Source organism: Sminthopsis crassicaudata, chromosome 3 (assembly GCF_048593235.1).
Source record: "Sminthopsis crassicaudata isolate SCR6 chromosome 3, ASM4859323v1, whole genome shotgun sequence".
NCBI lineage: Eukaryota > Metazoa > Chordata > Mammalia > Dasyuromorphia > Dasyuridae > Sminthopsis > Sminthopsis crassicaudata.
The window spans coordinates 644,556,942-644,615,484 of NC_133619.1; the positions used below are offsets into that span (position 1 = coordinate 644,556,942).

The 58,543-nt window shown below is 40.6% G+C and overlaps 1 protein-coding gene and 1 long non-coding RNA gene across 3 annotated transcripts; one reads left to right on the top strand and one right to left on the bottom strand.

The window, feature by feature from the left end:
* Positions 1-7,442: 7,442 nt before the first annotated feature.
* Positions 7,443-31,502, bottom strand: LOC141564956 (uncharacterized). Of its 2 annotated transcripts, XM_074307840.1 has the most exons (5): positions 30,950-31,502; positions 25,399-25,513; positions 15,129-15,255; positions 13,727-13,810; positions 7,443-10,969 (listed from the first exon to the last, which is right to left on the bottom strand). In XM_074307840.1, exons 2-5 carry the CDS (start codon positions 25,429-25,431, stop codon positions 9,729-9,731), a joined length of 1,485 nt encoding a protein of 494 aa, XP_074163941.1. In that variant the 5' UTR covers positions 25,432-25,513; positions 30,950-31,502; the 3' UTR covers positions 7,443-9,728. The 2 variants fall into 2 exon arrangements, with proteins under 2 accessions (XP_074163941.1, XP_074163942.1); XM_074307841.1 differs by lacking the exon at positions 30,950-31,502 and having other exon boundaries at positions 25,399-29,876.
* Positions 31,503-47,087: 15,585 nt separating this feature from the next.
* On the top strand, positions 47,088-57,919 carry LOC141564553 (uncharacterized). Its single transcript, XR_012488651.1, has 3 exons — positions 47,088-49,178; positions 52,590-52,697; positions 53,583-57,919. It is a non-coding gene; the product is annotated as an uncharacterized LOC141564553 (long non-coding RNA).
* Positions 57,920-58,543: the final 624 nt, after the last annotated feature.

Here is a 58,543-nt window from a genome sequence, read left to right on the forward strand (position 1 = left end):
CTTATCAGCAGCCACAATAAAAGCCGGAATAATTTCTACTGACAATCAAAAGAACTAGGTTTGTGGCCAAAAATATCATATCCAGCTAAATTATCTACAATATTGAATGAGGAAAATAGACATTCAATGAACTTGGAGATTTTCAGGACTTCCTATGAATCAGTCTTGAACTTAATAGAAAATTTAACATATAAGAGCCAGTATCAAAGACCACTCTCAGGGAATTCAACATAGACAAATTGTTTAATGGAAATATATATATATATATATATATATATATCACATGTTTAAGATTGATATCAACAATAGGGTAGCTCAAGCAGCTGTCTGCCTCCACGCCGCCATCTTGGCCGGAAGTTCAAGAACCATCAGACAAAGGAAAAGATATTGGAAGCTGCTAGAAAAAAGCAATTCAGATATGGAGGATCCACAATAAGGATAACCCAGGATCTAGCAGCGTCCACATTAAAAGAACGAAGGGCCTGGAACATGATATTCCGAAAGGCTAAGGAACTTGGTATGCAGCCAAGAATAACTTACCCAGCAAGAATGAGCATCGTTTTCCAGGGAAGAAGATGGACATTTAACGAAATAAATGAATTCCATCTATTTTTGATGAAAAAAACAGACCTACATAAAAGGTTTGATCTTCAAATACAGAACTCAAGAGATTTCTAAAAAGGTAAAAAGAAATCTTGAAAACTATACTTCTGCCAAAAAAATATGTAAAGAACATATGTACAATTTGTCTTAGAAACTAGAGGTGGAAAGGAAATTATATCATAAAGTGTAAAGTGGTGGTACTACATCTCATGAAGAGGCAAAGGTAACCTATTATATCTGAGAGAAAGAAAGGAGGGAGATGAACATAGTGTGTATCAATAGACATATTCGATTCATGGTGAAACTTCTTCCACTTCATTGAAAAGTGAAAGGGAAGGAGTAAGCTAAGGGGAAGGGAAAACAGAAATTGTGAGGAAAAGGGGTAAAATAAGGGGAAGAACTTTAAGGTGGGGGAGGGATCCTAAAAAGGGAGGGCTGTGAAAAGCAAGTGGTGTTCACCAGTTTAATACTGGGTAGGAGGGTAAAAGGGAAGGAAAGGGGAAAAGCATAAGCAGGGGTTAATAGGATGGCAAGCAATATAGAATTAGTCCTTCTAACTATAAATGTGAATGGGGCAAACTGCCTCATAAAAAGGAAGCAGTTAGCAGACTGCATTAAAAATCAGAATCCTACTATATGTTGTTTACAGGAAACACACCTGAAACAGGGTGAGACATTCAAACTAAAAGTAAAAGGGTGGAACAGAATCTATTATGCTTCAGGCAAAACCAAAAAAGCAGGAGTAGCCATCCTCATCTCAGATCAAGCAAAAACAAAAATTGATCTAATTAAAAGAGATAAGGAAGGGCATTATATCCTGTTAAAGGGCAGCATCAATAATGAAGCAGTATCAATACTAAACATATATGCACCAAGTGGTGCAGCATCTAAATTCTTAAAAGAGAAATTAAGAGAGCTGCAAGAGGAAATAGATAGCAAAACTATAATAGTGGGAGATCTCAACCTTGCACTCTCAGAATTAGATAAATCAAACCACAAAATAAATAAGAAAGAAGTCAAAGAGGTAAATAGAATACTAGAAAAGTTTGATATGATAGATCTTTGGCGAAAGCTAAATGGAGACAGAAAGGAATATACTTTCTTCTCAGCAGTTCATGGAACCTATACAAAAATTGATCATATACTAGGGCATAAAAACCTCAAAATCAAATGCAGTAAGGCAGAAATAGTAAATGCATCCTTTTCAGACCATAATGCAATCAAAATTACATTCAATAAAAAGCCAGGGGAAAATAGACCAAAAAATAATTGGAAACTAAATAATCTTATACTAAAGAATGATTGGGTAAAACAGCAAATCATAGACATAATTAATAACTTCACCCAAGAAAATGACAATAATGAGACATCATACCAAAATGTGTGGGATACAGCCAAAGCAGTAATAAGGGGAAATTTTATATCTCTACAGGCCTACTTGCATAAAATAGAGAAAGAGAGGGCCAACGAATTGGGCTTACAACTAAAATTGCTAGAAAAGGAACAAATTAAAAACCCCCAGACAAACACAAAACTTGAAATTCAAAAAATAAAAGGTGAGATTAATAAAATTGAAAGTAAAAAAAAAAAAAACTATTGAATTAATTAATAAAACTAAGAGTTGGTTCTATGAAAAAACCAACAAAATAGACAAACCCTTAGTAAACCTGATTAAAAAAAGGAAAGAGAAAAAGCAAATTTTTAGTCTTGAAAATGAAAAGGGTGAACTCACCACTAATGAAGAGAAAATTAGAACAATAGTTAGGAGCTACTTTGCTCAACTTTATGCCGATAAATTCGATAACTTAAATGAAATGGAAGAATACCTTCAAAAATATAGCTTGCCCAGATTAACAGAGGAAGAAGTAAGTAGTCTAAATAGTCCCATCTCAGAAAAAGAAATAGATCAAGCTGTAACGTGCTCTCCTGGCAGTTACAATTACTAGTCTGTCCTAGACCCACCAGAGTACCTTTGACCACTGTCCTTTGCAGTGTGAACTCTACCCGGCTCGCCTCCTCTGAGGCCTTCTAAGGTCTCTGGCCACAATCTCTTGAATCTATAGCTTAATAGCCGGTAGCGCACTCAAGAACAACCACGTGTAATCTTAAAAGCCTTTATTATACCTACTCACATAATGCCCTAGCTGATGCCCTGACTTGTTGGTTCCCGAGTGAACACCTGGTCAGAAGACCCACGTGTTCACTACCAAAATCCTTACCTCTTTCGGCTACCCATCTTGGCTTGGCCACCCAGGCTAGGAGCCAGGGTTAAAGAGGGCGGTTGCTGCCTGCAGTGGGCTTATATAGGGCCTGTGAGGTCGCACACACAGCCAATCAGCGAGAGAGTCACCCATTACAAAACTATCTCAATATGGCCAGGATCCCGCCCAAGGGCAGTCCTAACATCCACAGAAATTACTTCTGGGCCTCAATCCCGATGCACTGTGTCCGCCCCTTTAAAGGGCCCTTACATCAAGCTATTAACCAACTTCCTAAGAAAAAGTCCCCAGGACCAGATGGATTTACATGTGAATTCTACCAAACATTTAAAGAACAACTAACTCCAATGCTATGTAAACTATTTAAAAAAATAGGGATTGAAGGAGTCCTACCAAATTCCTTCTATGACACAGACATGGTACTGATACCTAAACCAGGTAGATCGAAAACTGAGAAAGAAAACTATAGACCAATTTCCTTAATGAATATAGATGCTAAAATCTTAAATAAGATATTAGCAAATAGACTTCAGAAAATCATCCCCAGGATAATACACTATGACCAAGTGGGATTTATACCAGGAATGCAGGGCTGGTTTAATATTAGGAAAACTATTAGTATAATTGACCATATTAATAATCAAATTAATAAAAACCATATGATCATCTCAATAGATGCAGAAAAAGCATTTGATAAAATCCAACATCCATTCCTACTAAAAACGCTTGAGAGTATAGGAATAAATGGACTATTCCTTAAAATAATAAGGAGCATATATTTAAAACCTTCAGTAAACATCATATGTAATGGCGATAAACTAGAACCTTTCCCTATAAGATCAAGAGTGAAACAAGGTTGTCCACTATCACCATTACTTTTCAATATAATACTAGAAACTCTAGCCTTGGCAATAAGAGCCAAGAAAGAGATTCAAGGAATTAGAGTAGGAAATGAGGAAATCAAATTATCACTTTTCGCAGATGACATGATGGTATACTTAGAGAACCCCAAAGACTCTGCTAGAAAGCTAATAGAAATAAGTCAGAATTTTAGCAAAGTTGCAGGATACAAAATAAATCCACATAAATCCACAGCATTTTTATACATTACCAACACAATCCAACAACAAGAGATACAAAGAGAAATTCCATTCAAAATAACGGTCGATAGTATAAAATATTTGGGAATATATCTAATAAAGGAGAGTCAGGAATTATATGAGCAAAATTACAAAACACTTGCCACAAAAATAAAGTCAGATTTAAATAATTGGAAAGACATTCAGTGCTCTTGGATAGGCCGAGCGAATATAATTAAGATGACAATACTCCCTAAACTAATCTATTTATTTAATGCTATACCAATCAGACTTCCAAGAAACTATTTTAATAACCTAGAAAAAATAACAACAGAATTCATATGGAACAACAAAAGGTCGAGAATTTCAAGGGAAGTAATGAAAAAAAAAATTAAGTGAAGGTGGTCTAGCTGTACCTGATCTAGAACTGTATTATAACGCAACAGTCACCAAAGCCATTTGGTATTGGCTAAGAAATAGACTAGTTGATCAGTGGCATAGGTTAGGTTCACAGGGCAAGATAGTGAATAAAAATACCAATCTAGTGTTTGACAAACCCAAAGATCCCAAATTTTGGGATAAGAATTCATTATTTGACAAAAACTTCTGGGAAAACTGGAAATTAGTATGGCAGAAACTAGGCATGGACCCACATTTAACACCACATACTAAGATTAGATCAAAATGGGTCCAAGATTTAGGCATAAGGAACGAAATCATAAATAAATTGGAGGAACATGGGATGGTTTACCTCTCAGACTTGTGGAGGAGGAAGGAGTTTTTGTCCAAGGGAGATCTAGAGACCATTATTGATCACAAAATAGAAAATTTTGATTACACCAAATTAAAAAGTTTCTGCACAAACAAAACTAATGCAAACAAGATTAGAAGGGAAGTAACAAATTGGGAAAACATTTTTACAGTTAAAGGTTCTGATAAAGGCCTCATCTCCAAAATATACAGAGAATTGACTTTAATTTACAAGAAATCAAGCCATTCTCCAATTGATAAATGGTCAAGGATATGAACAGACAATTTTCAGATGATGAAATTAAAACTATTTCCACTCATATGAAAGAGTGTTCCAAATCACTATTGATCAGAGAAATGCAAATTAAGACAACTCTGAGATATCATTACACACCTGTCAGATTGGCTAAGATGACAGGAACTAATAACGATGAATGTTGGAGGGGCTGTGGGAAAACTGGGATACTGATGCATTGTTGGTGGAGTTGTGAAAGAATCCAACCATTCTGGAGAGCAATCTGGAATTATGCCCAAAAAGTTATCAAAATGTGCATACCCTTTGACCCAGCCATACTACTACTGGGCTTATACCCCAAGGAACTACTAGAGAAGGGAAAGGGACCTGTATGTGCCAAAATGTTTGTGGCAGCCCTTTTCATAGTGTCTAGAAGCTGGAAGATGAATGGATGTCCATCAATTGGAGAATGGTTGGGTAAATTATGGTATATGAATGTTATGGAATATTATTGTTCTGTAGGAAATGACCAATAGGAGAAATACAGAGAGGCTTGGAGAGACTTACATCAACTGATGCTAAGTGAAATGAGCAGAACCAGAAGATCACTATACACTTCAACAATGATACTCTACGAGGATGTATGCTGATGGAAGTGGTTATCTTCAACATAGAGAAGAGCTAATCCACTTCCAATTGATTAATGATGGACAGAATCAGCTACATCCAGAAAAGGAACACTGGGAAACGAGTGTAAACTGTTATTTTTACCTTCTGAATCCAATTCTTCCTGTGCAACAAGAAATTCGGTTCTACACACATATATTGTATCTAGAATATACTGTAATATATTTAACATGTATAAGACTGCTTGCCATCTGGGGGAGGGGGTTGGGGGAGGAAGGGAAAAAATCTGAATAGCAGTAAGTGCAAGGGATAATGTTGTAAAATATTACCCATGCATATGTACTGTCAAAAAAATTATAATTATAAAATTAAATAAAAATTAAAAAAAAACAATAGGGTAGCTCAAAAGAAAGATTAGGGCAGAGTTAAGGTAAAAATACTAATTATTTTATATAAATGAGGCACAGAGGCATTAGAAGGGGAGAAGGGCTTATAGTTCTGAAAATTTGCTCACATTAGGCAACACTACATACATAACATGAAGAGTATAGCACTTTTCAAAACATATAAAGAATTAAGGGGAGAGGGATAAGCAAATGGGAAAACAAAGGATTAGGGAAGATGTTAAAGGAAAGATCCATGGATGGGGAAAAGTTAAGTAATAAAAAGGTAAGTTAAGCAACAGAATTAAATTAAAGCTTCAGCAGGGATAGAAAAGATATCTGTGTATGTGTATGTGAGGGGAAGCAGGGTACATGTGTATGTATGTATGTGTGTGTGTGTGTGTGTGTATGTGTATCTTTAAAAAAAGAATAAATCATAAAAAAAAGAAAAAGAAAATTACCTATTCAGATTCTTTAACCATTTCTTAATTGGGGAATGACTTGTATTCTTAAAAAATTAACGCAGTTCTCTGAGAAATGAGGTTTTTATCAAAAACACTATAAAAATTGGGAAAACTGGAAAAGAGTATGACAGGAACTAGGTATTGACCAATATCTCAAGTATGATATCAAAATCAGGTCCAAATAGGTTCTATTTGATGTAAAGGGTGATGAAAATCATATAAAGGGTGATACTAGAAGCAAATTAGGAGAACAAGGGATCATTTACCTGGATTTTTTGGGAATGGGTACAAAATGCTGTCTTCATTTTCCTTTTGATGCTCCTACTATGATGGACTCTCCTGAACACAAGCACACTGCCTATGTAGATGCACTAGCAAAGATTGCCCAGGTGAAAGCTGATCCAGAACAAGATTAGGACCTAGAAGCCTTGACAAAATGGCTCCACATAACTGCAGGATATCTGGACCCCCCAAGCCAATGTAAATTGTGTCCCTTTTAACTTTTAGGGGTACTCTGAAACTGTGTCCCCTTTGGGGGGACTCTCAAATCCTGGGAAAAGCACACCTTTTCCAGACAACAACCTGAAGTTAAATGGTCTCATTCAATTAGAGATCCATGCCTGGAGCATAGTCAACATCTTTTGGAGTGGCTCAAACTGCTCCTCAATTCTAGGCCAAGACTGGCCCAACATAATCAAGGGCTTGTCAACTTATTTTTGCAGAAGTCCTCACAGGACTTTGCCCACTGATGAAGATATTTTGTATATGCTCTATGAAGTTTTGGCTCAACATATTTGTGTTGTAACTTGCTAATCAAACTGACTTACATTTCGTGGGTTTAATAGCCCCCTATGCTGGATATCTAGAAAATGTTTCCTATCTTCATTGGCAGGGTGATGATTTTTACTTTCTCCCTGATCAAGTGGATGAAGAGACTTTGAGTTGGTACCCACATTTTTACCTTTACCCTCTACTTATGTATTTCTTGAACCTTTGGTATCTATATTAAATTCTTCTTTAAGATTGAAGCAATTTTTGTAAAAGAATCACAGAGCAGTAAATAAACATTGAATACAAATTCATATAGTTGCCAAAAAATAACTGAAACCTCACATTTGGTTATTTTTAATACTAATCATCATTGACATTTTTTTCTTTAAATCAATAACCACCCCAAAATATTTTTCTATTTTAGTTAACCCTATTTTATTATCTACTCTACTATTACTACTCATGTGTAACTGCTGTTTTACAAAATATGACATATACCAGAGTGACCCTTAAAGTCTTTACAGCCTATACCCTAAACATGTCCCATCTTAAGGCAGAATGACAGGTTAATGACTGACTAATGAAGATCCTCCATGTTGTAAGCTCAGACTAGTGTCTTGAAGCCTGAATGATTTGTAGCTTACTCCGCCTGCCCCCACCTTATGTCTGAACACTCGTTCATCTTGAGAGCATAAGAACAGCAAAACATCCTTGACTGATCATGGCCAGATGCACAAGGTTGTAATAAATGAAGTCTTGCCCCTGGGAGAACCTAACCAGTTCTGAAGTCTCCATAGTACTCCCACACATTTCCAGATGAATTGGCTACTGCTCTGGGAAAGTCCGGGAAAAAATTGGAAACTGCCCAAAGCCTTCTTTGTTCTGAAGTCATTTAAACCATCTGGAGACAATTGCACCATTTGAGAAGACACTCTGCTAAGTTGGTTCTGATTAAGACTCTGATGAGGATTCTCCAGGCCAGAAAATCACAAGTTGGTGCTCCCCCAAAGCAGGGATGGATTTTCCCTCTTTCACTTTCTTTTGCTTTCCTGTGCATAATTATCCAATACATTGGATATTGTTGCTGCAATACTACTTGCACTCCTATTAATTGCTGATGTTAAAATGCATTATTTGTATTTCTGTGTGGGCGTATCGTTCTGTAGGAGCGAATCCGAACAAAATAATACAAATCCCACCATATTACCTGGCACTATACTGAGGCACGTGGGAGACCCCTGTGCTGCACCAGGAGTGTGGGATCCTTGCTATGGCTGTCCAGGTAAGTGGCTGGCAATTTGCCCCATCTCAAGAGGCAAGATCACCTTGAAAAGTTGGCAAATAAGGCACATGGAGAGAAGGGATTCCTGACTGGTCTCTGCCTATTCATCTGAGACATACTGAGGCATGTGGTGGGATCCAATGTTGTCTGCTTGCTTGTCAGGCACTGCATTGGGGCTTAGGGCATCTTGCTGTTTTGCTGAAGCAGGGAATGTTACTGCAATGCTTTCTGTCCTGGACCACACTCCCCTTTTGTAGACCTTTAGGAGATCTTACCTGACAACTTTCCCACTTTCTTTGGGCTAAAAGATTTGTCTGAGCCTTTCTTTTTTTTTTTTTTTCCTGGTTCTACAATTCCAGAATTCTTTTGGGGGCATAATTTTATAATTGTTTAGAGGTGAATATGGGAGAGTCTGGGCAATTTCCTGTTTATTCTGCCCTCTTGACTCCCAGAAGTCAAACTTGTAAGATTTCTGAGAAATACTGCCCATTTTCATGGCTTCAAGCATGGATGAAATGTATGGTTTCTATTGAAATCTGTGCTGTGGATAAAAACCTTCTCTATTTAGCTCCATACGTTTTATCTACATGAAGATTTTTCCATTGTACACAGAAATACATTGTGTCTAATGACCTCCATTTTGTAGGGGAAGGCAGGTCATCATTGAGCAGATTCCGAAGTCTTTCCTTTACTGAGAGTCTTTGATATAAAATAAAAGAAGGTCTCTGGCTGAAGATCTTCCCATGTTCAATCCAGGCAGGGCATGTTCCCAAGATGAATACTGTGATGCCTAACAAGCTCTGTATTCTAATCTGTATTGCCTTTCCACGTTTGTTACAGGGATGTAATTTCTATGTCCTTTTACTTCCCCTTCTCTGATGGGAAATAAGTGATGATTTTAACCTAAATGCTTCCATGTGGCTACATTAATGATGTTTGTCCTCTGGTATGGATTCTTTTATTTATTTTGGGGAAGAGGGCATATAAAAACCTTACCACATTCTAGACTCTTCTTCACTGTGGCTTCTCTAAAGGAGATAATATCAAAAGGATATCTAGAAGCATTTCCACATCAAATAATATTCCAAAGCTTTCTCTCCAGCGTGGATTCTCTGATGGGCAGAAAATTTGTTATGTTGTTGGAAATTCTTTGCATGTTGATCCCACTCATAAGGTTCCTGATATGCAGCTAAATCATGGTTTTTAAAACAGCCCTTTCCACATTCATTACATGTATAATGTTTCTCTCCAGTGTGGATTCCTTGATGTACAGCAAGACTCACTTTCATATGAAAGCATTTCCATATTGATTGTATTAATAAGGTTTCTCTCCAGTGTGGATTCTCTGATGTACAGTAAGACAAACCTTCTGTTTGAAAGCCTTTCCACACTGATCACACTCATAAGGTTTCTCACCAGTGTGAATTCTCTGATGTATACTAAGACAAGACTTCTGTTTGTAAGCCTTTCCACATTGATCACATTCATAAGGTTTCTCTCCAGTGTGAACTCTCTGGTGTTTAACAAGATTATTGCTTTTTCTAAAAGTCTTTCCACATTCTTGACACTGATAAGGTTTCTCTCCAGTGTGGATTCTCTGATGTATAGTAAGTCGAGTCTTCTGTTTGTAAGCCTTTCCACATTCGTGACACTTATAAGGTTTCTCTCCAGTGTGGACTCTCAGATGTACAGTAAGACTGAAGCTGCATCTAAAAGACTTTCCACATTGATGACATTCATAAGGTTTCTCCCCAGTGTGGATTCTCTGATGTACAACTAAACCATGGTGGTTTTTGTAAGCCTTCCCACATTCATTACATTTATATTGTTTCACTTCAGTGTGGACTCCCTGATGTACAAGAAAGTGTGAGTTGGTTCTGAAAGTCTTTCCACACTGATCACATTCGTAAGGTTTCTCTCCAGTGTGGATTCTCTGATGTACAATAAGACAAACCTTCTGTCTGTAAGCCTTTCCACACTGATCACATTCATAAGGTTTCTCTCCAGTGTGGATTGTCTGATGTTTCATAAGATAAGCTTTCTGTCTGTAAGCCTTTCCACACTGATCACATTCATAAGGTTTTTCTCCAGTGTGGATTGTCTGATGTTTCATAAGATGAGCTTTCTGTGTGTAAGCCTTTCCACACTGATCACATTCATAAGGTTTTTCTCCAGTGTGGATTCTCTGATGTATATTAAGATAAGCTTTCTGTCTATAAGCCTTTCCACACTGATCACATTCATAAGGTTTTTCTCCAGTGTGGATTCTCTGATGTATAATAAGATAAGCTTTCTGTCTGTAAGCCTTTCCACACTGATCACATTCATAAGGTTTCTCTCCAGTGTGGCTTCCCTGATGTCTCGTAAGATAAACTTTCTGTCTGTAAGCCTTTCCACACTGATCACATTCATAAGGTTTCTCTCCAGTGTGGATTCTCTGATGTACAATAAGAAAAGCCTTCTTTTTGTAGGCTTTTTCACACTGATTACATTTGTAAGGTTTCTCTCCAGTATGTAGATATAGGATTCTTGTGGAGGCTCCAATAGTCTTTATATCTGGTAAACAAGGGGTAAATGTTCCATTAAAGTTTCAGGCTTTATACTATAAAGACTTCCTATAAAAACGTACCTGTGGTTTATGTAGATTACAAAACTGATTAATACTATTTGGAATGGAATCGGGGTTGTAATGAATCATATCTCCTGGGATTTAATGTATCTACATTCTGTTTTTCTCAAATTCCAAGTCTACACTTGCATGGGTGACACGATATAGTAAGCCCCCAATTTGTTTTTGGTATCTCAGTACTATTTTTGCCATATCTTCTTGAGGAGGAACCCATCCTTCTTATGTCAGCAGAGATAACCCTACCTCTCTGCTGATAAATTTTTAGCTGATGTATCATTGTTGGCCCTCAAAATAAGGTCTACCAAGCAATGGGGATTTATACTTTGTTTCATCTTTCTAGAGTGTCCACTTATCAAACCCTAGGGAGCAGGGCCGTCTCAGGAATATCTAAGTACACTTAGTGGAGGAATCCATGCAACCTTTAACAAAGTAGTTTTTCTTGTAGATTGAACAGTTTTAGGCCTCACAATTCTCAAAACAAACCTATGACAAAGGCAGCTTCAGCACTCTCATGTTCTGGCCTCAACCCAGTTTCTGTGTTTTATTACCCTACATTGAGTGACCTTGGTCTGTCTCTAACTCTGATGGGACCTGACTAAACCCATGGTGAAGATCACAGAGGCCCCTTTCTAAGCTCTGGAAACAACTCATAATATGGTAAACCTGGGAGCCTCTACCTCTCATCTCCCTAAACTGAGAGGGAGCCCCATGAATCTGGCCAATGAGTCTCCAAGAAAGGGCCAAAATTAGAAACTTAGATATCAGGGAGAAATGATGGTGATGACTTCTGTAAAACATAGCCTTAAATTAATTCTGAGTAAGGCAGCAGTCTTAATTGCTACTTACATGCTGCTGAATGGAGGGAGAAAATCAAGAAACCAGTGTTAGGTTCTTACTAAGTGCTAAGTTGGTACTTAACAATTCTCTAGTTCCAGACTTTACTGGGAGTTTTACTTGTGAACTCCTGGGGAGGAGCTTGCATGCTTAGGAGGAGCAAGTTCATTGGTTGAAGTAATTTTTACCAGAAGCTCTTGTGTTATCCCACGCCCATTCTCTGGGAGGATAAAAGAGGGCGGCACATGAGAGATAGAGAGTCTTTTATCTGGGCCAGACTTAAGGCAGCTCTCTGGAGGAAGAAGTCACTAAGTCACAGACTTAGCACTTAGTAAGAACCTAATATCTCATTATCTCACTATAAACTTAGGAAGAACCTAACAAACCAGATTCCAGTATAAATTTAGGCCACAAAAATCTTAGTGTGACTCTCACTGTGGCAAGGCTATCCTTTGACATCTCCCTGATTTCCTTGGGGCAACTAAGTGATGGAATAAGTAGATCTAGGATCAAGAACATCAAAGTTTCAACCTAGTTTCAGATACTTACTAGCTCTATGACCCTGGCTAAGTCACTCCCCCTTGTTTGCCTCAGTTTCCCCACCTGTAAAATGAGCTAGAAAAGGAAATCCAAAGTATTTCAGTATCTTTAGCAAGAAACCCTAAATAGGGTGATGAAGAGTCAAAAATAACTTGAAATGATCAAATATAACTTGGCTGATTCCCTATCCTATTCACAACAAAAAGTTTCCCAATACTTTCATATGTTCCCATATGTTCTTCCAATCAGAGATATTGCCTTATATTGCTCTGGAATAAATGGACATTTATTCAGTACCATCTTCTCCTCACCCTCATAAATCAGGAGCCTACTTTTCCTTTTTGGCACAAGGATCAGATGAAACAGTTCTCCTGCCACCTAAAGCAAACCTCTTTCTGGTTCATTGGGTCCAATATGTTCCGCAGTATACTGCCTCTCTAGCATCTCTGTTTTTTCACCATTTTCAGTGTTTCCCACCATTTCCTAGTGACTCCAATAAAACCATGTCTCTCTAATCCTCAAACACAATCTCTTAATCCCTTCATCTCCATTCCCTTTCACAGCTAAACAGCTCTAGATGCCATTTACAACAGGTGTGTCCAAGTGCTCGTCTCTGTTTTCTCAGAAAGGTTCTGTATTCTAGCTCCCGATTTCATTGCTCACCTAAAACTCCTATCTCCAGCATTATCACAGATCTCAAAATTGCTAAATCCAATGGCCATTTTTTCATCCTCATCCCTCCTGGCTTCTCTGTTGCTTTAAGTCCACCAATCACCCCTTTTCCCTCTCACTGGGTTTCAGTGATGTGCTTTTCCTGGGTCTCCTTCTACTGTACTCCAAAGCAAGCTCATTCTCCTTCCCCAGGTCTCCCATCTTCCATCTTTCCTAAGGTTCTCCAAGGCCTCCTCCAAAGAGTGCAAGCTCACAAATGAAGCCTCAAGCACTCCTCCCTGCCTCACATAGTCGTGGGTATTTGTTTATTGATTTGAAGAAAGTTAAAAAGGAGCTCAGCTTGGAAAGCCTAAGCCCCTTTTGCACTTTGAGGGGACTTCCACACCCCTAAATTCTCTATGATGGATTTTTGTAGGATAATAGATTTATCTCTGGAAAGGAAATTAAAGACCAAGGAGTGCAACTCTCTCATTTTACAGATGGGGAAACTGAGGCTCCATATCCACAATGCTATTTTGATAAAGTGTCTGAAAAGAACTCCAAGTGAGGTCCTGCTGCCCCCAGTTCTAGCTCTTGACACAACACCTAGAACCCTCTTGTAAGCACAGCTCTCATCTACCTATTTCCACCTCTCTCACCTGGGCAGCAGCTCCCCTGGACTTCTTGCTCCAGTGTTTCCCTTTGCTCAAGATGAGAGATGACGTCTCTGGGAGCTGGCAAGCCTGGACATGGAGAATGAAGGGTGAGGATGGAGAGACACAAACTTAGTCCTTTTTAGGGAAGAGTGTGCATGCAAAGCTGCTCCGTTCTGAGAATCACTCCATTGGGTTCACACATCTGGCTGTTTCCTTCCACCAGCACTTGTAATACAATCCCCCAAATGGGACAAGCTAGATCATCCTTGAGCCCCAGCAAAGGAGACCTTGCTGAATCACCCTTTGCCCTGCCCCCCTACCCAGCTCCCCCCTCACTGAAATCTATAAAAACCTTAGGTTTGTTCATTCAGGGGCTCTCTGCCACAGGGGGAGATTCTCCTGCTGCTGAACTCAAGGAACCTCAGTTAGTTCCCATTCTGATTCTTGGCCAGTCTGTTGTTCCTGCCATTGATGGGAGCAAGCAAGCAAGAGCTTGGGGTGGTTCCCAGATCTCCTAAGGTGGGTTCCATAGCATTTACTTTGGGGAGCTTTGGGGAGAATTGGGGAAGATCAGGGAGATAGTTTGCAACCAGAAAATCCAGTCTTGGTGCCCCTTCTTCATGGAAGGAGGGACTCATTGTGTAGTTTCCATTGCCCAGAAATAGAGACATCTGAGAGTTCAGTGCCAAGGGCCTGGAGTTGGGTCAGCAATGCCAGGATTTCAATGTGTGCTCCTGGCCAAGCCACTTAAACTGTCTGCTTCAGTTTTCTCAACTGTAAAATGGGGATAATGAAATCACTTAATGGCCCAATGTGGTGAAGAAAGCACTTTCTGGGGAACAGGCTGTGAATATCAAGGCTTGTTCTCCTCCTTCCAGCTGCACCATCCATGCTGGAGTTTGGGGGCAATGTAAAGGAAGGCTGGGGACTAATGGGTTCTACTGGGCACAAGGAAGAGCTGTCAGCTGCCAACTGAAGCTTCTTTAAAAAAAAAAAAAAAGAATGTTTCACATATTAGGCCCATCTCAAAGAGGAAAGGGCTGGAGGGAAAAACTATCTGAGCGTTTTCCTGGTTTTGCCAGACAAAGTCATGTCCAGGGAGAGACTGGCCCAATTAGCCTGTGAGATAAGTTCCACATCTGAGATGCTCCAGCACTGATCTGATCTTTGACCTCAAGCCACCTAGAATTGGGGAGCTTCAGGAGCAACTGGGAGATCTCCAGCTTTTCTTCACCAATGTATTGGCCTTTTATAGGAAAACCAGGAGCAAGAGGACCCTGAGTCTGGAGCGTAGGAGACCAGCACGTTTCCCTTTCTAGTAAAATAGATAAATGCTCCAAAACCAACATAGAACAAAGATATTCCTTTTGATAGCAGTATTCAGAGTGGCCAGAAGTGTCCTTACCCACGGACAGCAGGTTCCAAGTGTTCTCCAGCATGACCTCCTTGTACAGCTCCTTCTGAGAAGGGTCCAAGAGGCTCCACTCCTCTGGGGTGAAGTCCACGGCCACGTCCTGGAAAGTCACCAACTCCTACAGCACCAAAAGTCAGAGGGCTTAGAGCTAAAAGGGACTTCTGGGCTCATCTAGTCCAACCCTCAACATCAGAGGTGAGGCTACTGAAGAACAGAAAGGGAATTTACTCAAAGGTCCTATCCTTGATGAGGGCCAGAGCCAAGACTCTAAGCCACAGTAAGAAGTCAAAGAAATATTGAGAAAAGCGCGTGCTCTGGTCAGTTAAAAGCAAGCAAAGAAATGTCTTATTGCGGAATGTGTCTCCCTATGGAATCTGGGACAAAATGAGTGTTTTATCTGAGACCTGTGTGGATCTGTGGAAGAGAAGGACAGAAGACATGAAAGTTCTTCCTTTCTCAGAATTGACATAGTTTATAGCTTATAAACAAAATTGTTCTTCAATTTTAAAGAAGGGAAAGGGACCTGCATGTGCAAGAATGTTTGTGGCAGCCCTCTTTGAGGTAACCAGAAACTGTAAACTACGTGGATGCCCATCAGCTGGACAATGGCTGAATATGGCATATGAATGTTACGGGCTATTACTGTTTTGTAAGAAATGACCAGCAGGATGATTTCAAAAAGGCCTGGAGAGACTTACAGGAACTGATGCTGAGTGAAATGATCAGGACCAGGAGATCATTGTACACTTCAACAACAATACTATATGATGATCAATTCTGATGTGGCCCTCTTCAACAATGAGATGAACCAAATCAGTTCCAATAGAGCAGTAATGAATTGAACCAGCCACACCCAGCCAAAGAACTCTGAGACATGACTATGAACCTCTACAGAGAATTCCCAATCCCCCTATTTTTGTCCGCCGGCATTTTTGATTTCCTTCACAGGCTAATTGTAGACTATTTCAAAGTCCAATTCTTTTTGTACAGTGAAATAACTGTATGGACATGTATACATATAGTGTATTAACATAGTTAACATGTATTGGTCAACTTGCCAACTGGGGGAGAGGGTGGGGGAAGAAGAGGAACAAAATTTGGAACAAAAAGTTTTGCAATTGTCAGTGCTGAAAAATTATCCATGCATATATCTTGCAAATAAATTGCTATGTATGTATATATAATCCTGTGGAAGAAGAACCTGAAACCTAAAAAAAAAAAAAAAAAAAGAAAAAGAAAATTTTGTGAAGCTGCAAGAAGATGGGAGGTACTGTGTATTCTAGGGTGATGGTGAAGGAACAGATGCATGGTCACAGAATAGAGAGTGGGGAAAAAAAAATCTTGGTTATTTCCAGAGACATTGAAATAAAGTCTCATGTAGACAAAACACAGAGAATTCCAAAGAGATATTCATTACTGAACTTTGGGGCCCGAGACTTCCCAGCTACCTAAAAGAAATTCTCTATGTATCTATGGAGGGCTCCAGGCTACCTTGGCTGGAAGTCTCATGGCCATGCTTTGCTTTATGCTTGCTTCCATTTGTCAATATCATAGAGTTCTTAACTGTAATATTTCATTACACACTTGGTTGATGTTTTTAGATTCATGGTTAAACAGGACCAAAATGACATCTCAGAGCTGAGGTTCAGAACATCTGGCCATGGCTGATCAGACTGATCTAAGTAAGCTCAGAACACTTTGTAACACCTTGGGCACCAAGAGCCCAGATGAGTAAATGCAGGGGAAGTGGATGCACATTTGGACATCTCACCACTCTTTGAGCTCTTGCGATTCTATCTCACACAACAGGGCACATTCTCTCATGTGCATGTGTCATGGCGGGGCCCAGGCCAGGGTCTCTCATGTCTCACTACTGGTGATGAAAAGTTCTTCAGAGAGGTCTTGGGAATGTCCTTGCAGTGCTGCTTCTGACCACCAGGAGTGCCCCTGCTTTGTGCTTTAGAATGGCCATGGTAAATAGATCTGTTCACAGGATTGAGAATTTTTCCATTTGCTGTAACCAGTGAGAGACGATCTGCTATATAGTCACATGGATATAAGAGTAACTCTGGTAGAGAAAGAAGTTTTCCTTCATATATTAAAAAAGCTAAATTCAATTGATGAGGATTACATTTCAGGTAATTCATGAAAAATAGGATGGGACAACAAAAGTCAAGACCACTGGCTCATATACAGGAGGATTTGACAGTCTGAAAATATCCTGATACTTGGGAGCCATCATCCCTATTCACAGTCTGCTAAATGCATAATGTATAGTTGGCCAATGTACTTGACATTTGGTAGCCTTCCATATCCATCATAAGTACAAGATGTACTTTATTGGAGATTCTGATATTTAGAAACAAGTCATCATATGCATAAAATTGCCTTTTCATTGGTCTATTTTAACGCAACTTTCAATGTCTTTATTCTACTACTTTGGAATAATTAAGGTTATTTATTGATCTCTTATACTTTTGGAGATTCACAAGAATTTGTAAATCTTTTTTTCACTAGAGTCTCAAGTGACATGCTTCACTGCACAGAATTCATTATGTAGCCTTTCTAATAAGAAAAGCATTCCTTTTATTGATAGCTAATTGATCTCTTATTCATTCCTTGACTCATACCCAGCAGAAGCTCTTACAAACCCCTTTCCTTTTCAAGCCTCCCACATCCAGCTTTCACCTCCATGGGTTGGATAAGGTTATGAATTTCACTTGTACAAATTACTTGTTTCTTGAACATCCTAAACAACAGAATTTAGGAGGGGTGGCCACAGAGTAACAATAGAACGACTTGTGCAACCTCTTCCTAAAAGTAAATAAGGAAATAAAATTGAAAAAGGAAATCTGGCAAATGTAACAACCAAAGAAGAGATGAACAGGGCATAATATGGTTAGAATGTTGTGACATCTCAACTACCATTGAATGTATCTTTTAGCAGTTTCTTCCCTAAAAGATCCTAGGCTTTGGGACATTATATTTTGAAGAGCAGAAGAGTAGGGGTTGCATCCGAGAAAAGTTGAAGTATAACCCTGAATTAAAAAAAATAAATAAACACTCGACCAACAGAAAGACTTTTAAGTATTTAACAAAAAGGCCAGAACTTAATAGAAAATTCAATATAAAAGATCCAGAGGAAACATAAGGAAAGCATGAATCTAATTATAAGATACATATTAAAATCAAACTGTTCAGTTACCATATATGAAAATGTTAGCAGTAGTCTAAAAACTGCTATTGTTACTAAGGCAGTTTGAAAGAAAGCATAGGGAAGACTTTTGTATGATGGAGTGATTCTAATAAAATCAAACTGAGTAGAAAAAACAACAAGAGAGTAAATTAAGAGGGGGGGTGTAAAATATGGAAAAAGAGAGGGAAGGGAGAAGACAAGAGGGACAGGGTTAAAAGAGAGGTTGAGAAAAAACACAGTGCGTAAAAAATAAGATGGAGAGAAATTCACAAATAGTTATCATGATTTTAAATGTGAATGGGATGAATTCACTCATAAAATAGAAACAGCAGAATGGATTAAGAATCAGAATATGCTTTTAGAGAAATTATTTCATTAAAATGGAGCCTGAAAGGAAGAACTAGTAGAGAAAACAGGGTGAAGGCTGGTAATGTTGGAAACAATCTTCTCTGGGTTGAAGAGAAAACAATATGTACATTTTGGAGAGTATAGAAGTTTTTGAAATTATAAAGAGGAGGGAAAACTGGGGGATAGAGTAGGGAGGTATTTAGACTTAGGTATAAACCAAAAACAATCTGATTCAAATTGGCCACAAATAGTTCTCAGACCAAGCCCCATTTGGTCATTATTTGGATCCTGATTAACTCAGATTGAATGTAAATAACAGCCATTTCTGCTTTGGCTAGAAACCCTAAGAGTCTTCCCCACCCAGAATTCATTCATTCATTTTTGTAAAAATTTATTTAGATTTTTTGGACTAGATGAAGGAGGAGATTATTTGCCTTCATTTCTTCCTAGACTTAATATTGTATAGGTGTGGCCTTAGTCAAACTGAGACTGTAGAAGACCTAACCTTAAAAAGGTCAAGATCTCCCATTTCATCCAGGGCCATCTCCAGTCTCTTGATCTATATCTGGCCACTGGACTCAGATGGCTCTGGAGGCGAAAGTAAGGCAGGTGATGTTGCACAGCCCTCCCTCACTTAAATTCAAGTCACTTACATGTCAAGGCATCACATTCCTGAAGTCAGGAACAAACAACAATAGAGTAAATTAAGAGAAGGGGTGTAAATGGAATAAGAGAGGGAAAGGAGAAGATAAGAGGGACTGGGTTAAAAGAGAGGTTGAGAAAAAACACAGTGAGTAAAAATAACTTATGTGAAATGAAAGAATAGTTACAAAATATAAATCGTTTAGATTAGCAAAAGAGAAAATAAGTTATATAAATACAAACATTTTAGAAAAAGAAATTAAACAGGCCATACATGAGCTTCCTAAGAAAAAAACATGATCAGATGGATGTACAAATGAATTCTATCCAACATTTAAAGATCAACTAATTACAATATTAAATAATTTGGAATGATAGACAAAGAAAGGCCCTTACCAATTTTTTTGTATGAAATAAATATGATACTGATACCAAAGCCAGGAAGAATAAAAACAGGAAGACAATTATAGACCACTTTTATTAATAAATATGGATGCAAAAGTCTTAAATAAAATACTAGTGAAAACATCACAACAATATATTGCAAAAATTATATGTTATGATCAAGTGAGATTTATATAAAGAATGCAGAAATGGCTTAATGAAAGAAAAACAGTTAACAAAATTGATTATGTCAAAAATGAAAGTTTAAAAAATGATTACATCAATAGATGCAGGGAAAGCTTTTGATAAAGTACAGTACTCAATTCTACTTTAAAAAAAAAAAAGAAAAACACTTGAAAGTATTCATTTAAAACTTAAAACAAGCATTATTTGTTGGAAACCATCTCAGTAACATCAGGTATGAAATAAGGATGTTGACTTTTTCCAATATTATTCAATATAATAAATAAATAAAGCAATAAGAGGAAGAGAAAAAAATAGAAAAAAATCAGAATAGGGAATGAGGCCATAAAACTCTCTTTTTTTAAAAGATGATATGATGACATACTTGGAAAATCCAAAAGATTCAACTAAAAAGTTAGTTAAAACAGTAACATTAGCAAAGTAGCAGTCTATAAATATAAGGGTTCCTATTTATAACAAACAACACCCTGCAAGAAGAGATAGTAAAAGATATCCCATTTAAAATAACTTTAGACAGAATAAAATGACTGGGAATAAATCTGCCTAAAACAAATGCCTAAAAACAAATTACACACACACACACACATTGAACAAATAAAATGAGACAAATATTTGGAGAAATATTCATTGTTAATGGGTAGACAGGATCAATACAATAAAAATTATAATTTTACCTATAGTAATTTATATATTCAATGTCATTCCAATTAAATAGTCAAATAATGATTTTTTTAAAGAATTAGGGGGAAAAATTCATTTGGAAGAAAAAAAATTAAGAATATCAAAGGAGGGGAACAGCTAGTGGTGTAGTGGATAGAGCACCAGTCCTGAAATCAGGAGGACCTGAGTTCACATCTGGTCTCAGACACTTAATACTTCCTAGCTGTATGACCCCAGGCAAGTCACTTAAGCCCAATTGGCTGAGGAAAAAAAAATTAAAGGAGTTAATGAAAAATACAAAGAAAGATCTTAAGCTTTATTATAAGGCAGCAATCACCAAAACTATCTGCTACTGGCTAAGAAATAGGAAAAAAAAAAAGTAGATCAATGGAACAGAGTAGATATAAAATTTACAGCAGCAAATACATATAATAATCTTATATTTTACAAGTGTAAAGACTAAAAATTTGGGATAAGAATTCATTATTTGATTTAAAATTGTGAAAACTGGAAAGCAGTATGGCAGAAACTGGGCATAGATACATATCTTACATCATTTACCAAGATACAGTCAAAATGTATAATGATAAAGAGAGAGATTACAAGAAAATCAGAAAATGGGAAATATCACTTATCAGACTTATGGATAGGTGAACAGCTTATGAATAACCAAGAAATGAAAAGCACAGTTAGGTGCAAAATGAATTGTTTTAATTACATTAAATTAAAAGATTTTCATATAAAGAAAACAAAGACCACAAAGATCAGAAGGAAAGCAGAAAATTTTCAGTTTCTCAGAGAAAGGTCTCTTATCTCAAATACATAAAAACTTTGTAAAATCTATAAGAATATCAGTCATTCCCCACTTGAACATCAAAGGATATGAACAGGCAGTTTTCCAATGAATAAATCAAAACATGTACATCAATAAAATAGAGAAATGTATCATTTCTCACTGGAGTGATCATGCAACTAAAACAATTAGAAAAAGAACAAATTAAAAATCCCCCATTAAAAACCAATTTGAAAATCCTAAAAATCAAAGGAAATAATAAAATTGAAAATAAGAAAACCATTGAATAAATAAAACTAAGGCACTGGTTTTAGGAAAGAAAAAAAAGGCAATAATATAAATAAACTATTACTTAATTTGATTTTAAAAAGGAAAAAAAAAAAGACAAACCAAATTACCAGTATCAAAAATGAAAGAAATGAAGAGGAAATTAAAACAATAATTGGCATTATTTTGTCAACTATATGGGTGGTTATTGTGCTTCATGTTCAAAGAGGACCATCATTCTAATATATTCAAGTTACAACTGTGGCTGATCAGACCAATAAGACCTTGCGAGGCTCTACCACAACTTGGGCACATACAGTAGATGGGAACATTTCAGATCAGATAGATTTTCATACCTTGCACAACTCACATTTCTATTGAGTTCATTCAGTTGCTCTTTGCTCACAGAGCAGGGCTCCTTTTCTGATGAGAGTGCACCATGTTGTGCTGCCAGCTTCTCCCACATCATACAATCAATTCTAAAGTTCTTCAGAGAAACCTTGAGAACAAACTTGTATCACTTTTTCTGACCAGCTTGTGAGTGCCTGCCCTGTGAGAACTTTTCATAAAATTCATCTTTGGGCTAATGTCCATTGGGTATTTAAACAATGTGCTAGCCCCCCAAAATTGTGCTTTCTGCAGTAGAGCTGGAACGCTCAGCAATTTAGTTGCAGAAAGGACCCCAGTGTCTGGTACCTGATCCTTTTAGGTGATCTTCAGAATCTTCCTAAGACAATTCAAATGGAAGTGATTCAGTTTCTAGGGGTGGTGTTGATGGACTATCTGGGTTTCATAGGCATATAACCGTAAGGCCGGCACATGGATTCGGTAGAACTTCCATTTTGGAGTCAGTCGAATCCCTCTCCTATCCCACATTTTCCTTCAGAGTCTCCCAAATACTGAGCTAGGTCTGGTAATACATATGCCAACCTCATTATCACTATGGATATCCTCAGAAAGTATATTGTCAAAGTGAATGAATTTAACAAGAGCACTCAAGACATTTCCATTTGCTGTAACCAATGCTGGCTGGTGCATCACCTGCATTTTCTTGGTATTAACTGTTATGTCAAAATTAGCACAATTAGAAAGGAATCAATTCAAACTCTTCTATATCTCAGCTCAGAGATTTAATTTAGTACACAGGCATCTGCAAATAGAAAGTCATTCACCAACATTCCCTCTATTTTAAAGGAAATATTGGCCAATAAATCTGACAACCTAAATGAAGTGGATTAATATTTACAGAAATACAAATTTCCCAGATTAACAGAAGAGAAAATGGAGTACTGAAATAATACAATCTTAGAAAAAGAAATTGAACAAGCCATTTATGAGCTCCCCAGGATCGCTTTAAATTACCAGTAAATTCTACCCCCATTTAAAGAAATTATCACACCTATCAAATTGGCTAATAAGATAGAAAAGGAAAATGATAAATGTCAGATGAGATGTGGGAAAATTGGGATGCTAACCCACTGATGGAGGTATGAACTGATTCAACCATTCTGGAGAACAATTTGGAACTGTCCCCAAAGGGCTATCAAACTATGTACCCTTTAACCCAAGAAACACTACTACTACTAAGTGTGTATGCCAAAGAGATTTTAAAAAGTGAAAAATCTTTTTCTACAAGGTAATTTATAATAGTAGCATGGTAGCAAAAAAATTGGACATTGAGGGAAACAACTGGGGGATGAATGTCTTAACAAATTGTCTTCTGTGATTACAGTGGAATATAATTGTGCTATAAGAAATGACAAGCAGGATGATTTCAGAAAAACCTAGAAGGGCTTACAAGAACTGATGCAGAGTAAAACAAGTAGAACCAGAAGATCAGAATAACCAATAACTGTGAATGACTTGGATATGCTCACAATAGAATGATTTAACACAAACCCAAAGGATTCATGAAAAATACTATCCCACTCCAGAGAAAGAAATACTAGAGAATGAATGCAGATCAAAAGCTAGATCTTTTCTTTTTTTTCTTTCCTGTCTTACCTTCTTATTCAAGAATTTGTCCACAAAATTATTATTTCAGAAATATGTTTTTACACAATTGCTTATACATAACCTATCTCAGATTGCTGACCATTTCTGGAAGATGTCAGGGGAGGGAAGAAGGCATTGAATTGAGAATTCAAAGGAAAAATATTTAAAATGTTTTATATTTCTAATATGTAAGTGTGAAAATTTTAATTACTATTAAAAAAAAGTATCAAAAAGAGTCAGACATGACTGAAACAACAAATATAACAACAAAATCATTCCCCACTAGATGAATGGTCAAAGGACACGAAGAAGGAATTTTCAAAGGAAGAACTGCCAACCATGTGGAAAATGCTTCAAACAAGAAAAATGTGAACCAAAACAACATGGAGGCTTCATCTAATCCTTCTTTGATGCATTTTTGACAAGACCTGAGGGTCTCTTTCAGTGCATCCCAGTTTCCATTGGAAAAGAAAACTCCCAAGTACTTTGAATAGTCTCCTAAACTTAGCCCTTTCCCTGAATTCTCTCTAACAAGGGAAGGCTGAGGGCCTGAAAAACTGCTAATTAACTGCTATTAAAAAAAAAAAAAAAAAAAAAAAAAAAGACACTCTCTTTGGCCTGATCCCAATAATTCAGTGTCTTTAGTGTGACCAAGAAGCCAACTTCACCTGGTTTCCTTGGGTTGCTGTATTCTCCAGATGGATGTGGGATAAGCAGGAAGCCCATTTACACAGTATTTCCTCCTATCACCCTCCCTGCTCTCTGAGTGAGCCCTAGAGAGGACCAACTCCAAGACAGGGGCCAGCCAGAGTGCACCAGGTGGATCAACTGTGCACCTGGAGCCTTGAGAATAAGCAGGGTACTCTGGTTTCAAGATCTGGCACAGAAGTTTGGGCAAAGGGGAACAAAGGGGAGGGGTGCAGTTCTAGATTGTGAGGGAGGATGCAGGGTGTGCATAAAGTGAGCAATGACCCCAACCCTTCAGAACAGAGATGGAGTGAAGTGGTCGTCCTTGGGTGAGAACTGGATGGGAGTTTTTAGTTTCCAGAGTTACAGAGACTAGAGAAATAGAGAAATAAAACCTAAATTAGGAAATAAAAATTGAAACTTAAAAAATGGAGGCTAAGAGCAATACTAATAAAAGGATAATGTTATATGGCTGGGAGACTCAGACTGGAAAACAAGAATGAAATGAACTCAGAGAGGTGGGGCCTGAAAAGAAAAAAAGATTGTAAAATATAATCAGGGATGGGAAATGAAGGGAAGAATTTGCACTGGGGTGGGAGGGGAGGGAGTAATGACGTAACTGAGAGTACAGGGATTATATGCTCTGGATAGGTTGTGCCCTCAGTGGTACTCAGTGGGTGGGGGGATTATTTCAACAATAAAAAAGACACACATTGATGCCAACTGTCCCTATAGGACATCCCTCAGTTGTGTAATTGAGGACTTGAACTTCATCCCTCCCAAGTCCAGTGGGTTATTTCTCACGTGGGTAACTCAGAAATCCAGAGGAAGGAGGGCAGCAAGTAGACTGGGGGAATCAGGGCAAGAGGGGAGTTAGTGCTGCTGATGCTGACTGAAGTGCTGCAGATCGGTTTGAAACCCAGAGGGAGAGAGCAGGGCAGTGTCGCTTGGGCTACATTCAATCTCCTGACAATTTTTGTAAAGAAACAATCCAAAGGGAAGGCATCGCCAGTGTCAGAGACAGCCCAACCTGTCTATGGGAAAGGCCTCTAGGAAGTCATGGAGTCTGTGGGCAGGACACTCACCTGAGGTGAGGAGGTGTGGCTCCCACCGGCCATCCCCTCTGGCTCCGGGGCCCTCCTTGGGCAGACCTTGTCCTCTGGACAACTTTTCCTTGTCTTCCTGGGGCAGAAGGCTGGGCTGAGGGGTTAATGAAGGGTGAGGTCCCACATGTGGGGAATGGAGAGAGAAGGTGAATAACTTACAGGAATATTTAAATTCTTTTTCTGTAATTTTCTATTATTTCTATGTCTCTGTGACCTACATAAGTACAGTGTGTGCAAGCCAATATTGACATAAAACTTTAGATAGAGTTACTTAACCAGAAATGATGACATTTATCCTTGTTCAATGGTATCAATATTTAGATTATTAAATGCTGTCAGCTCAGTAATCTGAAGTTTAAATGTCTGACTGATGATTCCTCTCCGAATCAGGGAAACAAAGCATCCTGTTCTAATCTGCCTCTGGCACCCATGTCTAACATTCAATCAGGGGAGAGGGCACCTATTTTTCAATGCTCCCCAACTTAAGATGTAATCCTTTGTAACAGAAAGCTTCCATTCCAATCTCTCCCAATAATATCAACCCATAGGTTCCTCTCCCTCCCCTTCTCAATGCTATCTTCCTTGTGATGTAATCTCTTGTATAAAAGCTGTGTATCTTTACTACTTCTTTAGCCCTCCTACTAAGAGCTTTCTCTTTCTTATAGCCATGGGAGCGCTCATCCTCTGGAAGTTTTCAATAAACAACTTTTCTGCTTTTTACTGAGTGATCTCTTGTAAAGTGCTGTTGTCTCCAGAACCTGCCGATCGCTTTCTGGGAGGAGATCTGCTGTGTGAACTCAAATCTCTGTGACAGATTCTTCTTCCTGTAGAGAACCGTTGTCTCCAGACAGTTGCTGTTAACTCTCTCTCGTCCAGAGAAGTGATTTGCCTTCCTGCAGAGAGCTGCCTCAAGTCTGGTCTAGAGCAGAGACTCCCTTTTTTCCTCCAGAGCTGCCCTCTTTATCCTCCCAGAGAATGGGCGTGGGATAATTCAAGGGCTTCTGGGAAGAATTACTTCAACCAATGAACTTGCTCCTCCTAAGCATGCAAGCTCTTCCTCAGGAAAGGCCAGAACTAGAGAATTGTCAAGTACCAACTTAGCAATTAGTAAGAACCTATTATCTCATTATCTCATTAGCACTTAGTAAGAACCTAACATCTCCCCCTTTCTTTTGATTTAGAACATAGGGTGGTCATAACCTTAAAACATAAATCCATCAATATGGGAGGCATTACACATAATTACATAGATTACATAAACACATAGTAACATAGTAACATATAAACATAATACATACTAGAAGTATGTAACAAATAACATGATCAAATAATCATAAATTGAGAATTTATAAATGTCCATAAGTCCATTGCCCATTAGTCTCATCTTGTGTTAGGAAATCCAATGATTCCTGCTGGTTTTTAAAGTTCTTTAACAGCCTTCTTATTAGCCATGCTCTTTCAGTGTCAGATGTTTCTTAGATTTTCTCCTTTGTTTTGAGTTCTTTCTCTTTTTCTGTCTCTCTCTGATGGACAAGGCGAATACGAGTCGTTGGCACCCATCTGATTCCTTCTCCTTCTGAAGAAATACAAGCAAACCCTCTCTCCCAGGCAGTTAACCTATCTAATTACCTTCTATTTACCACTTTGTAAATCTCTTCTCATCATCTGGCAATTACATTGGAGTTGTTTGCACTGGACACAGCCCTGTTGGTTTAAAAGGCCTGTACTCTACCCAAGTGTAATCCATTTTTGCAATCTGATTGCCTTTTGGCTGACTTATCAGGTAATCCCTTTCTGCCATGTGATTGCTTTTCTGCTGGTTGATCACATCAGAGTCCTGACCTTCTAAAGGCTCTTTCGGTGTAACATCAGCTGCCATCATCCCCCAAGTCTTTTTTGCCTGGAGCCCTGGACCTGGGCCCCTCATCCCATTTCCCTGAATTATTCTACATTCTGATGCCCAATGGAGTCCTCTGTTGCATTTTGGACATGGGGTTTTAGGTCTTCTTTCACCCTGTCTTCTCACTCTATCTCCATATTTACACTGAGCTCTTAGATGTCCAATTTTTCCACATTGAAAACATCGCTGAGTTTCTCTAGAAGTCCCTTGCCAGGAGGGACCCTATCTTTCCACGTTCATCATTGTCTGGGTGCAAAAAGCATTGTTCCCACTGTAGCACAGCATCTTATGATCTCCTCTAAAGGAGCATCTTTGTCTAATCCCCATATAATTCTTTTGCAAATCTCATTGGCATTTTCCTTAGCCAGGTGTCTGGTCATTATTTCTGTAGCTGCATTTTCTCCAATAGTTCTTTTGACAGCAGTTTGCAAACGCCCCCAAAATCTGCAAAAGGTTCATTGGGACCTTGCTCTATTTTAGTGAAAGCCTCCCTGCAATCTTTCTGTCCAGGGAGGACACCCCAAGCTTTTATTGTAGCCTTAGCAATTTGCTCATATATTCTCATGGTATAATTAATCTATTCTGAATTCTCTCCATACTGACTTTCACCAGCTAAGTGCTCAAAAGTGAATTTTGTGTTAACTCCTATTTCCAAATTGCATCTGACTTGGATTTTACATAATTCATGAAATTCCGCAAGCCATAACAAATTTTCTCCAGGTTGTAGGCATGTCCTTGCTATGGATTTCCAATCATTTGGGGTTAGGACTTCACAAGACAAACCATCTATTAACATTTTAACATAAGCTTATGTAGCCCCATAAAGGGTACAACCTTTTTTCAAATCTTTAATTTTATTCAAATCTAAAGGTGCATATTTTCTCCTTTTTATGACCTACAGAGTTAATATCTTCAATCACAGGATAGGCATGTATAAAATCACTTATATCCTGTCCTTCTCTCTTAGCTTTAACCAATGCTTTTTCTAATCTTGTCATAGGCTTAGGCTGCTTCACAGGCAATTCTGTTTGTGTTTCTGCCTCTTCCCCTCCTCCTTCTTCCTTCACCTCTGAAGGTGGAGTTGATGTGGGCCGGTCAATAATCTGCTCTCTAGGTGGGGTTGAAGCTTCTTCAAGAGAATTAGAGTCATCACACCCTAATTCCTCATTTAAATCCCTTTGCTCTTGGGCAAGATCTTGATCTTTCCTTTTTTCCTCACACTTCCTCCTCTGTTCATTTTTAAAACTTTTCTTTCTCCTACAACTTGCTTGATAGTTTAAGGCTAATTGAACTATGCTGTAGATATAAAATATTTCTGCAGGAATTGAATGAGGCCCATTTGTGCATGAAATTCTTTCATTTCAAATTCCACTAGCTTCCAGTTATCTACATCTATTTTTTTCTTCCTCTAAGAACCAAGGGGACGTGCGTCTTAATGCAGCCAAGAGTTTAGGAACCTGTACCCAGGTTACAAGCAAACTCTGCTCCTCAATTATCTTAATTATATTCTCTATAGTACCACTCCTGAATGGGGGTGGAGCTGAGGCTGCCGCTGGGGCTGGTACTGAGTCAGCTGAGGTCGAGGGATTGTCTTTACCTAACATCTGCCCCATTTCAGCTATAAGAGATTGCTGGTTTAGCACTTAATAAGTTCCTTATTTATCTATTAGAACGTTCACTTAATCTTTAACAAAGTTTCCTTGTTACTCATGGTTCTGGGTCAGAGAGATTGAGATCTGGATCAGAGGCTTTTCCACTGGAATCAGGATTATGTCTGTCCCTGTTCGGGCGCCAAATTGCTATGGTCCAGTCTAGCTCCTCTGAAGGGCTCAGAACAAGTCCTTGTCAGGATAAGCAAAAGTCCTTGCCCACATTGCCGATGCCAATTTGTAACATGCAGTTGTCTCCAGAACCTGCCAATCGTTCTCTGGGAGGAGATCTGCTGTGTCAACTCAAATCTCTGTGACAGATTCTTCTTCCTGTAGAGAACCGTTGTCTCCAGACAGTTGCCGTTAACTCTCTCTCGTCCAGAGAAGTGATTTCCCTTCCTGCAGAGAGCTGCCTCAAGTCTGGTCTAGAGCAGAGACTCCCTTTTTCCTCCAGAGCTGCCCTCTTTATCCTCCCAGAGAATGGGCGTGGGATAATGCAAGGGCTTCTGGGAAGAATTCCTTCAACCAATGAACTTGCTCCTCCTAAGCATGCAAGCTCTTCCCCAGGAAAGGCCAGAACTAGAGAATTGTCAAGTACCAACTTAGCAATTAGTAAGAACCTAATATCTCATTATCTCATTAGCACTTAGTAAGAACCTAAGAATCTCTGAGAAGTCATTTTGGGTAAGGGTCTTCTCCATCCCTCACACACAGCAAAGAGAGGGAGGGAGGCAGCAGGGAGGGGCAGGGTTGGAAATGACAAGACTATACATTCTCCTTGCCCTTCCTCTTCCTCTTCCTCTTTCAGAGACCCAGGAGGAAGAAGGGGTTTGGGATCCCAGATGGGATGAGACCAGTCAGAGCCTCCATAGTCCATGAGTCAGAGATTCCTCCTCCCATATGTCTTCTGCCCTCCCTGTCTCCCCTACCCCCAACTCTCTGTGTATGTCTCTCTCTAGCTCTCTCTCACTCTTCACTCTCTCCCCCTCTCTCCCGCTTTTACTCCTCACTCTCTTTCCCTCCCGCTTTCACTCCTCACTCTTTCCCCCTCCCTCCCACTTTCACTCCTCACTCTTTCCCCCTCCCTCCCACTTTCACTCCTCACTCTCTCCCCCTCCCTCCCACTTTCACTCCTCACTCTCTCTCCCCCTCCCTCCCACTTTCACTCCTCATTCTCTCCCCCTCTCTCCCACTTTCACTCCTCACTCTCTCCTCCTCCCTTCCACTTTCACTCCTCACTCTCTCCTCCTCCCTCCTGCTTTCACTCCTCACTCTCTCCCTCTCCCTCTCCTTCTCTGACTTCCTCCCAGTCCCCCTCCCCCTCACAAACACTACTTATCTAGACAACAAACTGCCTGCTGGACCAGGAGGGAGGGAAGGTTGAGGATGCTCAGGGATCTGGGTCACAGCCACCAGGGAAACAGCGGGGAATGCCTGGGGCTGGGAGAAAAAGTCCAGTGTGGGAGGAAGCCCCCTGGCAGGGAGCCCAAGGGCTCTGAGAGAAGCGGGGGCAGGGAAGCAGGAGATCTGGAGCCCAGGTAGGGTCTGACACAGCTCATGGCCAGAGGGCGGGGACACCGCACTGACAGAGAGCTCCAGGTGGACCCGGAGCCTGGGAAAGCAGCGTCGCCGGTCCCGAAGTCTGCCTGGGACGCCTGAGACCCCCTGGCAGAGCTCACCTTGGAGTCCCTACAGGGGGCCTGGGCAGAGGGAGCTAGGACTGGGGTCTGGTAGGGCAGCAGCCCAAGAACTGAGGGGCCAGACAGGGGCCACCAGGAGCTTCGGTGCCCGGAGCCAAAGCGGGTCCTCGGGGCAGGCAGGACGGGGGTCCTAGGAGGGGCTGCCTCAAGTCAGAACAACGGAACCTTTCACCAAAAGCTGGTGGCAGGAAGTAGGTTTGTACTTTGGGAAGGGGGACCCTGAACGTTTGGAGGTGATTGCGGTAGGGGGAGGCTGGGGTTGGAGGCTGGCTCAGACCTACCTGGGATTGCACTTGCACAGCTAGCTCCCAGAAATCTCAGAATCAGGGAAGAGGCCGAGAGATCTGAAGGAAAGCACAGAGGCCGCAGCTCCGGGGAAGGAGGCAGAGAGGCCGCAGCTCCGGGGAAGGAGGCAGAGAGGCCGCAGCTCCGGGGAAGGAGGCAGAGAGGCCGCAGCTCCGGGGAAGGAGGCAGAGCGATCGCGGCTACCCAGAAGGAAATCAGACCTCAGCTTAAGGCAGAGTCTCCACCTGTGGGAGACAAGCCGGGGGCAAGTTCCCAGAGCAGTTGAAGAGCAATTTCTCAGAAGCCAAGAGCACACGAGGAGCAACGGGGACGAGCCGAGTCCCTACGGAACGGGGCGAGCCTCCAGGTAAGGGGGGATCTGAGCAATGGGCTGCCGGAGCACAAACGGACCCGGGGCGGAATTCTGAGAAGGGCTTCCAGGCTGGAAACCGCCTTAAAGCAGCCGGTGTAGCGGAACTTGATCTAGAGCGGGGCTCTAGCCCAGGATCTGTTCCCTCGGGCGGAGCGGTGACAAAAACCTAGGCCCTGGGGCGGGGAAGAAGGCGGTCCTGGGACGTCCCGGGAATTGTTCCACTGCTCCCCAAGCCCTGCCCCCTCACGTGGGACGCCTTGGCCACTGCCATGGCCGCTTCTCCCCTCCCCCCCTCCAGCTTCAGGACTCCTTCCCAAGGCTCCGATCCCACCTGGGCCACACCCCCCGGCTGGTCATTTCTCAGCGCTCCCCGCCAGGTTTGGGACTCTCGTCGCGGGGCCGGGGCCGGCCAGGAGGAGGCAGTCAGGAGATTTCCCGGAAAGCCAGCGCTTCCAGCAGAAGGGAGTTTAGTTTTGTGGGGTTCTTGAAGACCCGGACTCCAGCTGAGCGCTCGGAGGCGTCTCCAGGTACAAGCCGACAGGTTCTTTCTGTGACTGACGAGAACCGGGACGGATCCTTCCCCGCGGGTTCCGAGCCGGGGGGCGCCGTGCGGAGGCCGAAGCAGAAGCCGCGTCCCGAAGCCCCAAACCGTAAGACTTCCTCCCCCGCCTCTAAGCGACTCGGTCTCAGGCGCAGGGATGCCCTCATTGGCCACAGTTGGCCGTTATTCCTGGCTGCCTGCGGCTGAGCCAGCATTAAGCAAGGCAGGAGGTGTCCACACGCCCGGGTCACACCCTGGTCCTGACTTTTGAGAAATGGAAACAGACCTAGGCTTTGAGCGAGCCCAGCTACTAATATCTGGAGTCTTCGCTTTGTCTATGCCGGTCGCTTTCCTAGAGTCTGGTCCCGGATCCCTTGGCTTTGGTTAGCACATTTCTCCCAATCTAAATTAGGACGGGCCCATTTAAAGCCCCCTGTGTTCTCCCAGGAAGGTCATCGCGCCGCTGGAGCCACTTAGGGTAGATCAGCCCTTAAGGTTTGACATTAAGGGGCCATGTTTAGGAGCTGGAAGAATAAAAATTGAACGTGGCCGCATCCGAATTATTTTGGACTCGTCTCTGAATGCAGTCTAGAGGATCCGATAGAAAAAAGAACAGAGTGGTTAAAACAAATCCAATATGATTATAAGGTAACTGAGTTAGGGTTATTTGACTGGCAATTCTGCTTCACATTTTAAACTATTGTGGTTGATGATGTTATTATGCTTCTAAATATTCTCTTTTCGTGATTTGGGTGAAACTTAAGAAATGTTGCTAAAACGGAAAAAAGATTTCTAGAGAATGTATGATCGTGCCCCTAGAAAATGAACTCTTCTTTTGATTATGAATTAAACTGTGGAAAATCTAGTTACAATGTTAAAAAGAAACCTCATGCATTTAACTGGGTAGATTTTGTTTAAAATGATTAATAGTTCTTACCAAATAATGAATTCTTATCCCAAAAGCTTCTTTATACTAGTCAAATACAAAGTATGTGGGCCAGCAACTCTTATCCAAATTAAAATCGGAGACTCTTATGGTAAAAAGCAAAAAAAAGGATTTTTTTTTTCAATCTGGGGAGAAAGGGCAACTACCCACAGCCAAGGTTTCAGTAGAGGAGTGCAAAGTGCAAAGACGGGATTACATAGATCCCCATCCCTATTCCCCCAGGGGGAAATCTGGGCAAAGTTGTGTGTGGTCCACCTAGTTTTGCTTCTCTTATTCGTACCAGCTAGGCAGAATTTGAATTTCCCTCCAATTCTGGGATGAGAAGAGTGAGCAAACAGAAAGCCTTGGGCTACACCAATCTTGCTAACAATCCCCATAACTGAGGTGTTTCAGAAATATTTTTTGGTTGCAATTTTAAACACAATTTTAAAATTGTGCACAGAACAAACATGAAACAGACATTCTACATGGAGTCACAGACACAGACAAAATGACATGAAAGAGGACTGGCCCATCTTTGTCAAAAACTATTCTATAGCACTTCTGCCTTCTCTGGCATCCCAGGTGAGACCCCAAATGTTTTGGGGGAGCCTAAACTAGTGTTGTGAGGTGTTTCAAAAGAATTTACAGGCTTGAATCCATCTCCTGGCCAAGGGGGAAAGCTTATTGCAATAGTAACACCATTATAAAGCCAGGTGAAAAGGGAATTCTACAGAGAAAGAAGGAGATACAGTGATCCAAGTTTCAACCACACATAAGCTAATTCTATGGTCTAAGGTTAGTGGTTGGACTAGATTTAGGATTTCCTGACTTATTGTTAGGAAAATTAGAAGCACAATAATAATATAAATAAGGTTTTAGATTTACGACATGAAAAAAAATTGCCAATGAAACATCATCTATGCATTTCTGAATTATCTTCCATAGAAAAACCACTGGATCCTTCTGACCATCTGATCCTCTGCACATTCTGCCTTCAGAGTAGAATGAAGTCATTCTGGTGCAATTATGCTGAATGTTTATTCCTACAGCTTCTAATCTTATCACCTTAAATGTTAAATTTTTAGTGGTCTACCTGTAGAGGCTCAAACATCCCTATTGGTATGGGAGAACAAATCTGGCTTTAAATGAGCCCTCATTCTAATTGAGAAAATCCAATGGAATCTGGATTAACAGTTGAAATTAAATAGAATTTCCATTTTCCCACGGTGCAGTTGCTGTCAGCACCTCAAATATAGGACCCACTACTCTCTCTTTGGCTGCTGCCCAGGTTTTATCTAGCCACCCTTTTTGCTCCAGAGCACAAGGAATAAGGAGTGAGCCCCAGAGCTGTGAGTGAGATCCTGGTCCTGTGTGTTTGAAGGAGACAGCCCTTGTTGGGAAGGCTCAGGTTCTGGGTAAGATGGGACTCTTGGGATCAGGAGAAATGTCCAAGAGTGATCTGGCTAGAAACTGGATCTATTGAAAATGAGATCTCTCTGCTTTCTGCAAGCCAGCTCTATAAGTGCAAGGCCCTGGCAAGTCCCGCCACCTCTGGGCATATCTCCCCCCACACCTCTCTGTCCAACTCTGAGCTTTTGCTAGGTGCCTTTCTCTTTGCCAATGGTGTTAGGGTGGGCCACCTGACCTTCACCTCCACAAAGAACATGTTGCTCTACCAGACTCTGCTATTGAATAACTGCTCCACAACCACCTCGTCTCTGTTTTTCACACCCCAGAACACAAATGTCGGTGGTTACTGCCCCCGGATTTGTCACTGATTCACATTTTTCCAATGTCAGACTTTGCCCATAAAGACCCAGGAGTCCTGCCTTGTTCCTGGATCCCGATTAGAAATGTGGTCCTTCTGCCTTCCAACTTAGGCCCCTGATAGATTCAAGAGTTCTCTCTGCCCTGAGGACCCACTCTGGATGTGGGCCCCAAAACTCTTGCCTGGCTCTCTCTCCTATCCTTCAGGCTCTTGGGCTGCTGCTCTATCAGACCCTCGCCCTGGCTTGCTGTGTCCAGGCTCCCTTCAGGGTCACCAAGCCTAAACTCTACCAGAAGGTCCCAGCCGTCTCCCCAGGTCCTAAGTAGACTTCAGGACACAGTCATGCTGCTTTCCCAGGTTCTGTCCCCCAGGAGCCTTCTGTCACTGCAGCGTCCCTGATCTTCCTGTCAGGAGCTGACATCTTTCTCCCAAACCTTAACCTGGCTCTCCTTTCCCAAGCCTCCAGCTTCCCTGTCCACCTTCCCCCTTTTAGAGCACTCAGACCTCCTCTCTCCCTCTCCCTATATCAGGGAATTTGATCCTAGGCTCCCTCTGTGCCTCCATCTAGAGCCATCCTTCCATCCTCAACATTTATTAGCTCCCTTCTTCCTGGATCAAGCAGTCAGTCTGTGGTGAGTCAGGAAGGCGGGATGGCAGAGTACCAATGGGAGGCAGAGCTCTGACACTCATCCCAGCTGGGATCCAAAAGGCTTCTCTGCCTCCCGGGTCTCTGTTACTGGATGAGAGAGGGGAATAATTTTCCTGTTCCCATCATTTTCACTTCCAGGCCCGCCCCTCCCTGATGCCTACAGTGTTCTCTTGATTCTGCTCATTTCACTCTTCATTTGAAGTCTTTTTTGTCTTTCTAAGACCACTGAGCTCACTTCTCACAGCCCAGGAGTCTCCATCACAACCAAACACCACAAACTTGTTCAGGGACTTTCTGATTGATGGGGATCACTGCAATTTCTTCTTCTTCAAAAAAAAAAAAAAATTTCATTTTCAAAGTGGGAAAGAGCCACTTTGAACATCCCATCCAAACAAGTGAATGTCCTTCTGATGCGGTCTGGTGGTAGTTGTGATGAAGTGGGAGAATTGGGGTGGGGAATCCCCTCTGATCAGAGGTGCAGGTCCAATGTGCAAGAATTCACAAACCCGATGGCACTTGAGAAGCCAGCTTGTGAGGAAGACCTTCTTCTTAGTGGCAAAGGTCCTGTCAGGGAAATAGCAAAGGTTAACACTGAGAAGAGAATATCTTCACAGAGGGCAGGAGTCCTGGAGGCCAATACAGTTACTTTGGCAACGGAAAATCCTGTTTCACACTTCAAAGATTTGGGGTTCAGAATCGCCTTTTATCAGTGGTCTAAGACTTGGGCTTCCATTGAATGAGATTCCTTCTATGGTGTCAGTGGTCCCAGGCCTCTCAAAAGAGATTGGCTTATCTTGGGAGATGAACTACTGGGAGGGGCTCAACTCAGTAGAGGCCACATCTCTGGCCAAATCTGCACTGAATGAGACCCCTTACTTCCCTGAAGGCGGGGTCTCTGTCAGAGATGGGAGTTCTCCCCCATCATTTCCATCTTATTTTTACTCCCCATTTTCTTTCTCAAGCCCCCTTTTACCCTATCCCTGTGACTATCTTCTCTTCCACTCTCAATACTAATCCAGTTTAAAGTCCCTGCTCCACCCAACCCCCCACTTTTCTCATCTCTATATATTTAAAAGACTTCTACCTTCTTCCTGATGGATACATTGTTTCCTGGGAAATTTAGAGAGGAAGGTTACAGTGTTACCTGCTCTCTATTCTTCCAGCCCTCAGGCTTTATTGCCTCTGTAGGTGTGGCTTCCTCCAGTCTGACCTCTTAGGTTAAGGTCTAGGTCTCCCCTGTTTCCAGGGCCATGTCCAGTCATCCTGATCTATATCTGGCCACTGGAGCCAGGTGGGTCTGGAGGTGGAGGTGAGGCTGGGGACTTTGCACCTCACCATGCAATTTAGTTTTTCTTTTTCTCTCTTCTTTCCTTTTTGATGCTGCTCCCGAGTCTTTTAAAATTGGAATTCTCTGTTCTGCTCTGGCCTTTTCATCAAAAATGTTTGAAAATTCCCTTTTTCATTGAATGTTTTCCTTTGTGAAAGATGTTTAGTTTTGTTGGGTAGTTTATGTTATTTTTTGGCTGTAATTCATGCTTCTTTACCCTCTGGAATATCATATTGCCGTCCTGACTGTGCCAGAACAATATATGAGTTGCTTCTGGCTGCTTTAAAATTTTTTTCTTAACCTGGGAGTTCTGCAATTTGGCTATACTGTTCCTAGCAGTTTTCATTTTGTTATCTCTTTCAGGTGATCAGTGGAATCTTTCCATGTATATTTTATTTATATTACCTTCCAAATTGTTAACGAATTATTTTCTTCAGTGTACCTTCTTTTTCATTTGGACAATTCTTTTAAAGGAGTTGTTTTCTGTACTGGATTTTTGTGCTTTCCTTAAACCAAACTGGTGACTTTCTCCCTCCTTCCCCCCATCATTCTCTAGTTCCATTCTCATTTCTTTTCTTAATTTTTTTCTAGAGATTTCACATTGGAGTCATTTTGATCTTCTCTTCTTTCGAGTTTGTATTTTGACCTTCCCTTTGACTACAATAATGTTCTATTATGAGAGATTTTTTATTTTGTTGTGTTTTTTTTTCCTAATTTCCCAGGCTTGGTAACTCTCCTGGAACTTCACCCTATATAATTTCTTGTAGGCTAGTCCCCTGTCCAGGAAAAGAAGGGAATAACATCGGTTCAGTTATTATCATCTCCTTCCACTCCCCGCCAATAGCCTGTAGAGGACAAAAGCCTGGTCCAAGCAGGGAGCCTGGAGCCAGAGGGAATGGCCTCTGAGAGCAGCAGAGCCCCACCCCAGGTGAGTGTATTCTGCCCACAGATATGGCAACATCAGCCCAAGAGGCCATTTCCATGGATCTGGAGGGTGGTCTGTGAGGCTGACCATCTCTTATCTGTGGATCCTTACTTTAAGAAAATGGGCAGGAAAGTGAATGCAGTAATAACAACATTGCCCACCTCTCTGCTATGTTTAGAACTGATTCATTGTCCCTTTAGCATCTTGAGCACTAATGTCCTTCCCCCAGTTGCTGCCCCCACATGTTTGTTTAAATTTTTCTTCAATATAGGTCACTGACTAGGATGACCTCTTCACTTGTTAGTATTTATCTTATAGGTATCATGTCTTTGCTTTGATCCAGAACCATCTCCCCTCTACACACACACACAATCAAAACACTCTCTGGGTCCTGTGGCCATGCTCCTTCTTATACCCATTGACTTTCCTGGAAACCCTTGACCCTGTTGTCTGGAGCAGAACCCGGAAGCTTCCCCTGCTCTTGTCCTTTCTCTGGCTGGGAGTAGAGCAGAAATTGTCCTTCTGCTGCTCAGCTCTAGCTTCCTCAGGCCACACAGATCTTCCTAAATCTCTCTGAATCCCTTCCCTTTGCCATTTTTCACTATTATTATAATATTTTTTCCCTGAGGCAATTGTGGTGAAGTGACTTTGCCCAGGGCCACACAAGTACTAAGTGTTAAGTGTTCTAATTTGAACTCAGGGCCAGTGCTCTATCCACTGTGCCATCTTTTGACCCCTATATAATTTATTTTAACCCTAAATACAAATAAGAGAAGAAAAAAAATTCAGACAACCAGCAAAACATAACAGCAGATTTGATAGAAAACAAATCTACATAATAAATGCTATCCATGGTTCGGGAGCTGTCCAGCATTTCTTTGCTTCCTGGTAGGTTTTCTTTTGTTCCATTTTATTTTCTTTATTTCCTGAGAACCCTCCGTGCCCCCAAAGCTACAATTAAAATCACTCCATCATCCTCAGCTCATCCCAAGCCTTTCTCTCCCTTTACCATTGGTTGGGTCAAAGCAACAGGCATTTAGAAAAGGAAGAGGTTCTGTGTCAATATGTAGGACATGAAAAGAAGGAAAAATCTGTCCCTGCTCTCAAGAAGCTTCCATTCTAACATGGAAGACAACATGTCAGCAACTGGACTGTTTTAATAGCTTCTTAATTAATAGCTATTGACCCCTCTTTAAGTCTCTCCTGTATATTATCCATGTTCCACGTAGCTTACAAAGTAATTTTCTTTAAGCACAAATCTGACTATGGCATTCCCCTGCTCAATAAACTTCAAGGGCTACCTACTACCTCTTGGATCGAATAATCCTTTGTGTAGGATTTGGTGCCCATCACAAGCTGGCAGCTTTTCTTTTACTAATCTTTTTTACTTAATCAACAAAAATTTATTAAGCAACTTATACTATGTATCAGGAACTGGCAAGTGGGAAGGAAGAAAGGAAAGAAGGGAAGGAGAGAGGGAGAGAAAGAGAGAGAGAGACAGACAGAGAGACAGAAACACACATCGAGAGGGACAGACTCAGAGAGACACACACACAAAGAAACAGAAAGAGACAAAGACAGAGAAGGGGATTGGGGGGACGGAGGGAGAGAAAGAGGAAGGGAGGAAAGGAGGGAGACAGACAGAGAGGGAGTAAACAGAACAAGAAAGGAAGAATCTGTTCTTAAAGAGCTTATATTTTTAATTGAAAGGTATCGATTTGAAGAAATTATTAACCTATTTATATTAATTTGATTGATTTTTAGTCTTTCTGTTTTAAATGACCTAATACCCCCCATCCACAAAATTGACCATACGTTCTACTGTTCTAAAGATAAATATTTCCCATTTAAATTGCTTTGCATTGATTATCTTCCCAGCCCCCACCTTGATCAACTCCCTCCTCACATTCATTTTTCAGAGACTCTAGTTTCTTTAAAGGGGCAAGTAGGTGGTGTAGTGATAAAGCCCCGGGCCCAAAGTCAGGATGACTCATGTTCCTGAGTTCAGATCCAGCTGGAGAAGGAAATGGCAAACCACTCCAATATCTCTGTCAAGAAAAATCCCCATTGGGGTCATGAACAATTAGAGATGGCCAAAAAAAAAAAAAAAAAAAAAAAAAAAAAAAAAAAAAAAGGTCCTTCCAAACTCTTCTACTTGAGGCCTTTCCTGATTCCCCTCAGAAACTAGTGCCTCCCTTCCTTCTCCTTCCCCTTGTCTTTGTTTTAATATTGTTTCTCTTACTGTCTCTGAATTCCTGGAGAACAGGGCCCTATTTTCACATTTGTGTATGTAGTTCTAGCACCTGGTATAGTAACTGACACATAGTAGGTGTTTAATCAATATTTTTGTTAATTGAAAGGAATAAAATCCAGAGTTGTAGATGATTATTTTTTCCTGAGGCAACTGGGGGTTGTCTTGCCCAGGGTCCCACAGCTGGGAAGTGTTAAGTGTCTGAGGCCAGATTGGAACTCAGGTCCTCCTGACTTCAGGGCTGGTGCTCTAGCTGCCCCAGAGGTGTAGATTTTTAAAAGGCCAATGTTGAGATAAGAAACAAGAGAAATTAAATGTCCTAGTAAAAGGGGGGAAATTTGACCCAAAAGGCATCAGTGAACTATAGTGGGATGAAATAGGTCTGAACGGTCATGCCTTGTTCAAAAAAGAAACAAGCAGGATCAGTGGGTAATATTAGTAAATTCTGGTAATCTGGTACAAAGATATATTCATAGGAGAAAATGCTGGAACCAAAGTCAATCAGCAGCCAGTCGACAAGTATTTATTAAGTGCTTCCTAAGTTCTAAACACTGGGGGTGCACACAAAAGCCCAGAGGAGGACCACCCCTGCCCCCAAGGAACTCACATTCGGAACGGAAGAAGCCCACTTATACAAGGACCTGAGAAAAAGTTGAGGGTGGGATGTGGATGAAGTCTGGGTGAGGGCAGCCTGGGTCTCCTGATAAAGGCAGGCCCTGCTCTCCTGAATACCCTCCTTATTTGGAAGTTCTGGGAAGAGCCCTCCCATCAGAGGGAGGCTGAAATATCAGAGGATATGTCTGGGGTGGGGATTCCAAGGCTCCAGGGAGTTTCTGGGGCATGATGGAGCAGTCCAGATGAGCGCAGCCTGGATAGAAATGAGCAAGGAGAGGGAGGAGCCTTTTTTTGGAAGACAGTGGGGGCAGAAACAAAAGCAAACAGATTTGCTCAGCAGGGTCTATCCATATAGACCAACTGGACAATAAGAAGATGGATGAGTAATCCAGGGAATAGATCAGTAGCCTGGCATGGAGAAACAATATTGCTTTGATGAGGTAATTCAATTTTCCAGACTTTGACTGCGACTCTGTCTCCCCAAAGCAGAGCAGCCAGCAAATGCTCCACTTGCCTTAATGACAATTTCATCCTTCAAAAGATGGAGGATAAATTCGACACTGGGACTAATTCTCATTAACAGGAAGGAACTGAGGACCTCATGGAAGTACTGATAACCCAGCAGGGCTTATCATCCCAGAAACTGTGTCAGAGGAGAGAAATGGAGGCAGAGCCCAGTGTATGATGTTGCTTTGGGGGGAGCAGATTTCAAAGAGAGATGGGATCTTGGGGCCAAAATTGTATGGGGGAAATCAGCTGAGAAAAGATGGGAAATTCTCAATATGATTCAAATTCTGAAGAAACAAGAGGAAAAAATTCTGATGAAGAGAAAACTTTAGGAACTTATGTCTAGAGAATTCGTCAAACAATTTTGATTTCCATACACATACACACATATATACATATAGGCACATAGCCATATATCCATAGACACATCTAGAAGATAGATATATATATATATATATATATATATATATATATATATATATATATATATATATATATATATATATATATATATATATATATATATATATGCTTAATGACATATTTGTATACACACACATAGATATATACATACACAAACACACACACACACACACACACACACACACACACACACACATATATATATATATACATACACATGCACACATATACCGGTATATGGCAGAACCATGAGCAAGTAACAAAGGATGTATTTTAGGAGGTGATATAAGTCCTATCTGCTTAATGTCAATAATGCTGAAGTTCAGAATGATCTTAGACTGAAGATGAAAGCCAAAGGCAGAAATTTACTCACTTTTGGTTTGCCTTTCTGTAAAATGGGGATAATAAAATATACCTAACTTATAGTGTTATTTTTAAAGATTAAATTAGATTGAGAGAAATTATTTCTTGCTTGTATTAATAACCAATTATCGAATTAGGATCAAGATTTTCCCCTTTTCTATTTTGTCACTCAGAAATTAGCGCCTGTAACTTATTCATTCAGCCTTTGAACTGCTGAGTAAATACTAAGAGGAAAAACTCAGATCTGTTCAAAAGGAAAATTGAGCCCATTGTGTTTTATTCTGCAGCTCTGGGATCATGTGGATTCTCCCTTTTGTCAGATGGGTGATTAGGGTATAGATAAGTCTCTTTGACTCAAACTGAGTGATCAAAGTCATGTCCCTCAGCCTCTCATTAAAATAGATGCACCTTTTATTATAATATTCAACTCTCTCTTTATCTGTTAACAAATCAAAGTTTATTGCCACCCTCAGGAACCCCCATTCAAGAGTCTCACTGACCCATTTTATTAATTATATGCTGGTATGATTAATGTAATGATTAATTACCCAGAAACTGTTTCTCGAACTTTTTATACATCGGAAGATAATTTGTAAAATGTTCTGCAAATATTAAAATACTATATAAAGGTAAGCTATTATGATTACAGATGAGGAAACTGAGGCCCCAAGAATTCTCTAAAAAACCCTAAAATGTTATTCAAAATGTATGAAATGAAATAAGTATAAAAATAATTAAAATGTCTAATTATATTATATATATATTTGTAGCATTTTTACTTCTGATATTATAAAAGCCCAAAGCTGAATTAGGATTTTTGGGATGCTGTATATAAATCTCTTCATTCCTCTATTTATTCCTTTATACAATCAGGGGTTGGATGAGATGTACCCTGGTCCTAAGAATGAAATTTGAGGGTAAAAATCCCCTTTAGCTTGGCTTTCCTCCCATCCCCATAAAGTTACGCTTTCTTTCAGCATCAGTTAAATGGTTTTGAGTATTGCTGTGCCTAAAAAAAAATAATCCTTCACCTAGCACTGTGTAGGTACTGGTACTCACCTCCTCCACTAAGGCTCTATGGTTCTGAGCATCTCCCCCTGGTGGTGAGCTTTCCATCCCTCTGGTGCTGAGCTCACTGTATCTACTGGCACTTACCTCCTTCTCTAGGACCCTATGGTTTTGAGTGTCTGCCCCTGGTGGTGAGCTCTCTATCCTTCTGGCATTGAGCTCATCAGGGCTTCTGGAGCTGAGCCATTTGTGACAAGGCATCCTTCTCCTGGATGGCCTCAAGTCCATTTCTGGGTCTATACTTCAAAGCTTTCCAGCTCAATTGGACCTGCTAGAGGTTCTACTCCACTGGCCCAAGGTGCTCTCTATGCTAAGATATCAAAGGAGGATGTCATGGGAGCCATAAATAACTGTGATTCAAAATAGAAAAGGAGAGCCACTGATGAGGACACTGGTATCTAATCAGCAGGCACTCCAATGTTCATGCAGAAGGAGAGGAGAATAAGTACTTATTAAGTGCCTGCTGTGTGCCCCCCACTGTGCTAAGTGATTTACAAATATCATCTCATTTGATCCTCGCCCAAGCCTGGAGGTGGGTGCTGACTCCAAGTCTAGCACTCTTGGCACTGCACCACCAGTTGTGAACAGGACAGGCCCAGATTTCTCTCCCAGACTGGAACAGGAACCGACCCAAAATTTAGCTCACTGCAGAGTGAAGCACCCAGGACCTCAGAGTATCCACTCCCCAGGGCATTATTTCTCAGTATCCTTTGTTGGACGTTCTTCTATACGAATGGAAACTGATGACTTGCTGACTTATGGGCTTGGGTATGGGAGACAAATGTAACTGAACCCTAATGGGGCTCTTGATAACCTGACTCATGCTACAACACTATAATCTTAGACTTCCTTCTCTGATTTTCATTCACTGATGAAAAAGTGCTCAGTCACTCTGGGAGGAATCCTAAGAGGAACACAATATTTGAAGCTGGAATTCACTCTTTGTTCCATCATTTTCAGTGATGTTGGACTCTCTGTAGCTCCATTTGGGGTAATATACTAGAGTAATTTGCCATTTACTTTTCTAGCTCATTTTACTGATGAGGAAACTGAGGCGAATAAGGCAAAGTGACTTGCCTAGGATCACACAGTACATGCCTACTGCTGAATTTGAACTCAGAAAAATTAATCCTCCTGACTCTAGGTCCAGTACTCTGTCTACTGTGCCACCTAGATGCTCAAATTAATCTGGACCTTGTCTAGTCCAACCCACTCATGACATGAGGGAAAAAGTAAGTCTTATAAACATGGTGCCTTGTCCATGTTTGCACAGATAGTATCAGTCAGCCAGAATATGGGTCCTTTTTGGAAACATACAACCATGAAGCCAGGGAGGACTGCAAATGCCCCATGTACTACCTTGGTGATGGAGCAGCTTAGGAAGACTGGTCAGGCTAATGAGAACAAAGCTTCATGAGCGGCACCTTGGGGTTGAGGATGAAGGAGATAACAATTATTCCTCTGGTGTTATGCCCTCATCAGGCATCATATGATAGGATGGGATGTTTGATGATTGAAAAGGGATGTCAATAAGTTGGAAAATGTCTAGCCACCACCATGAGGAACCCTCTGTGGAATCTATGATCTGGGAGAATCAATTAGAGGAGCTGGGGATGGTTATTCTGGAGAAGAGAAGAATAAAGGCCTCATTGTCCTTCTTTCAAGTGTTCTGACAGGAATTGGAGCATGGTGAGAGCTTGAAAAATCCTTAAGAAATTGGTTAATCAGATACTTCCATACCTGAAGAGCTGTAATATGGCAGGGGTGTTTCCCTTGTTCTGATTGGCTTCAGAGAACAGACCCAGTAGGAAGGGGAGCTGCAAAGAGACAAATTAGCTTCCAGGTCAGGGGAAAATTCTCAATAATTAGAGGTATTCCAAAATTGGAATGGATTGCCTTAAAAAGAAGCCCTTACTCTTCTACCTCGTTGCTGGTCCTTAGCTCTGGACCAGAGCCAATTATTGAGAATGTTAGGTGGCAGATTTCTGCTCTGGTGGAAGATGAAAGTGTTTTCAGCACATTTATATCTCAGAGATTCTCTGATTTAGTGTGCAAGAGAGCTGTGGCTTCTTCATCTTCAAGTTCTTGCTTGTTAATTCTGAAGGGTTTTCTAGAATTATCCCATCCCATCCCATCCTATTTGATTCTATTGAATTCTGGCAAATAATGTTGACTTTTATTCCATTCACCAACATTTATTAAGCTCCTGAGTGTTCCAGACAGTGGTACAGGAAAGAACTTGCCACCTTTTGTGGTGTTTTCCTAGCAATGGATCACGTGACTAGAGCTCTTTCTGCTCCATAAAACACTTTCTGTTTGTTCTCTCCCTAGATCATTACAAGTTCTTAAAGGAATACCATGGACATTAATATCTGTTTTATAGGTGAGGAAATGGCCTTTTGGGGTGTCTCGGTGCCTAAGTTCAGGCCACAAGGGTAATAAGTAGTGATAGATATGTTGTTGTATCTCAAGATTGGAGTCCTCACTGTGTCCTTGTTTCCTCTCCCTGGGGCCATAACCAAGGGGGGCTAGCCAGAACTCTGCAACAGAAAGCCAGATTGAGAGATCTCTGCCAGCTCTTATTATCATGCAGTAATTCAGAAATTCTGCACCAAAGCTCAGCCCAAAGTTATAAGAATAAATGTCTTCTATTCTTGTCTTCAGCTCAGCCTCTCTGACAGTGGTCTTGCATTGCAGTGGTCTCATAATCCCCCCATATCAAGATGGCGCCCTGCTCCTCTCTACTCCTCAATACCAGCCTCACATGGGCAGTCTAATCTCAGGGTCTCCCTCTCTCCTTCCCCCTTGCATAGGAAGTTGATCTCCCTTCCTCCAGCAAAGCAGGTGTCCCAACATTCTCATTTTGTCTTCACAAGGTGGCATCCAATCGCCTTTCTTAAATGGGAGCGCCTTTGCCATCACTTGCTTCATGGATATATATTCCTCTTGACAGCTCTATTTCCTTCCTGAATTTTCAAACACTCTTCCTGTGCCCAAATCCTGGGCCATCCCATCCCTTCAAATGTTCCAAGGACAGCTAGGACAGCACCAGCCTAGTGAAGCAGCAAGATAACCCAGGGACTGCTTTATCGTCAGGTACCAGGGATGAGTTGAAGGGAAAAAAGGCTTTGTCTGCACCCCCAGGTTTGGAGGTAGACATCCATCAGCTGTCCTTGTGCTAGCCTTGGGCTAGGATTGGTTGGGAGTGTGAGGGACCTTATCTCCCCACCTCAGAGCATCTGCGGACTTCTCTGAGGACTTTCCTTAGGATATGATCATTTTTTAAAATGAAGCAGAAACAGAAATAGAAACCCGTGTTTATTCCTAAAAATTAGTTGTTCTATTTCAGTTGTAATTCTCATCTCCACCAAGTTTTGAGACTCAGATGCCCCAAAATAGAGCAAATGTTGAGCATCTAAATTTGTCCAAGGAACTATGTCCCTAATCTAGAAAATGGGGCATGGCATTTGGGAAAGTGATGGAATTTGAAAGGAAGGTTATAAAAATTTGTTTGTGAGAAAGTGATGCACTAATGAATTTCCTTGATGCTCCGCCCATGGCCTCCCCTCTTCTCTGCCTATTCCAAGATTGTCCAGCCTTTCAAGACCAGTGTCACCCTGGAAAGTCTTTCTCATGCAGCCTGTTTCCCTTAGCCCATCATTGGCTCCTTGATCATTTCCAGGCTCCCAGTAATGAGATTCATAGACCAATGGAACCAAAGGGTCCCTGAGGAGGAGAATCATCAGGTTCCATCTCCACCTGCATTGGAACCCATGTCCATCTGCAATTTTAGCACCAACAACTTTGTTGGAATATTTTTGATCATGTGGAGGGGAGAAGACATGACATGGGAGCTTAGACTGGTGAAGCAGTAAGAAGAAAGAAAGACTCTCTATGGGAGATGTTGGAGGAGAATCAATAGCTTTTTTATTTTTTTATTATAACTTTTTAGTCACATTCTCCTCCTCCTCCTTCACCATCTCCTCCTCATTCTCCTCCTCCATGTCCTCCTCCTCCTCCTCCTCCTCCTCCTCCTCCTCCTCCTCCTCCTCCTCCTCCGCCCTCATTTTCTCCATCATTTCCTCCTCCTCCTCCACCACCACCTCTTCCTCCACTTCCTGCTCCAGCATCTCCTCCTCTACCGTCACCTCCTCCTCTTCCATTACTCCTCCTCTCCTTTTCCTCCTCCTCCTCCTCTTCCTCCTGGAGGAGAGATGCTGGAAAATGAGGAGGAGTAAAACAAGAGGAAGGAGGAGGAGGAGATGGTGGACAAGGAGGAGATAGTGGAGGAGGAGGACATAGTGGAGGAGAAGGAGGAGATAGTGATGCAGGAGGAGGAGATGATGGTGGAGAAGGAGGAAGAGATGTAGAGCAGGAGGAGATGGTTGGAGGGAAAGTAGAGGTGATGGTGGAGGAGGAGGAGGAAGAGGGAGAAAGAGGCAGCTTGTCCAGGGGTACAGAGCTAGGCACTGATAGACCAGGACTGGAATCCAGGTTCTCTGGCTTTTTGCATTTCCTTGCATTGAATAGTACATCTGGGAGATATGTGCAGAAGCATTAGGAGGGCTGTGACTCAGAAGACATGGGCTTGGTCTTAGTCAAGTTGTTTTCTACCTGCCTGACCACTTCAGGACCAGGACATTCAAGCTCTTCATAAATATTTACAGAATTGAGTTGAATTTAATTGAACAGAAGAGAGACGGAGAGAACACGTCCCTCACCTAACTGGTGCAGGGAAGGAATGAGTGGCGGGCAGGCAGAACCACGCTTTATATGCTTGGAGCAAAGTACCTAAGGCCAAGTACCTAGGGCAAAGTCCTGGAAGGTGTATATTGTTCGTACCAGTCTGTTGATTACTTTGGCTCTGTGCCCAAAAAGCTGTAAAACGGCAAACCCTTTGATTCAGCAATACTATTACCAAGTCTATAGCAATCAATAAATAAACTAATAAAAAAAAAAGTGATTTTTTTTTTTTTTTGGCTTTTTAGTGGTGACAAAAGGTTTTTTATTTTCTAAGCAGTGTTTTGGGACTAGGAACAAGCGTTCCAGGAGTGTTCTGAAAACTGTGCCAAGAGTTTACATCTTGAGGGATTTTCCAGGACTGAGCACTTCCTTAAGTACCTGCTTGTTAAGCAGGTACTTTACCCTCCTCCCACCTCAACCCCAGAGAAAGAAATGAGTTTTTAAAAAGTCTGCCTGATTCTCCTTCATTTTTCATCTGTTTTTTTGGTTTGGTTTGGTTGTTCCTCTAGAGGGGATAGGTTCTTTCATCCAGAGTCCTTTGGAATCGTCCTGGATCTCTCCACTGCTGAGAAGAGGCAACTTGTTACGAATTGATCATTGGACCAAATCGCTGTGACTGTGGCCAAAGTTCTGTTTCTGCTCGCTCTGCTGTGCGCCGGTTCCCGGAAGCCTTTCTGAGGGTTTCTGAAATCTGTTTGTCCCCTTTTAGAAATGAATGCCCTTTCAACCTAGTCATGGATCACAACTGGAGCTGCCCCTCTGAGGGGCGATTCCTCCATTTCTAATGCTTTACAGAAAGGTTGTAGATATATTTTGCACAAATAGATATTTTTCTATTTTGCTTTTTATTTCTTTGGGATACACGAAAAAATATGATGAAAAGGGAAATTAGTAGAATCCATGAATTTCTTGAGTTCACCTAAGGACTTGAGCAATGGTGCTCATGAAATGGATGTGTGTGCGTTCTTGGCACAGAAGCCGGCAGAGAGGACGGAGCTCCTCAGCCCTCCAGAATATGTTAGCAGTAGGCGGAGGCTGCCGGCTCTCACTGGGAAGTTCTGAGGCTTTTTCTTTCTAAAACTTTTCTCCTTCTATGAGAGAAAACTGAAACTAACAGACCCTCAATGGCCGGTAATGGGATTTTGCTTTGATGATGTCTTTCTAGCTCTGTGTCCAAGAGCAGCATTTTATGTGGAGGAGGGATTTAAATATTTATCAGTTTAATTTGATTTGAATTCCTTAATCTACCATCTGGTCTGTAGAACCCTTTTTGCAGTGGGCTTGCCACCAGGAACATTATGCCCATGGAGGTAAACACCACATCTTTCCTTGGTGCACCAGGGAAAAGATGAGCTTAGGATTGCCTTCTGGGAATTGTTGCATATGTCTCCCTGAAATCTATTGGTTAAGCAAGCCCAGTGGCTTTTCTGCAGCCATCCCGTGGGTTGTAACTAAGGTGAACCCTTGTCCTTTGCCCCAGGATACCACAATGCAGAGGGGCACTTATAGAGATCCAACTGAACTTAGCATTGACTTGATGGTTCTGTTATTTCACGGATTTGGAAGAAATATGACAGTCTATCCATACCCACATGGTCTGGGTGATTCTGACTCATGTTCTTCCATAGGTTCACCTCAGGAGCAGTAGCCAACAAACTGGAGGTCTTCCTCACGTACTTTTGACCAAGGGATACTATGGACAAAACACCAATCCCTGTATGACCTTCCCAATGTGTGGAGTAAGGTATGGTGAAGAACTTACAGATTAAGCACATATTGATTAGAGACTGCTAGCTAATGTAAAATCAGGCCTATAGGCCCTAGTCACGTGAAGACCTAGGCTGCATTCCTTTGCCCAAAAAGGGATTAACCTATACATGACTGAAGAAGCTATAAATCACATTGCCAGCTGCATTCCACTGACCAAATATGACCAATCACAATCTATGAAGGGTGGGATTTTGGAGGTTCTTTGTCTGAAATGTATAAAAGTCATGAGCATCTTCAAGGGAGTGGCTCTCTCCTGCTGTGAATCTGGCTTACAGACCAGAATGGGGTCTGCTTCTCAAGATTCTAATAAATCATTCTGCTTTTCTATGAGTGATCTCTGAGTAGTCATTTTTGGATAGGATTTTCACAGTTTGGGGGCTCATCTGGGATGAGTCTTTGGGGGAGATGGCTGCACATCCCGAACGGGGATAGGCACATCCACGGATAGTTTTTTTACGTGTTCTCTGGCTCTGAGTGTGTAGCCTCCCTCCCTCTCTGACAAAAGACCCAAGGCAGAGATACTCAGTGAAAAGCAGAATTGAAGAAAAAAAGGAGAAATAGAGTCCTGACAAGCCGGCGGTGGTCTAAGCAAACACGTGTTTCTCCAGGTGAGCTTAGAAATCTGGGGGCCTATTGGCTGGGTCAAGGGAGACCCGAGGGATTAGCCCTCCTAAAAATTGCTTTGTTCAGACTGCTTCTTTGACCCCAAGGGAAGGATTTCCTAAGATGATTCTCTCTGGTGTGACCACGCAGCAAGACAATTGGTCTTCGCTGACAATTTGATTTGAGACAAAGTTGGAAAAATGGGATAGAAGCAGTCAAAAGAATTTGTCAGGATGGTAGCTAGGTATAAAAAGAAATGTAAAAGGTGAAAATAAGAGCTCTACTTATGTCTGTGTATGTATGTTAGTCTGCTTTGTATTGTTTTTGTCCTGTGTTAAAAGTTACCAAGTTTGTAAGAGATAAGAGTTCAGCCTCTGTATTGCAGGCTTAGAGAAATAGCAGGCTGAATTGCTGGGAGTTGGGATTCAGTCAGAGTGGCTCAGAATGCATTGGTCTTAAATCATGGAATATCTAGGCATTCTCTGGGAAGGCAGAGAGATGCACTAAATGGGCTTGGAAGTTTAGAGAAACTCAGTTTGGATTCTGGGAGGGAAGAATGTTCAAGGTGAAACATTCTCTCCAGGGGCAGAGGTCCTGGGAAAAGCCCCTAGTCTGTTTTGCTGATTTAAAAGCCCTGTTAAGTTGTAAGAACAATGTTAATAAATTTGGAAATTGGTTATTTGAAAATTTGCTCATGATTTTAAATCTTTTTAACCTGATGTACTAATTTGTAAGTAAATGGAACTTGACTATTTTAAACTGGTGGGAGAGTTTTTCTCTTAAAGCAGTTTTCAGAGCCTGCTAGACCTGCAATAAAACCTTATCTGATCAAAATGCAGGCAGAAGAGGTCATAAAAGCTGCCTGGACCCATGAGAAAGAGCTGCTAATACTGTTAGAAGAACACTCAGACAAAAGAAAAAGAAAGAAAACTTTTAAAAGCAGGTGTATTAGTTTGATTCAGTATGTTACCTTCTGAAACATGTTGGGTAATTTGTTAACATTGTTATGTTTTATGGAGTTATCTAGGTATTGTGAATCTTAAAAATTCTGAAGGGAACTGGAGAGGAGAATGCCGGAGATTTATGAAGGATTGATTTATAGGAGTAAATTGGAAACTTGAATGATATCAAGAAGGAATCAGTTGGAAAAAGAAAGGAAATTAACTGATTGCCTAAATCTTGAGAAGAATTTCTTTGTAGGAAATTGAGTGGGGGGAAGGGCCGTAGTGGAAAGTTACCTTTGTTTCTGGTTCCCGCCAAACTGGTAAAGTTGAGTGTGGGGGGAGACAGGCTGCTGTCACAAGATGTTAATTGACTGAATATTTGTTTCTTTGAAACATAATGGTTTTTTTGTTTAAAGAATATGATCAGAAATGTGATGTTTTAAAGAACTTTTCAGGTTTTTTTATGTGAAAATAGGAAGTTTTAATTAATTGTATTGATGCCAATTATTCAAAGGGACTCTAAGTATAATAGTTTTTGCCTTTGTCCTTTTGAAAATGTTTTTGTTATGGCAATATGTAGTTTGGGATTTTTCTGTGTATTGGGTATTTTAAAAGCAAAATAATTGGTATAATGTTCAACTTATGAAACATCTAGTTGGGTATGTAAGAATTGTGTGAACATTCTGGGATAGATTTCTTACTGTTAAAAGTCTTACAATATGTAGATGATCCTCTTGTGGCAGGGAGGAAAAAGAGTGACCTTGCCCAAGTTACTATCAGTCTGTTAAGTAATCTAGGGGCACAGGGATTAAGAGTTTCTCAAGACGAATGGCTTTTTATGAAATGTGAGGAAAAATATTTAGGCCACTTTATAAGCTTAGGGAAAAAGAAACTAGACCCTGTATGGGTGGAGGGGATTCTTCAAATTACTAAGCCTAGAATGAAAAAGAGTCTCCAGAGATTTCTAGGATTGGTGGGGTATTTTAGAACCTGGATTGATGAATATGCATTACTTCATTTATTTATTTATTGGAAGAGAAGCTTGATATAGTTCAATGGGATTCAAAAGAGGAACAAAGTTTTGAAATGTCAAGCCCCTGTGTTACTTTTGCCATCACTGGAAAAGGCTTTTCATTTATATGTAAATACAGTAAACAATGTGGCTTTAGGAGTATTAGCACAATTAAGGGGGGGGGGGGCAGCCACAGCACTTTTGGTAGAAGAAAAGTTAGAAATTAACCTTTGGGGGTAGTTTAATAGTGAGTGTCCTGCACCAGGTTCAATCAATTCTGAATCAAAGGGGCCAGGAGATGGCTAACTTATTCAAGGATTTTAAAACATGAAGCAATATTATTGGAAAGAGATGATTTGGTACTCTCACCAGACCATAACTTTAATCCAGCCATGTTCTTATCTGCTTCCCCTGGGGAACATGTGTCCCTTGAACATGATTGTCCAAATGTGATTGATTACCAAACTAAGATTAGGGAAGATTTGTAGGAGGTCCCTTTGTTGAAAGGCACTGAATAGTTCATAAATGGTTCCTCATGAATAGTTAATGGGAAAAGGAAAAATGGATATGCTATTGTTAATGGGAAAGATTTGACTCTGGTTCAAGCTGGATTCTTGCCAAAAGAGTGGTCAGCTCAAAATTTGTGAATTATATGCAATAAAGCAAGCCCTAAAATTGCTTGAAGCATGGATTCAAAATATGCTTGGAGAATTGTTCATATATTTGGGAAATATGGGAAGAAAGGGGAATGGTAAATAGCAAAGGAAAGGGATTGGCACAGAGGGCATTGGTCACTGAAATTTTAACTAATCTTATGTTGCCTAAGAATATTTCAGTGATTCATGTGCAGGGACACCAAAGAGGAGATTCATTTGAGAAAAGGAGAAACTGCTTTGCAGATAAGGAGGTGAAACGTCCTGGAGAAGAGGAATCTGTAAGTATGGAGGAGATGATAGTAATTCTGGCATTTCTGCTTCCAATGCCTCCACCTTCCCTTATCCCAGAAGAGAAGCAGGGAACCCAAAAACAAATATGAGATATGTACTCCAACATTTACATCAGGGCAGTCATTGGGGTGTCCAAGGCCTGTGTGACATAGTGCTAAGTTTGTGGCATTGGCTTGTACACAATAGCAGGCAATTGGTCAACAGGTACCCTGTTTGTCAGAGGATGAATAGTGCGGCCTGATGACAAGTCCAAAAAGGAGGAAAGCCCCCTGGTATCAGGCCTTTCCAAAGCATACAGGTGAACTTTACCGAGCTGCCATCAGTGGGGTGTCTCAAACATCTGCTGGTCGTAGTGGACCATCTGACCTTATGGGTGGAGGCCTTTCCCCTTGCCTGGGCAACTGCCTCAGCAGTTGTAAAAGTACTCCTTGAGCATATCATTCCAGGGTATAGGATGGTGGAGCAGATAGATTCGTACCAAGGCACCCGTTTCATGGCTAAGATCCTCCAATCTGTGGCCTTATCATGGGACTTATATACCCCATGGCATCTGCCCTCATCAGGTAAAGTGAAAAGGATGGATAAGGAAATTAAATAGCCACTGACTAAATTGGAGTTAGAGACACAATTGCCCTGGACCAAATGCCTTCCCCTTGTCTCATTAAGAATTAGAACAAAACTCCAAAGGGATGTGGGATTATCACCTTATGAATTATTGTATGGTCACCCTTATCTAAAAGGGATTCAAAATTCCTCCTTGGATCCAATGTTTGAGACCAAGGATTTGTTTTTAGGAAAATATGTCATGTCTTTATTGCAATATCTAAAAACTTTACACCTAAAAGGGCTTATTGCTCACACTCCTCCCTTAGGATTCACAGTGCATAAGTTCTAGCTTGGAGACGGGGTCCTGGTTCGGACATGGAAGGAGGACAAGCTGACCCTGAGCTGGAAAGGACTGTTCCAGATCCTGTTGACTTGAGATACAGCAATATGCAACAAAAAGAAAGGTTGGACACATCACACTCGAGTCAAAGGTCCCATGGATGAGCCAAAGAAGTGGGCAGTAGAGACTGATCCAGGAACATTGAAAGTGTGGCTGAGCAAAGACTGATGAATTGTGCATGTAAAATCTTTTTGACTTGTCTCATTTGGGGAACTATCTTGGAACTTTTCTTGTTTGTACTAGATATTACAATTTGTTGAACTGCCTTTCAAAATAAATTAGAGACGCTGAGAAGAAAATAAAAAAAAAAAAGACAATTCAAGAAAAACAAGATTGTGAAAAGAAAATTAAGTAGCTGGAAAAGAAGATCCAGAATCTTAAGGAAGAAAATGATTTCTTGAAAACTAGAATTGGACAAGGGGAAGCCAGTGAAGTTATGAGACCAAGAAATACTAAACAAAATATAAAGCATGAAAAAGTAGAAGCAAATAGGAGACATCTCAGAAGAAAAACAATTGACATGGAGAAAAGGTCAAGGAGAGAAAACACAAGAATAATGGGACTATCTAAAAGCTATGATGAAAAAAAAAAGAATCTTGGTGCAATAATGATTAAATAAACTTGTACTGAAGTGTTAGAACAAGAAGGGGAAGTAGAAATGTAAAAAAAAAAAAAAAAAAAAAAAAAAAAAACACCTGAAAGAGATCCTCTGAGGAAAACCTGCAGGAACATCATAGCCAAATATTGAAACCTCCAGGTCAAGAAGAAAATATTACAAGCAATAAGGAGAAAACAATCTCACAAATAATCCAAACACAGCAGAGCCACAATCAGAATCATCCAAGACCTAGCTGTGGCTGCATTAAAGACAGCAGGTCTTGGCACCCTATACATAAAAGACCAAAAGAACTAGGGTTGTAGCCAATAATATCATACCAGTAAAGTTAAGCACAATGCTCAGTGAAAAAGGGACATTCAATAAATTGCCAGACATTCAGCATTTTGTTGTAAAAAATACCTAAACTTAATAGAAAATTTGACATATAAGATCCAAGAGAAATATAAGATAAACATCAAAGACTAATTTCAAGGGATTTTCTGTAAGGACAAACTGTTTATATTTTATATGTGGAAATATATACCATATGTCTAAGACTGTCATTAGTAATTGGGTAGTTTGAAAGAAATATTAGGAAAGAGCTGAATATGATGAGATTTTAAAAAGCAAAACTGCATAGGAAAAAAATAAAAAGAGGAATTATATTATACAAATAAAGTGCAAGAGAAAAGACTGACACAGAAAAATTAAATGGGAGAGGAGGGCTGATCTAAAACCCTGTTCGCATTGGGGATGGATTAAAGAGGGAACAATACACATAAACATACATACATACATGTATGTATGTATGTATTTAGATGGGGATAAAAGTCTTCTAAATTTATAAAGAAATAACAGGGGAGGGAAGTGGATAAAGTGGGGTTATGGAAGAGTATGTAGATTAATGGGAATGGGATAAAGAGGGAGGGAAAAGGTAGAAGGAGTAAATAAGGGAGGGATCCTAGGAAGCGAGTATGTTAATAGCAAAGCAAGGTAGTGCATAGAAATAAAGCAAAAGAGCCAGCGGGGTTAGAAAATAAGAGCTATATACAAACAAAATAATGATCAGGAGTAGAATTGATTAGAAAAAAACCATGGCTTGTAATCATTATCTCAGAGAAAGTTAAAGCTAAAATAGATTGAATCAAAAGAGAAAAATTGAGAAACTATTTTATATGTCAGCTATATTAATCAATATTGTTTTAGACTATTTAAAATAATGAGATGATGCAAAGTTAGAATATTGCTGTGGTGTAGGAAAAGAAGAGTTAGTGGATTTAGAAGAAATGAAAAGACTTGGACTTATGAAAAATGATGTTATCCACCTTCAGAGAAACAGGACAAACAAGCATGTAGATGTATATGAATGTAGGTATGTAAATATTTGAATAATTATAGATATCTGTGTAAATGTATGTTTGTATATATACATACATACAAACATCCAAGCTTAATTTTAACCTTCTTGAGAAAGGTAAGGGAAAGGAAAGGGTGTAACATGCTGTTGTCTCACTCTCTAGGAGGAGATCTGCTGTGTCAACTCAAATCTCTTGGACAGATTCTTCTTCCTGTAGAGAGCTCTTGTCTCCAGACAGTTGCTGCCAACTCTGGTCCAGAGTAGTAACTTCTTCTTCCTCCAGAGAGCCGCCTCAAGTCTGGCCCAGACAAGAGACTCTCTATCTCTCGAGTGCCACCCTTTTTTATCCTCCCAGAGAATGGGCATGGGATAATGTAAGGGCTTCTGGGAAAAATTACTTCAACCAATGAACTTGCTCCTCCCCAGGAGTTCACAAGTAAAACTCCCAATAAAGGCCAGAACTAGAGAATTGTTAAGTATCGACTTAGCACTTAGTAAAAACCTAATATCTCATTATCTCATTAGCACTTAGTAAGAACCTAACATCTCCCCCCTTTCTTTTGATTTAGAACATAGGGTGGTCACAACCTTAAAACATAAATCCATCGATATGGGAAGCATTACACATAATTACATAGATTACATAAACACATAGTAATATAGTAACATATAAACATAATACATACTAGAAGTATGTAACAAATAACATGATCAAATAATCATAAATTGAGAATTTATAAATGTCCATAAGACCATTGTCCATTAGTCTCATCTAGTCTTAGGAAATCCAATGATTCCTGCTGGTTTTAAAGTTCTTTAACAGTCTTCTTATTAGCCATGCTCTTTCGGTGTCAGATTTTTTTAGATTTTCTCCTTTGTTTTGAGGTCTTTCTCTTTTTCTGTCTCTCTCTCTGATGGACAAGGCAAATACGACTCGTTGGCACCCATCTGATTCCTTCTCCATCTGAAGAAATACAAGCAAACCCTCTCCCCCAGGCAGTTAACCTATTTGGTCCCTTCCATTCACCACTTTCTGGGTTTCTCCACATCACCTCGCGATTATCTAAGGACAGTGGAGCTGCTCGCACTGGACACTGCCCTTCTGGTGGGTTATAAAACCTGTCTGCTGGAGGCAGTGCATCTTTGTCAAAAATTAGAAAATTAATGGTATAGAGAACTAAATTTAGAAGTTCCCTAGGGCTACCTGTGGTTCCCCCTTTCTTTTGTTTTTGGAGGAGTGTCTTAATGTCTCTGTTTCTTCTCTCTACTATTGCCTGACCTTGTGGATTAAAAGGTATTCCAGTAGTGTGTAAAATCTTATACTGCATGCAAAAGTACGCAAAATGTTTAGAACTATATACAGGTCCATTATCTGTTTTTATTTCTTGTGGCACACCCATAATTGCAAATGCTTGGATAAGGAATTCAGTGAGCATTCAGGCTGTCTTTTTTGCTGTTGGCACTGCAAAAGTGAATCCTGAAAAGGTATCTACTACGACGTGGATGAAAGACAGATGACCAAAAGATTTATTATGGGTCACATCCATTTGCCAGATTTCATTGGGTCTCAAACCACTAGGATTCTTCCCTAGAGGGAGTGTAGGAGCATGGAAAGGAAGACAAGCTGTACAGCTTTTTACTATGCTCCTAGCTTCCTCTCTTGTTATTCCAAATTCTTCTAGACCAGAGAGCAATTGGCAGTTTCTGGAGACAACAGTGCGTTACAAATTGGTGCCCCACGTTGGGCGCCAATATGTAATGTGCTGTTGTCTCCAGAAACTGCCGATCAATCCCTCTCTGGGAGGAGATCTGCTGTGTCAACTCAAATCTCTTGGACAGATTCTTCTTCCTGTAGAGAGCCTTTGTCTCCAGACAGCATTTAGCACTTAGTAAGAACCTAACAAAAGGGGTAGAAGAAAAAAGTAAAAATTGAATAGCAGAAAACAAAAGAAAACCTAAAAGGAAATAAAAGATGAACTGCTTTGAATACATTGCATAGTCTTTTTTATTTGAATCCTTTCTTATCTTCTCCTGTGCACATGATAATTTTTTCTTTTTTTTCTTTTATATTTGTTTTAAATAAATATATACTTTTTAAAATACACAATTAATTATATTAAGCACCTTCAAAACTATCCTATTCATTCTTCCTTTTGAATTTTCTTTTGTTCTCTTCTGTGCTTTCAGAAAATAGACATTTTAGATTGAGAGAGAGGGGGAGAGGAGAGAGAAACAGAAAGGAAGAGAGACAGAGAGAGACAGAAGGGGACAGGAGGGAGGAGAGAAGAAGAAAGGGAGAAAAGGAGAGAAGAAGGGAAGGAGATAAGGAGGGAAAGAGGGAGGGGGGGAAGAAAGGAGGGAGGAAGGGGGAGAGAGAGAGGGAAAGAGGAAGAGAGAGAGAGAGAGAAAGGAAGAGAGGAAGAGATAGAGAGACAGAGAGCTAAATATGGAGTGTACACAAAGTAATTTAAGGACTTCAAGAGGAAAAAAGTGACCCAAAATGAGAAAAAAAAGCAAAGCCTTGAAGAGACAATTCTCTAATGGTCTTTGAATGATGCCAGGTATCCTAGGTAATGGATGTGAGATAGGAAGCCTTACAAGCCCAGTGGGGTTAGAGGGGTCACCTGAACAAAGACAAGGAGGAAGATGGATTGCCATGTGGATAATGGCTCTCCAGTCACTTTGCCTGGATTGGAGAATGCATGAAGGAGAAGTATAAGATGTAAATTTGGAAAGGCAGATTAGGAGGCTTTGAAGACAAGACTAAAGATGTGCATCTTATCCAAAAAGCAACAGAAAGCCAAAAAAATTTTAAAATAAGAAGACATGGTCAAATTGGAGTTTTAGGGGTATGAATTTATAGCTAAATGGACAATGGAGAGAAAAGAAACTGGAATCAGGGAGAAAAATGAGGAGGAGGCAGCTATACAGG

What these genes read in the sequence shown, in the direction of transcription:
- LOC141564956 (XM_074307840.1), bottom strand. Translation starts at nt 25,431, where the DNA reads ATGGCCGGTGGGAGCCACACCTCCTCACCTCAG. An exon ending in GCCACACCTCCTCACCTCAG is followed by an intron (nt 15,256 to 25,398) that starts GTGAGTGTCCTG and finishes TTGGTGCTGTAG; the next exon opens with GAGTTGGTGACTTTCCAGGA. An exon ending in TTGGAACCTGCTGTCCGTGG is followed by an intron (nt 13,811 to 15,128) that starts GTAAGGACACTT and finishes CTCCATGTCCAG; the next exon opens with GCTTGCCAGCTCCCAGAGAC.